Source organism: Hemiscyllium ocellatum, chromosome 32 (assembly GCF_020745735.1).
Source record: "Hemiscyllium ocellatum isolate sHemOce1 chromosome 32, sHemOce1.pat.X.cur, whole genome shotgun sequence".
Lineage (NCBI taxonomy): Eukaryota > Metazoa > Chordata > Chondrichthyes > Orectolobiformes > Hemiscylliidae > Hemiscyllium > Hemiscyllium ocellatum.
In genome coordinates, this window is record NC_083432.1 from 5,135,293 (window position 1) to 5,207,381 (window position 72,089).

General features: G+C 43.4%; 1 protein-coding gene across 1 annotated transcript; it reads left to right on the forward strand.

The window, feature by feature from the left end:
• Window positions 1-2,759: 2,759 nt before the first annotated feature.
• Window positions 2,760-54,524, forward strand: dcaf7 (ddb1 and cul4 associated factor 7). Its single transcript, XM_060848533.1, has 6 exons — window positions 2,760-3,200; window positions 6,342-6,453; window positions 30,843-30,961; window positions 35,319-35,528; window positions 39,434-39,551; window positions 46,863-54,524. Exons 1-6 carry the CDS (start codon window positions 2,904-2,906, stop codon window positions 47,033-47,035), a joined length of 1,029 nt encoding a protein of 342 aa, XP_060704516.1. The 5' UTR covers window positions 2,760-2,903; the 3' UTR covers window positions 47,036-54,524.
• Window positions 54,525-72,089: the final 17,565 nt, after the last annotated feature.

Genomic DNA, 72,089 nt, shown 5'->3' on the forward strand with positions numbered 1-72,089 from the left:
CAGTGTCCTGGAGAACCATATATTTGTAGAAACGATCGGTGTCTATTTTTGTTGTAGATAATAGTGGATCAGACCCAAATTATTTAGTGCTGCCTTCAGGAACAGGGACAGAAATCACCATGCTAGAATTGCTTCCAGCCTCCAACCTGAGTTGAGTGGCCACATCCGACCCAAAAGCAGTGGGCGCTGATGTATCTCCATGCCCCATGATCTGCCTGCCACATTGCGTTATGAATAACGATGGACAATGACAACTAACAAGAAGAGCTGTTAGGAGAGGTGGTAGAAGCAGATATGATAGCAACATTCAGGAGACATTTAGACAACCCCATGAATACATAGGGAATAGATGGAACATTGACCATGTGCAGGCAGATGGGATTTGAATGGCATCATGGTCGACACAGACATGGTGAGCCAATGGGCTTGTTCCTGTGCTACTCTGTTGTTTGTTCTAAGACAATGTTCCAAAAACCTTCCCATTTAGAATGGTGGTCAAGCCCAGCAAATGAGAGCAAAAGATAGGCTGAAGAATTTGCTGTCGTCGTCAGCCAGAAGTGCTGAGTGGACAATTCATCTTGGCTTACTCTGAGATCCCCAATATTACAAATGTAATTTGTCAGTCATTTTAATTTACTCCATGTGAAATGAAGAAACATTGTAATTGACTGGATGCTGCAAAGGTTATGGATCTTATAACAACCTGATTATATTACTAAAGAGAACGTGAGGACTGGAGATCAGAGTCGATACACGTGGCGCTGGAACTGCACAGCAGGTTGGACAGCATCCGAGCAGTGGGAGAATCGGCGTAAGCCCTTCATTAAGAATTTTTTTTTGGTAGGAGAGAGAAAGGGGGTTGGGATAAATAGGGAGAGGAAGGTGGAACTGCTCCAGACTTGAGAAGACTAGTCAAGCTGTGCTGAAACAGTTACAATACTGTCTGACAAGGGGGAAAATTGTTCAGTACTTTCTAACCACACACAAGAAAAACAGCATTAATTGAATCTTGCAATTGTCATCCCATCAATTTTCTCGCTTGTCTTCAACAAAGTGATTGAAATTGATGGTTTCTCTGTACTTACCCAACACTAATCTGTTCATCAATGTTGAGCTTGGTTACTTGGGCCACCTCATTACAGATTTGCACAAAAACACTGAAAAAAAAATTGAATTCCAGAAATAAGCGGTGAGTGGAATACCCAGTAAAATTGAAGTCATTTGGAACTAGAAAATTCTCTCTGCTGGCACAAAGGAGGGTGGTTATGCTTCTTGGCCATTAGAATTCAGCCCAGCGAAAGTGCTGTAGGGTTTCTCCAGAGTTGTGTTCTAGCCTCTTCAGTCACTGTCAGCTCTCCTCAAAAGCCAGAAATTGGCTGTTTTAGAATTAGAATTCCTACAGTGTGGAAATAGACCCTTTGCCCCAACAAATCCACACCAACCCTCTGAAGAGTATCCCACCCAAACTCATTCCTCAAAATGTACCCCTGAGTAATGCGCTTATCCGACACATCCATGAACACTATGGGCAATTTAGCATGGTCAATTCACCTAATTGCACATCCTTGGGTTGCAGGACGAAACTTGTGCACCTGGAGGAAACCCACACAGATACGGAGAGACTGTGCAAACTCCACACAGTCACCCAAGGCTGGAATTGAACCCGGATCCCGTGGTGATGTGTGGCAGTACTGCTCACCACTGACCCACCCAGCTGCCCATTTTGCTGGAGCATTCTGTCGGTTTATATTCAGGTTTGGGTGACAGGTGGCAGCTAATGTTTGTGTCGCCTGTATGATCGTCAATGACCCATTGCCATCGTCCAGAAACCTAACCAGAGTGGACACATAGAGGCAACGGGCACAAGTGCTGGGAATTGTGCTGTCAATTCTTCTCTAGTCCCCAAAGCCAGTCCCCCATCGATGGTCAGGACTATGATGGAATACCCTCCAACAGGGAGAGAGTGCTTCAGCTGATGACTGACCCAATGGATTGAGATGGGCAAGGCCTGGGTGGAGTGGAGGGGGTCATGGTGTGAGCCCCCATATACAGTCTGGGGGCAATGACAACCATCTGACCCAGGAGAGCCCATTAAGAGTTTGTTCAACACAAACACCATCAGCTCTTTGGGCGGGAACATGATCACCCGCCCATTGTAGGTCTGGGGGTTATGGGGGGGGTCAATGACCGTGGGGTCCAAGGGAGTTCTATCTTTCGATTGGTCAAAACGTCTGTCATTCAATACGGCCCGGTCACGATTACGCCCGCCTCCCCAAAGCTCCAGTATGATTGGATGTTTTCTTTTGTCAATCAGACGGTATTGGCCACTCGAATCCAACGTCCCGATGAATAACCGTCCGTTAATTACCTGTACAGCAACTGCGCCTGCGCCTCCTGTGCTGATTTTGATTGGTGAACTCTCTGTCAATCAAGTTGCAGCCCGCGCTCGCTGGTTCAAAACGAACACAGCAACGGACAAAAAAAACCGCCTTTCAGATTCCCAGAATCCTTCATTCAGCACCGCCGTCAATCAAGGATCGGCGGGGGTGGGGGGTCAGCTCCCGCCCCTTAACCTAGATTTGATTGGGCCATCTTCCACATTTGTCAGCCTGCGTCTAATCATTCTAACCAATAAAGACGAAAGATCGACAGGTGGGCCGGCCCCCGCATCGGAACGGTCCTTCGAGCTGTCAATCGGGCGATCGCGGGCGGTGATTGGTGAAGGTGGCTGTCAGTTAGCGGCCGGTTCCCGTTGTGACTGTGAGCGGTTTATTGTTGTTGGTGGGGGACCAGGGCCCGGCGCAGCGCGTTGGCGGCGGGGACAGGGTCTGTGAGCAGGCGAGGCGAGGCCGGGCCGCGCTGGGCTGGGCTCCGAGGGCACGGCCTGACACCGCCATCCCAAGATGAGCATGCACGGCAAGAGGAAGGAGATTTATAAGTACGAGGCGCCGTGGACGGTGTACGCCATGAACTGGAGCGTGCGGCCCGACAAGCGGTTCCGCCTGGCGCTCGGCTCCTTCGTCGAGGAGTACAACAACAAGGTGCAGATCGTGGGCCTGGACGAGGAGAGCTCCGAGTTCATCGCCCGCAACACCTTCGACCACCCGTACCCCACCACCAAGATCATGTGGATCCCCGACACCAAGGGCGTCTACCCCGACCTGCTGGCCACCTCCGGGGACTATTTACGGGTCTGGAGGGTAAGGAGAGGCCGCGGATGAGGCCTGACTCTGGGCGGGGGGGGAGGGAGGGGAGAGAGAGTGCGTGGGTTTAGGGGGAGAGGGGATGGGGCAGTTGGAGGGAGGGAGGTGGGGAACGGGGGGGAATAAAAGGGGGGAGTGGGGATAACAGGGGGATAAGAGCGGGGGGGAACAGCAGGGGGTGGGGATCAAAGGGGGATAGAGCGGGGGGGCAGATAATGAGGGGAGGAAGAGTGGGGGGGTGGGGAACGCGGGGGGGATCCAAGGGGGGGAAGAGCAGGGGGACAGGAAACGAAGGGAGGAAGAGCAAGGGGGGGTGGGGGATAAAAGGGGGGGGCAGGGGTCCAACGGGGATAAGAGTGGGGGGGAATGAGGGGAGGAAGAGTGGGGGGGGCAGGATCCTGGTGGAGGGGGGGCAGGGAACGAGGGGAGGAAGAGCGGTTGGGAGGGGATCCAAGGGGGATAAGAGCGGGGGGGGGCAGGGAACGAGGGGGGTACAGGGGATTTTGGGGGGGCAGGAAACGAGGGGGGAAGAGTGGGGGGGGCGGGGATCCAAGGGGGATATACTGGGGGGTAACGTGGGGGGCGAACAGGGAGTGGGGGGGGGCAGACAGGGTCCAAGGGGGATAAGAGTGGGGGGGGTAAGGGGAACGTGGGGGGGTGGGGAACAAGGGGGTTAAAAGTGGGGAGTGAGGATCCAAGGGGGATAAGAGCGGGGGAGGACGGGGAACGAGGGGGAAGAGTGGGGGGCAGGGAACAAGGGGGGAAAGAGTGGGGGGATGGGGATCGCAGGGGGGCGAACAGGGACCGGGGGGGGGGTGGAAGACCGGGGGGACAGACGGGGGTCCAAGGGGGATAAGAGTGGGGGGACGGGGAGGGTGGGGAGGAAGAGCAGGGGGCGGTGGGGAGCGAGGGGGATAAAAGGGTGGGGCAGGGGTCCAAGGGCGATAAGAGCGGGGGGGGTAAGGGGAACGAGGGGAGGAAGAGTGGGGGGGGGGTGTGGGGATCCTGGGGTGGGGGAGGCAGGGGGTTGGTGGGGATCCAAGGGGGATAAAGGCGGGGGGGGAACAGGAAACAAAGGGAGGAAGTGCGGGGGGAGTGGGGATCCAAGGGGGACAAGAGTGGGGGAGGATGGGGAACGAGGGGGAAGAGCAGGGGGGCAGGGATCCAAGGGGGATAAGAGCGGGGTGGGGGGTGGGAAACTAGGGGAGGAAGAGTGGGGATCCAAGGGGGATAAGAGCAGGGGGGGACGAAGGGGGAAGAGCGGGGGGGGGCAGGGAACGAGGGGAATGAAAAGGGGGAGTGGGGATCAAGAGGATAAGAGCGGGGGGGGGGACAGGGATCGAGGAGGATAAGAGCGGGGAGGGGTTTGGGTATCCAAGGGATAAAGGGGGGGGGGATTTATCCGAAAGTGAAACCAGTAGAGGGAGTAAAGGCACAAGGGGCTAGGTCATGACAGCTTGTTGTTAGTGTGGAGAACATTAATGTGTGTTCTGGGCAATTATGTTAGTGGATTTTTAAAGGATTGTTTTATAAGAATGTAATCACGTGTGCCTTAAACTAAAGTAGCAAAGTTTGACTGATACTGAGAAACATTACCTGTGCTCATCCAATCAGTCCTTGGTATGCTGGTAGCCTCAATCTTCTTCAACTAAGGAAGAGACAGCAGTCAGGGTTCCCCATCAGCTGTTCCGGACTGCTCTTCGTAGCATATACTGTAAGTTGCTTGTGTTTGGAAATCAGCTAAGGTTATGATGCCCAGAAAGGAAAACCATCTTCTTGATCTGCGTTTATGCATAAAAATGCACAGTCTGCTGAGGAAGCAGAGACATTGTTGTGCTTTCCTGATTGTTGAGTCGACATGGGCGAACCAAGGCAGATTGTTGGTGATCATCATTCCCAAAAACCTAACACTGTTCATAATCCCCACCTCAGCATTAATGATGCAGCCGGAAGCATACACTCGACTCCATTGCCTGAAGTCAATGACCAGTTGCTGCTTTGTTGACATTAATGGAGAGGTTATTGTCTTTCCATCATTCCGCTAAGCCTGCAATGTCTTTCCTGTATTCTACCTTGTTGATGTTTGAGATTTGACCTACAGCAGTGGTGTCGTTGGCAAACTTAGCAATTGAGTTGTGATGGAATTTGGCCACGCAGTTGTGAGTGCATACGGCATATGGTAGGGTGCTGAGTACATGGGCCCTGTGGGGCACTGATGTTGAGGATTGTGGTGGAGAAGCTGTCGTCATCTAATCTTGAATAACTAATGTAACGATGAAACCTCATGTAAATTACTTTTGTCTTTAGTAACTGTCAGATAAATTATCTTGTGTGGTTTAATTGGATATTTACATGTTTGTGGTGGCTTTTGGAAGATGGGGCTTGTGCATCAGCGTGCACTTCTCAATTGAAACATGTCACCTCTATATTGGTCAATCACAACAACTTTTCAGTCCAGCTAAAGTTCCTCCTAAAGTGCAATCTCATTTTTTTTTCTCTCTGACAAGAATTACTGATTAGTGATTGAGAGCAGCATCCCTTGCTGAATGATCTTTCTTCCCTCCTGTATGCCCTAAATCTTTGAGGCCATCTCAACATTGATGCATCCTAACACTAGTAACCATTTGGTTTAGTTTAAGAGTACCTTGCTTTGTATTTACTGACTAACCATTGGGGAGTAAATAACGTCTGTTTCTCAAATGTGGTTGCAGGTGTGTGTTGTTGATATGTCTCTAACTGTGCCTCACTCTCGAAATACTGGGAGGTGTAAATTGTAGTCTGTTGGGAATTGAGTTTTTAGGTAATGATAGTGAAGTATGGTAACAAGATTTAAAAGATTGAGTGGCTGAAATTAATGTCTGGGCAGGAGATGGAGTGCATTAAATGGCTTCAGCACACTTGATTTTTGAAATCATCATTTTATTTGTGATGAAGTACTTGGAGTTCTTACATTGGGATTGCCTCTTATTGAATGGCTTTTCCCAGGCCAGGTTTGTTTGAGGAATGCAAATTTAGATGATGTCTCAGTGGGGCCCCCAGGGGAAGGTGGATTAACATGAACTGTGGCCATCAAAATAATGGGTAGACTGAAGGCAGGGAAATTTACTCAATGTTTTTCTCATTTTCTATATGTTCCAGGTGAGCGATACAGAAACCAGGCTAGAATGCTTACTAAATAATAACAAGAACTCTGACTTCTGTGCACCTCTGACCTCATTTGACTGGAATGAAGTGGACCCAAATCTCTTGGGTAAGGAAGAGTTGCAGACTCGGCACCGCCACCTCTGTTTCTGTACATTCGTGCTGTGTAATTAACTTCATGAACTTTAGCCCCCTCCTATGAAATCCCAGACCCAAGCATTATTTATTTGTAATGGTGCCAAGTACTATTAGAAGAGGGGTGAATTGCCCGTGAGAGTTCTGTGGCTTTGAGGGTGTAGAACCCCTTACAAAGCTTTTCACTGTGCCTCTGTACGCGTGACAATAAATTCAATTCAATGTTTTCTAGTTTTAAAAATTCTTTGCACTGCAAAAGAAATTAAATTTGTGAACTTGAAAGATTGAAAGGGATGCATTAAAAGTGGATTTGTTTTACATATTGTGATTTTTAAATGTGAAACCATAAAGGACTGTTTCTTACTGTCCAGTTTGTTACACTGTTTTTAAACTTTTGTTCCACACATTTCTCAGTGATCACCAAATTATTAGGGGCAGTTTTATATATTGTCCCCCATTATTACAAGGAGTAGAGTAGGCCACTCAACCCATTGAAGAATCTACTCCACATTCAAAGAGATCGTGGCTGATCTGATTTTAACCAGTACTCTATCTTCCTGCTCCCCTCCCCCAGCCATGGATAACTTTTCATTCCCAGTCTATCCTGCCTTCATATTTAAAGATTCTGCATCCATTGCTTTCTGGGGAAATTTCAATTTTTTTTTTCCTTCAGTCTGAAGTGTGTGACAGTTCAGTTTTAAATTGTGACACCTTATTCCACATTGGCTTTGTCAGGTTCAGTGGAACCTGTAATTGGAGGAAACCTAAACTCCTCCACTTTGAGTTGTATATGAATTTGTATCTACTGTAATAGTGTCTACCCAAGCCAACAAAAGAAACTAGAACATTTTGGTTGAAGTATGAATCCATATAATAGGACAATTTCCTTAGTGCTGTTCATTACTTAACTATGGGGAAACCGATAAATTGCTGACAACCTCCAAAATAAAAGAAGGAAATTTATCCCAGGCAGTTACAATGACATTTTGGCTTGCCATAGGCTGGTGAACTTCAGGCAGTTAGCCAGTTGTGATGGCGGAGCAGCAAATATAATGATTTTAATATGGAATGGCACAGAATTAAGGTAAGACGGGCAGAAGGATTAGAGCAGATGTGAGGAAAACCTTTATCGCTGAGAGGATGGTGGCAATCTGGAGCTCTATCTATCAGCTTGGTAGAAGCAGAAGCCCTTTTAACATTTAGTATTATTTAGATGTACACTTGTGATGCCAAATGCCAGAAAATGGGGCTAGAATACATGTGTGGTTGTGTTTGACTCTGATGCGATGGGTAGAAGGGCCGTTTTCTGTACTGTAGATCTCTGATGTTCCAGCACAGCAAGAGACAATGCACTTTTGGTTGTCCCTTTAAAGGTACTTCTCTCACCAATGAGTAAAATGTTAAATTGAGTCAAATTTGGATTGAGTTATATCCTCTATCAATGTTGATTCTGCTTCAGCCCAAGAAGTGGAATCCTGTTCTCTGCATCCACCATATAAAAGCCCTACATAATTTTAAGCATCTCTGTTTCTCCCTAGTCAAGCTCCTGTAAAATCTTCTATTTGTCCTATTAATGATCAACACTTTTTGCACTTTGTTTGCTTCCACATTGTTTTTTTATATGAAGAACTGGACACTAGGTACTCTGGTCTAGCTAGCGTTCTGTAGCAGACTTTGCTTTGAAGTGTCAGCTATAGGTGAATGGTAGCACTTTTGTCTTAATTAGAACTTACAGGTTGATCAAGGTTTGCGTAAAGATTTGTAGCTGGGGTGCTGGTTGTCGTGGTTGTGGGTATGTTCATCGAGCCGGGAAGTTGTTTTGCAGATGTTTCATCCCCTATCTAGGTGATATCTTCAGCCTCCTGTGAAGCGCTGCTGTATTGTGTCTTCTGGAATTTATTTGGTTCTGTTCCTGCTGCTTCCGGTTGCCAGTTCCGGTTGTTAGTTGTAGTGGCCGGTATATTGAGTCCAGGTCTGTTTGTTGATGAAGCCAGAGGATGCGTGCCAAGCTTCTGGGAAGTCTCTGGTTGTTGTGTTTGGCTTGTCCTGTGATTGTTGTTATCCCTGTCATCTGTGTGTATGGCTACTAGGGACAGCTGGTAGTGGCAATGAGTGGCTAGTAGGTGTTCATGGATGTGGATTGTTAGTTGTCTGCCTGTTTGTCCTATATAGTGTTTCTTACAATCTTTGCATGGAATCTTGTAAATTACGTTAGTCTTGCACCTGAGGGGTATCAGATTTTGTGTCCTGATGGGTTGTTGTCTGGGTGTGGCTGTTTGTTTATGGGCTGTCATGAATCCCAGTGGTCAAACAAGTCTGGCTGGCAGTTTTGAGGGTTTTTATGTAAGGTAGTATGGCTAGTGAGTAAGGTCATGACATGTCTGCATCACGTTGTTTGTCTCTTAGGTGTCTGCAGATGACATTGCAGAGATATCTGCTCTTGGCGAATACTATGTAGAGGTGTTCTTCTTCCATTTGTAGGTCGGGAGTGCTGCAGTATGTTGTAGCCCTTTTGAACAGCGTCCTAATGCAGCTTCCCTTGTTTGTGTTTGGGTGGCTGTATTAGGACCCTGTTCAAACAGGTTATAACTCCCAACCTACAAATGGGAGAAGAACACTTCAACAGAGTATTTGCCAAGAGCAGATATTCCTGCAACTTCATCTGCAGATGCCTAAGAGACAGACAACGTGATGCAGACAGGTCATGACCTTACTCACTAGCCACACCACCTAACATTAAAAATAGTCTCCTAATTGACAGCCAGACCTCTGACCACTGGGATTCATGATAGCCCATAAACCAACAGCCACGCTCAGACAACAACACACACAGGACAAAAGACCCGATGCCCATCATGTGCAAGGCTAATGTAATTTACAAGATTTTGTGCAAAGACTGCAAGGAACACTGTATAGGACAAACAGGCAGACAACTAACAATCCACATCCACAAACACCTACTAGCCAGTTGTCCCTGATAGTCATAAATACAGATGACAGGGACCACAATGATCATAGGACTCTCTCTTTTCTTCTTCCCCCCCCCCCCCCCCCCCCCCCCCCACCTCCCAAATCTCTCACTCTCGCACTCTCCCTTATGCCCCCTTCCCTCTCGCATGCACCCTCACAAATCTATGGGGTGAATTTGTATTTGCAGATGTATCCTACTTTGCTCATAAAATGCACAATCAGCAGGCAGTCAATCCATGTAATATTTTCTACATTCCTACTTTGGATATAGAACCCAGACTGACTCAAGATTGGGATACAAACAGACTTTAAACCTCACATCTTTTTAATGCACTGTCTGTGCTGAGATGTCAACTTTTTTTATAAGACCTTAATTTATCTCGAGAATGTGACTTAGAAGTACTTCTGGGGTTTACGTATTAATGAACAAAAACCTGCAACCCATTCTAAAAGATGAAAAACTTAACAGCAAGCTAGTTTGTTCAGTGTATTTCAGTCGCATGACACTAATCTTTTGCTGTAAATTCTGTCTTATTCACCACAATCACCTGATGAAGGAGCAGCGCTCTGAAAGCTGTTGCTTCCAAATAAACCTTTTGGACTGTGATCTTTAATTTTTTTATGCATGATCTTGAATGATTTACCGGAAATATTTTGCATCAGTATTTGCTGTAGAAAAGGATATGCAAGATAGAGACTGTAGGGAAATAGATGGTGACATCTTGCAAAATGTCCAGATCACAGAGGAGGAAGTGCTGGATGTCTTGAAATGGTTAAAGGTGGATAAATCTCCAGGACCTGATCAGGTGTACCCGAGAACTCTGTGGGAAGCTAGAGAAGTGATTTGCTGGGCCTCTTGCTGAGATATTTGTATCATCGATAGTCACAGGTGAGGTGCCGGAAGACTGGAGGTTGGCTAACGTGGTGCCACTGTTTAAGAAGGGTGGTAAGGACAAGCCAGGGAACTATAGACCAGTGAGCCTGATCTCAGTGGTGGGCAAGTTGTTGGAGGGTATCCTGAGGGACAGGATGTACATGTATTTGGAAAGGCAAGGACTGATTCAGGATAGTCAGCATGGCTTTGTGTGTGGGAAATCATGTCTCTCAAACTTGATTGAGTTTTTTGAAGAAGTAACAAAGAGGATTGATGAGGGCAGAGCAGTAGATATGATCTATATGGACTCCAGTAAGGCGTTCGAAAAGATTCCCCATGGGAGACTGATTAGCAAGGTTAGATCTCTTGCAATATATGGAGAACTAGCCATTTGGATACAGAACTGGCTCAAAGGTAGAAGACAGGGGGGTGGTGGTGGAGGGTTGTTATTCAGACTGGAGGCCTGTGACCAGTGGAGTGCCACAAGAATCGATGCTGGGTCCTCTACTTTTCGTCATTTACGTAAATGCTTTGGATGTGAGCATAAGCGGTACAGTTAGTAAGTTTGCAGATGACACCAAAATCGAAGGTGTAGTGGACAGTGAAGAAGGTTACCTCGGGTTACAACAGGATCTGGACCAGATGGGCCAATGGGCTGAGAAGTGGCAGATGGAGTTTAATTCAGATAAATGCAAGGTGCTGCATTTTGGGAAAGCAAATCTTAGCTTGACTTATACACTTAATGGTAAGGTCCTAGGGAGTGTTGCTGAACAAAGAGACCTTGGAGTGCAGGTTCATAGCTCCTTGAAAGTGGAGTCACAGGTAGATAGGATAGTGAAGAAGGTGTTTGGTATGTTTCCTTTATTGGTCAGAGTATTGAGTACAGGGGTTGGGAGGTCATGTTGCGGCTGTACAGGACATTGGTTAGACCACTGTTGGAATATTGCGTGCAATTCTGGTCTCCTTCCTCTTGGAAAGATGTTCTGAAACTTGAAGGAGTTCAGACAAGGTTTACAAGGATGTTGCCAAGGTTGGAGGATCTAAGCTACAGGGAGAGGCTGAACAGGCTGGGGCTGTTTTCCCTGGAGCGTCAGAGGCTGAGGGGTGACCTTTAGAGAAGTTTACAAAATTATGAGGGACATGGATAGGATAAATAGGCAAAGTATTTTCCCTGGGGAGGTGGAGTCCAGAACTATAGGGCAGAGGTTCAGGGTGAAATGGGAAAGATATAAAAGAGACCTAAAGGGCATCTTTTTTGCACAGAGGGGGTGGTATGTGTATGGAATGAGCTGCCAGAGGATGTGGTGGAGGCTGGTACAATTGCAACATTTAAGAGGCATTTGGATGGGTATATGAACAGGAAGGGTTTGGAGGGATATGGGCAGGGTGCTGGCAGGTGGGACTAGATTGGGTTGGGATATCTGGTCGGCATGGACGGGTTGGACCGAAGGGTCTGTTTCCATGCTGTGCATCTGACTCTAAATAGAATTTGAACACTTTTTCATAAAAGCTTTTGAAGTGAATTGAGTATGTACTTGAAGTGAATTGTTTTAACTGAAGAATTGAGGAGCTGGTGTTTCGCAGCCTTGGTGAATAAAATTCTTTCGGTGAGGGTTGTTCAGAAGGAAGATCATTGCGAGACATATTCCTGCAATTGGACTTGCTAAACAAAGCCAGTTTCTCAGTGCTTAAGTGTAGATCCTCTTGAGCAGGAAGTGGTTTAGTATGTTGTGTTCCAGTACTGCTGACTGTGTAGTCATTCAGAATTGTTATGATGCCTTGTCTGGAGGTGCTAGAGGAGTTGTGCCATACACTAAAAGTACAGATTCATCTCAAAAGACAGCCAAAGAGAAGAAAACCTTTGTTTTTAGAAGTGCGTTTCTCCATTGCTCGAACTTTTTTTGTCTTAACATCCAATTCCATTTGCACCATCTTTATTTAATGTGTTTATCTTCCCATGCTTGACTAACAAGATTAACATCTTTTACTCCATGAGCATCTTCCTAATTTCTGTAACCATCATTTGTTCCACTTTCAACCTGACTTGAAATAATTTCCTGAGTATCTAAAGTAAAGAGGGTTACAGCTGGCACTCCTCTCCATGCTAAAACACTTTAGCTAATCGTACTCGCCCAATCCATTTTTCAGGCATGTGTGTAAATCCACCTGAATTATCCAGAACCCTTCCTCTTCTCTCTGTCTCTCGGTCTCTCTCCCCCACTCCATTTGTTATCATTCTTACTGGTGCCAGTGAACGGAGCATGAGGGGTACATGCTGTGTTGCAGGGACCCCACTACCACACGTGGTTATTGGCAAAGATGGTGATCAGTTGAAAATGTGTTGCTGGTTAAAGCACAGCAGGTTAGGCAGCATCCAAGGAATAGGAAATTTGACGTTTCGGGCATAAGTCCTTTATGCCCGAAACGTCGAATTTCCTATTCCTTGGATGCTGCCTAACCTGCTGTGCTTTAACCAGCAACACATTTTCAACTGTGATCTCCAGCATCTGCAGACCTCATTTTTTACCCAAAGATGGTGATCACCCATGCTTGTAATTTGTTTTTACCCTGTATGTATGTCAACCATAGAAAGAGACTTTACAACCTTTGCTCACAGAATGAGTTGCCTTCTCCAATTTCACTTTTCATCATCTGGTCTGTAGCCTTGTTGGTTGCAGGTGTAGATTTTTAAATGAGTTCAGGTTTCTGTCTCCAAACCTGGCAGTGTATTCCAGACACCCATGTCCTTCACATGAAAACTTCGTCATATCCCCTTTTAATCTTTCTTCCAGTGCCCCCTGTAATTAACTTCTTCACAAGGAGAAACAAGTCTTCCCTACACTCTATCCAAGCTCCTCATTATTTTATAACCTGAATGAAATACACCTCAGCCTGTGTAATCTTTCTCAACCAAGCTCAGAGAACATTTTTGTAAATCTCCTTTGTACTCTGTCAAGAACAGTTTCATCCTCCTTATAATATGGTGACCAGAAATGTGCATGTAACTTCAGTTGTGACCCAGCCACTGTTTTATATAGTTTGTGTCACAACCCTGCTATTGCATTCAATACCTTACCCAATGAAAAAACATCTCATGAGACAACTTTACCACTTTATGTACCTTTCCTGACTCTTTCAGGGACCTGTGGACATGCATTCCAAAGTCTCACTTCCTTTACCCCTCTCATTATCCACTTTTAAATAACCAATTTTTCTAATCGACCTGTTCAGAGGTATTATTACATACCTGTGGAACGAGAGGGACAGTACCATTGCACCACATGAGGGCCCCCTAAGCATATTGCACCTAGTATTCCCAGGCAGTCTCCCATCTAAGTACTAACTAGGCCTGAGTCTGCCTAGCTTCTGAGATCAGGTGAGATTGAGTGTTTCCAGACCAGTCCTCCAATTGGAGTATTCCTTGTGTGTTTGTGTTCTCCAAATACCACACGTTTCATTGGATTAAATTCCATTTCTCACTTTTACCATCTAATCAACTGACTAATATCCTGAAGTCAGCAGTTGTCTTCTTCACTGGGAACTATCTAGTCTGTTTTGTGTGGTCTGGGGGATGTTTTGAGGCTTCAGTTTTCGATGTTTATGGAGCGTCTATGGTGCTTTCAGTGTTACCATACTGCCTGTGTAATTGCAGGCAAGGCACACTGAGTGTCTTTCAATTAAAGTAATGCTGTTTACGATGCAAAAATGTACTGGCCAAGTTAATGCTAATACGATTTGCTTACTATACTTGTAAGATAATTTAACGAGATGTTAAAGATCTTTAATGGAAATACACAGTGGGTTTGGCAGAACTTGTAGAGAAGGAAACAGCTAGCTTTGACAAAGGGTCAATTAGACTCAATGTCAGCTCTTCTCTCTCCTTACAGATGCTGCCAGACCTACTGAGATTTTCCAGCATTTTCTCTTTTGGTTTGAAACAGCTAACTGCTGAGTTAATCCTTCAGAATCGCTGAACCAAATCATTACCATTCTTTTTCAATCACCAGCTGCAGCCAAACCTGTTGTACATCTGTAGTATTGTTTATTTCAGATTTGGTAGCAGCTATGGTATCACTGTATTGGCATCACCTGTTTAAAATCAATGGTCTGCTGTAGAGCTCTTGTGGTGCAGTAATAGGTCCCCACCTCCAGCCAGACGGCCTGGGTTCAAAACGTGCCATTACGTGTCTGAACAGGGCTGATCTGCTGCTACAGTCCATGCTGATTACAAAAACCCCACTGCATTTAAGTAGAATCTGAAGAAATTACACAAAATGTTTTTAGACTGTTTAACAAAGTTCTAACTATGAAGAAAGTGCAATTGATGTTCAAAATGCTTAAATGTTTAAAATGCTATAATTTTGAATTGAATTTCATGAAAGTCAATCACACTTTAAAGGCAATGTCTGACTGAAATGGCATCTTTCGTACATCCTTTCTTTCAAACAATATTTCTACACAGAATTAGGTGAGCAGAGCAAATCAATCATTGTGTAACCTTTTCATAATTGTAACCAATTTCTCATTAGTAATTGATATTCGCAATTTTCGATATTCTTAGAATAAAGAATTGAATCATAAATAAATGTACACATCCATTAATAATTGTACAATTTGTTCATTCTTTTTAGACTAAGAAATTTGAATCTAGTATCTATAATATCCAAACTAGTAATTTAGCTGTTTTGTTAAACACCTTTTTTGGTTTGATGAGATTAGATTGCTTACAGTGTGGAAACAGGCCCTTCGACCCAACAAGTCCACACCAATCCTCTGAAAAGCAACCCACCCAGACCCATTCCCCCACATCTACCCCTTCACCTAACACTACGGGCAATTGAGCATGGCCAATTCACCTAACCTGCATATTTTTGGACTGGGAGGAAACCCACGCAGACACGGGGAGAATGTGCAAACTCTACACACACACACAGTTGCCTGAGGTTGGAATTGAACCCGGGTCTCCGGCGCTGTGAGGCAGCAGTGCGAATCACCGTGCTGCCCGAGCAGTGTCGAGACTTTGGAACTTTGTCATGTGATTATTTGTCTTTGTCTCTTATTCCAGTTTTTCCCATTGTGCAGTGCCTTCATATTGACTCATTACTTCAGGTGAAATCTGATCTATGCAGACTGTTGTCGATTGTTCCAGCTATATAGTCTGCCTTTGTTTTTGTTTTTAATTGCTTTACCATGCATATTTTCTTTCTGTAGAATAAAATAAGGGTTTGCGTTTATATGCAAACTTTGCACAGCAGCTTTTCACAGTTGGATGTCTTGAAGTGTTTTACAGTTGATTAGTACATTTTGAAGCATAGTTCCTTTTTGAAATGTAGGAAGTACCAGAGTCAAGTTTGCGCACAAACTTTCATAACTGAGTTTTTTATGATGTTGGCTGAGGGATAATTATTGATCTGGATGCCATGGATAATTTCTGTTTCTTCACAGTTTTGACATGCTCTGTTTTATGTCTGCTCAGGAGAGTATGTTGAGTCCCTGTTTTGACGTCTCATCCAAAAGATGACAGTGCTGATAGGGTAATACTTTGTCACCTGTGCATTTGAGGGTCGAGCCCTGGTGTGGGCCATAACAGAGTAACATAGAAAATGGCAGCAGGAGTAATCCATTCGGCTGTTCAAACCAGCTCAATCTTTCAGTATTAGCATGCCATTCAGTATTGTCCCTGCTTTGCCCCCAAACACTTTAACTTTAAGAACTATAGTGACTTTTTTTTTAAAAACATGCAATGTTTTGGCCTCAACTACTTTCTGTGGCAGAGAATGCCATAGGCTCAACACTAAGTGAAGAAATTTCTGCTCATCTCAATCCTAAACTGTGACCACTAGTTCTGAACTCCCCAGTCATCTCACTATTAATCTTTCTAGGCACCAGTGAATATTATCCTAACTGATCCACTCATTTCATATGTCAGCACTGCCACCCCAAGAATCCGTCTAGTAAACGTATTGAAGTGTCTTGAACTCTAGTGACTTGACTACGACTGAATTCTGGCTGACAGTCTAGTTATTGGAAGTTGAATCTCCTAGGACATGGGTCTTTTTCTAATTCTTTGGCATATGATATTTCACAATCATAGAGTCATGCAGCATGGAAAAGACTTTTTGGTCCACTAGTCTACACTGATCATGTTCCCAAACTAAACGAGTGCCACTTCCTTGTGTTTGGCCCTTTCCTATACATGTACTTAACCAAATGTTGTAGCTGTATTTGCATCCACCACTACATCTGCCAGTTGATTGGACACACCAACCAGTTTTCTTTTTGAAAAAAAAGTCTCCATCATCCCTTGTAAGTAATTTTTCTCACCTTTGTCCCCCTTTGTGTTGTGAACCCCCCCTCCCCCCCAAAACCCTTAGGGAAAAGATCTTTGCTATTCACCAAATCTATTCTCCTGATTTAACGAACCTCTATAAGGTTCCCCCTCAATCCCCTACACTCACTGAAAAGGTCACAGCCTATTTTTATAACTCAAGCCCTCCATTCAATCCTCCGGTAACATGAGGGGACATGAGATAGCTTTGGCAAATAGAATTAAGGAGAATCCAAAGGGTTTTTACAAATACGTTAAGGACAAAAGGGCAACTAGGGAGAGAATATGGCAGTTCAAAAATCAGCAAGGCGGACTTTATGTGGAGCTGTGGAAAATGGAGGAGATACTAAAAGAATATTTTGCATTCATATTTACTGTGGAAAAGGATATGGAAGATATAGACTGTATGGAAACAGATGGTGACATCTTGCAAAATATCCAGATTACAGAGGAGGAAGTGCTGGATGTCTTGAAACAGGTAAAGGTGGATAAATCCCCAGGACCTGATCAGGTGTACCCGCGAACTCTGTGGGAAGCTAGAGAAGTGATTGCTGAGCCTTTTGCTGAGATATTTGTATCATCGATAGTCACAGGTGAGGTGCCGGAAGACTGGAGGTTGGCTAACGTGGTGCCACTGTTGAAGAAGAGCGGTAAAGACAAGCCAGGGAACTATAGACCAGTGAGCCTGACCTCGGTGGTGGGCAAGTTGTTGGAGGGTATCCTGAGGGACAGGATGTACATGTATTTGGAAAGGCAAGGACTGATTCAGGATAGTCAACATGGCTTTGTGCATGGGAAATCATGTCTTACAAACTTGATTGAGTTTTTTGATGAAGTAACAAAGAGGATTGATGAGGGCAGAGCAGTAGATGTGATCTATATGGACTTCAGTAAGCCATGGGAGACTGATTAGCAAGGTTAGTTCTCACGGAATACAGGGAAAACTAGCCATTTGGATACAGAACTGGCTCAAAAGTAGAAGACAGAGGGTGGTGGTGAAGGGTTGTTTTTCCAGACTGGAGGCCTGTGACCAATGGAGTGCCACAAGGATCGGTGCTTTTTTTTTTACTTTTAGTCATTTACATAAATGATTTGGATGTGAGCATAAGAAGGACAGTTAGTAAGTTTGCAGATGACACCAAAATTGGAGGTGTAGTGGACGGCGAAGAGGGTTACCTCAGATTACAACAGGATCTGGACCAGATGGGCCAATGGGCTGAGAAGTGGCAGATGGAGTTTAATTCAGATAAATGTGAGGTGCTGCATTTTGGGAAAGTAAATCTTCGCAGGACTTATACACTTCATGGTAAGGTCCTAGGGAGTGTTGCTGAACAAAGAGACCTTGGAGTTGCAGGTTCATAGCTCCTTGAAAGTGGAATCACAGGTAGATAGGATAGTGAAGAAGGTGTTTGGTATGCTTTCCTTTACTGGTCAGAGTATTGAATACAGGGGTTGGGAGGTTATGTTGCGACTGTACAGGACGTTGGTTAGACCACTGTTGGAATATTGCATGCAATTCTGGTCTCCTTCCTATTGGAAAGGTGTTGTGAAACTTGAAAGGGTTCAGAAAAGATTTACAAGGATGTTGTCAGGGTTGGAGGGTTTGAGCTATAGGGAGAGGCTGAACAGGCTGGGGCTATTTTCCCTGGAGCGTCGGACGCTGAGGGGTGACCTTATAGAGTTTTACAAAATTGAGGGCATGGATGGGGTAAATTGGCAAAGTCTTTTCCCTGGGGTCGGGGAGTCCAGAACTAGAGGGTGTAGGTTTAGGGTGAGATGGGAAATACATAAAAGAGACGTACGGGGCAACGTTTTCACACAGGGTGGTACGTGCATAGAATGAGCTGCCAGAGGATGTGGTGGAGACTGGTACAATTGCAACATTTAAGAGGTATTTGGATGGGTATATGAATAGGAAGGGTTTTGAGGGATATGGGGTGGGTGCTGACAGGTGGGACTAGATTGGGTTGAGATATCTGGTCGACATGGATGGGTTGGACCGAAGAGTCTGTTTCCATGCTCTACATCTCTATAATTAGAGTCTGAGCAATGAAAGCAAGTGAGCACCACTTTAAGCACCCTGTCTACCGCTGACACATTTTAAAGAATTGTATACCAGAACTCTGGGTCTACCTGTTCTAACCACTACCCACGGCCCTACCATTTGTTGTTTGTATTAACATCCATGTGCATTTGTCTGTTTAGCTGCATGATCTAACTCGTTTTTGTTCTGTACTTGTGTTGGAAAATTGATTGTTTTTGACATATTTAAGTAGACTTGTGTTATGACCAAGTTAGGAGGAGTGAACTGAATCCTTGTCCATGCCCCCATAGGGGACAATAAAGTTTGAATTTTAAAAATGTAAGTGATATTAGCTGTTAAAATATTTGTCGAGTACATACACCCATACCAGCCAGGTTCCTTAAGTAACAAAGAACCAGGTTACTGCAAACAAAACATATTGAAGCAAAGATTATTAACAAAAAGTTTAAACCGTACTAACACAACCCCCTTCTTGAATTTGGAGGAGCCGGTGTTGGACTGGGGTGTACCAAGTTAAAAATCAGACAACACCAGGTTATAGTCCAACAAGTTTAATTGGAAGCACTAGTTTTCGGAGCGACCCTCCTTCATCAGGCACTTTAACTACTACTTCTACTTACAGCTGATCTGATTTGTAATCTTTAATACAACGTTCTTGTGAACCGCAAATCTTTCACAAGAATGATTTGCTCCTTGCTTGCCATTCCATTCATCACATCTGTACTGGTCAACCAAAACCTGAATACTCGAATCAGTTTTGAGATAACAAAACTGACAGACAAACGGAACACCCACAAGATCTCTGATATCAGGGTTCTTAGCAGAGGCAGTAATGCAGAGACTCAAACAAACAGCCCTGCCAACCATCCAACCCAAACTTTGGGTCCACTACATGGATGACACCTTTGTCATGACTAAACAAAACACGTTGGAGGGAACCTTCAAGGCCATCAATAATATGCAAGCTAGCAAAATGCACTAAAGAGGAGGAAAACAACAAACTGCCATTCCTAGATGTCACAGGAGAGTGAACAGTCAGTGGGGAACTACAAACCAGCGTCTACAGAAAAATAGCACATATAGACCAAATACTGAACTACACAAGCAATCCTCCCAACACCCACAAACGAAGCTGCATTAGAACATTATTTCAAAGAGTTACCACATACTGCAGCACCAAGTAACTGGGAAGACCAGAGGAAAATCACCTAAACAGCGTACTCAAAAAGAACGGGTACCCAATGAACAGTCTGTGGATTTCTCAGCAACAAACCCAAATAAGCAGACAAAATGTGTCCAGAATCCCTAGCCACTCTCCCCTCACCAAAGACATCTCAGACATGACTGCCAGACTACTGAGCCCTCTTGGCATCATGGTGGCCCACAAACCCACCAACGCAATAAAGCAGCAGCTAAAGAACCTGAAAGACCTGATATGGACAACAAACCAAACTAATGTCATTTACAAAATACCTTGCAAGAACTATAACAACTACACTGGACAAACAGGCAGAAAACTGGCCACCAGGATACATGAACATCAGCTAGCCACAAAAAAAAATTAACCTCTCTCACTAGCATCCTTCCATCCAGATGAGGGAAGGACATCACTTTGGGACAACACATCCATCCTAGGACCAGCCAAACAGACACACGAGAATTCCTAGAAGCACAGCATTCCAACCGGAACACTTTTAACAAACACACCGATTTGGACACCATCTACCATCCTCTAAGAAAAAGAATCGGAATTGATATCAATGCAGGAAATTGGATCACCAACACAAGAAATGATATCACCAATCCAAGGAAACGTAAACACTTAAGTGGAAAGTGGGACTTAACACCAGTGCTTTGCCGGAGGCTCACTGATGATGCGTGGTATGGTGATAAAATGTCTGAAAATGAGCCTTCTAGCTCAGGGAGCAAACTTGCATCCAGAATCTGAATACCCTTTTCCAGCTCTGGGCTCATATATTTCTGGAAGGTGTAGCAATGCAAGTGAACATCTAATTACTGGTTAAATATTGAGAGTTTCTGACTCAACTGCCTTTTCAGGGAGAGAGTTCTAGACTTCCACAATCCTCTTGGATTTCCTTAAAAATTGCTTTCCTACCTAAGCCCCTGATAATTTAAGCGCTTCAATCAGATCCCCTTTCAATAATTGCTGCTCTGAGGAAAAATAATCCCAGTTTAACCAGTCTTTCCTCATAGCTCAGACCCCAGCCCAGGCAGTATTTCTGGTAAATCTCCTTTTCTGTATAATCATAGCCTTCCTATAATATGGTGACCAGAACTGCACACAGTACTCCAATTTTGGTCTAATCAACTTTTCATATCATTCCAGCAAAACTGCCTTCATCTTGTATTCTGTAAATCTGCTAATAAAGGTAAATATTCCTCTTAGGTATGATTTATTATGGTTCACTGTATTGAGGAACAGTGAAGAGTATTGTTTTGCTTGCTATTCAGGTAAGTCATATTATACATACATACATACATACATACATACATACATACATACATACATACATACGGTATATCTGGGTAATAGAACAGAATGCAGACTATGGTGTTACAACTTCTGAGAAGGTACAGAGAATAAGCGGTCTATTCAGAAGCCTGATAACAGTGGGGAAGGAGCTGGTCTTGACACTCGGTACTTTTTTTCAAACTTTTGTATCTTCTGCTTTTATGGAAAAGATTTACAGCTGAGGTGAGAAGGTCATTGATTATGTTGGTAGTTTTCCCGAGGGAGGAGGAAGTGTAGGTGGAGTAGATGAAAGGAAAGTTGGTGGTTGTCATGGACTGGCCTGGGCTCCAATTGTCTGTAGTTTCTTTTGGTCCTGGGCAGAGCAGATATCACCTAGCTGTCATGTATCTGGATAGGATGCTATGTGCACCTCTAAAATTTGGTAAGAGATATTGTGGACGTGTGGAATTTCCTTTAGTATTCTGAGGACATAGTCATTGGTATGTCACGTGACTGTAGCATCGACATGGATGGACCAGGGAGGATTGGTAATGTTTCCTCCGAGGGACTTGAAGCTTTGACTGTCTCCACTTCAGCACCATTGATACAGACAGCGTGTCCTCCATTCCCCTTCCCAAAGTTGATGACCAGCTCCTTCATTTTGCTGACATTGAGAGAGATTATTGTCTTTACACCATGGCACTAAGTTCTGTATCTCTTTCCAGTACTCTGTCTTGCCATTGTTTAAGGTCGGACCCATTGTGGTGGTCTCATCAGCAAACTTGTAAATAGGGTTAGCACAGAATTTGGCCACACAATGATGACGACTGTATCTGGAGTCCAGTGTTTTTCTGGAAATGCACAGCAGATCAGGCAGCATCTGAGGAGCAGGAAAATCTACGTTTTTGGCATAAGCCCTTTCTCAGGAATGAGGCTTCTCAGGAATGAGGCTGGGGGCTGAGAGATGATGGGGTAGGGGTGGCGTTGGTGGTTGGGGGGGATAGCTGAGAAAGTGATAAGTGGATGAAGCTAGGGGAGAAGGTTGGTGGGGGGGTGGGGAAAGAGTAGAGTAGAGTGGATGATGGGAAAGGTGATGGACAGGTCAGGAGGATGGTGCTGAGTTGGAGGCTTGGAACTGGGATAATGTGGAGGGAATGGAAATGAGGAAGCTGTTGAAATCCCTGTGTGGTTGCAGGGTCCTAAAGTGGAATATGAGGCGTTCTCCCTCTAGGCATCAGGTGGTAACAGTTTGGCACCAACTTGCAGGCACCTCCTTCTACTTCCCCCTTGGTCACTACCTCACCTCCATCGCCAAACCATCATCTCCCAGACCATCCACAATCTCATCACCTCTGGTGATCTCCCATCCACAGCCTCCAACCTCTATGTTCGTGAACCCTGCATTGCCAATTCTACCTCCTACCGAAGAGTCACAAACCTGACTGCCCTGGTCAACCCATTGTCTCAGCTTACACCTGTCCCACTGGACTCCTCTCTTCCTGTCCCGTTCCCCTTAGTCCAGGAACTCCCCACCTACATTCCTGACATCACCTCCAAGATTTTGTTTCCCTGGCCCCCAGTGTCTCATCTTCACCATGGATATCCAGTCCCTGTACGCAGCAATCCGCCACGACAAAGGTCTCCACGCCCTTCATTTCTTCCTCTCATGGCGTCCCAAACAGTACCCTTTCACCGACACCCTCATTTGCCTGGCTGAACTGGTCTTCACCCTCAACAACAACTTTGTCCAATCATCCCACATCCTCCAAACCAAAGGGCACCCGCATGGGACCCAGCTATACTGCCACCCCCCCCCCCCCCCCCCCCCCCCCCCCCCCCCACAATTCCTTCACTACACCGATGACTATATCGGCACCACCTCATGCTCCCATGAGGAGGTTGAACAGTTCACCAACTTTGTCAAAACCTTCCACCCCCATCTCAAATTCACCTAGACCATCTCCGACACCTCCCTCCCCTTCCTAGACCTCTCCATCACTGTCTCTGGTGACTGGCCAACCACAGATATATAATACAAGCCCATTGACTCCCACAGGCCCATCTCTCTCCTTCCCCACCGCCACCCCCCACACACACACAACCCACTCCTGGCACCTTTCCCTGCCATTGCAGGAAGTGCAAAACCTGTGCCCATACACAACTCCCCTGAGCTCTGCCAAGAGATCCTTCCACATTCGTCAGAAATTTATCTGTACCTTCAACTCCCCCTCCTACTCCATCAAAGACATGCAGGTCCTGGACTGCCTCCACCGCCAAACCATTACCACCCAAAGCCTGGAGGAGGAACTCCTCATGTTCCGCCTTGGAACCCTGCAACCACATGGGATAAATGTGGATTTCAACAGCTTCCTCATTTCCTCTCCCCCCAGGCCCCCAAGATTATCCCAGCCCCAAGCTCCCAACCCAGCTATCCTTCTGACCTGTCCATCGCCTTTCCCATCTGCTCCGCTCCACCCTATCGTCTTGTCCCTCAGCTTCATCCACCTATCGCTTTAACAGCTACCTTCCCCCACCCCACTCCCATTTATCTCTCCGTGCCTGGCCCGCATGCCTAGTTCCTGATGAAGGGCTCACACCTAAAACATCGATTCTCCTCGGATGCTGCCTGACCAGTTGTGCTTTTCCAGCAACACACTCTCAACTCTGACCTCCAGCATCTGCAGTCCTCACTTTCTCCTCCTGACTGTAACAGGAGTATAGTAACGGGCTGAGTATGCCGCCGTGCTGGGCACCGGTGTTGAGGATTATGGTGGAGGAGATGTTATCTACACTTATTACAATCTTTCAGTGAGGGAATCAAGGATCCAGTTGCAGAGTGAGAGCAGTGTCCTATGTCTCGGAATTTGGAGAAAAGATTGGTTGGAGTTATAGCGTTGAAAGGTTGAGCTAAAGTCAATATGTAAGAGTGATATCAGTATCCATGTTGTTCAGATGTTCAAGGAATGTGTGTAAGGTAAGGAGATGACTTCTGCCATGAGCAGGTTGCGATGGTAGGTGATTTGGAGTGGATCAAGACAGTCACAGAGTCATAGAGATGTACAGCATGGAAACAGATTCTTGAGTCCATGCCGACCAGATATCCCAACGCAATCTAGTCCCACCTGCCAGCACCTGGCCCATATCCCTCAAACCCTTCCTATTCATATACCCATCCAGATGCCTCTTAAATGTTGCAATTGTACCAGCCTTCACCACTTCTTCTGACAGCCTGCTCCACATCCACACCACTCTCTGCGTGAAAAAGTTGCCCCTTAGCTCTATTTTATATCTTTCCCCTCTCACCCTAAACCTATACCGTCTAGTTCTGGACTCCCCTCGTTCCAGGGAAAAGACTTTGTCTATTTATCCTATCCATGCCCCTCGTGATTTTGTAAACCTCTATAAGGTCATCCCTCAACCTCTGACGCTTCAGGGAAAACAGTCCTAGCCTACTCAACCTTTCCCTATAGCTCAAATCCTCCAACCCTGGCAACATCCTTGTAAATCTTTTCTGAAGCCTTTCAAGTTTCGCAATATCTTTCCGATAGGAAGGAGACCAGAATTGCATGCAGTATTCCAAAAGTGGCCTAACCAATGTCCTGTACAGCCGCAACATGACCTCCCAACTCCTGTACCCAATACTCTTGACCAATAAAGGAAAGCATGTCAAACGCTGCCTTCACTATCCTATCTACCTGCGACTCCACTTTCAAGGAGCTATGAACCTGCACTCCAACGTCTTTGTTCAGCAACACTCCCTAGGACCTTACCATTAAGTGTATAAGTCCTGCTAAGATTTGCTTTCCCGAAATGCAGCACCTCACATTTATCTGAATTAAACTCCATCTGCCACTTCTCAGCCCATTGGCCCATCTGGTCCTTATCCTGTTCTAACCTGAAGTAACCTTCGCTGTCCACTACACTACCTCCAATTTTGGTGTCATCTGCAAACTTACTAACTATACCACTTCTGCTCACATCCCAATCATTTATATAAATGTAAATAAGTAGTGGATCCAGTGCTGATCTTGTGGCACTCCACTGGGCACAAGCCTCCAATCTGAAAAACAACCCTCCACCACGACCCTCTGTCTTCTATCTTTGAGCCAGTTCTGTATCCACATGGCAAGTTCTCCCTGTATTCCATGAGATCAAACCTTGCTCACCAGTCTCCCATTGGAGAGTGGAGTTGACGTGTGCCATTACTAACCTCTCGCAGCCCTTTATAATGATGGATGTCAGAGACAACAAGTGGTAGTTATTGAGGTGGCACCGGAATGATGATGGTTTTCTTGAGACTGGTAGGAACCTTCGATTGGATTAAGGAGAAGATAAAGCTGTCTGTGAAGTCTCCTGCTAGCTGATCCACGCAGGATCTGTGTGCATGTCCAGGAACTCCATCTGGGCTGGTTGCTTTCTGTGGGTTCACCCTCAAGGCTGATGTAACCTCTGTGGCAGTGACTAAAGGAACCGGTGCCCCTGATACTGTCTGGGCAGTTGACATAATTTGGCTTACCTTCAGTTCGAAACGAGATTGAGGGAAGCATTGTTGTCATGCAATTCTACTTGACTTTGGTTTGTAGCCTGATTATATTGTGTAAGCTTTGCTTCAGTAAGCATGTGTTCATGTGTCTTAGTCTAATATTGTTTCTTGGTGTCCCTGATGGCTTTGGAAGGTCATTCTTAGATTTACTGTATAGATTAGGGTCACCCAACTTGAATGACTCCGACCTGGCCTTCAGAAGGGAATGTATTTCCCTGGAAACATGGTTTCCAGTTGGGCACATTTGGATTAACTTTATTGGCACACAGTTCTCTAACTTACATTTACCTTCTTGTCCATCTTCTCTGCCTCCCCTTCTCTGATCTGTGAATGTACACACCAAAGTCCCTCTGATTTTCAGTACTTCCCACCATCCTACCATTCATAATTCTCTGCCTTGTTATCCCTCACCAAATAACTGCCTCATATTTTGCCAGATAAAATACCCTTTCTCACTGTTCTGCCTAGCCAACCTGTCTGTGATAACTTCCACTTAAAATTAATAGCTATCTACTAATTACTGCTCTATCATTTTGCCATCTGCAGGCTACTGGATCATGCCCACTTCATTTAAAATCAAAATTATTAATATACACCTGAGCACTGTGGAACCCCACTGGAAACTGACTTCCAGTTTCAGAAACAATCCTCTGCCTCCTGTCTTTCTGCCAGTTTGGATCCAGTGTGCCATTTTGTACATTGGGCTCTTACTTTCTTGACCCAAAAAGGACCTTATCAGAAAATCTTTAAGTCCGTGCAGACCACACTGAATGCATTAACCTCCTCAGCACTTCACTTCCCTCACTAACAAATCCTTGACTATTATTACTGTTCCACACTTTATCCCTCTTCTCTTCCCAGCAGCCAAACCCAAACCCCAAGTATTTGGAATGGTTCTGAAGAAGGGTCATTGGACTCGAAACATTAACCCTGCTTTCTGTCCATGGATGCTGCCAGATCTCAGATTTACAAGCAATTTCTGATTTTGAGCATCCACAGTCCTTTGGATTTTTAACTAAAATCCCAAACTCTCAAGTGAAAAAAAATTTTGAAGTGTTAAAATATTAATTATGTAAAGTTTTAAGCTGTACTGATGGCCTAATTTAAATCCATATCCAGTCACAGCACAAGAAATTCCACTAATAACCTCCCTATGTTTGTGTTCAATTTCCCTCACAATGAGCAATAACATTTGAGCGCTTTTTTGTGATTCATTCACTTGGTGACCTGGATTCCTCTGTCTTTCACTACTTGTTTTTTAAATCTTTCTACCAAAGTTAACAATTTCACATTTTGCACATTCTTCTCCATTTGCTGCACCTTTATCCATTCACTATTAACCAGTCTTTATCCCTTTTTGTATCCTTGTTATGTCCTCTTTACAGTTCACTTTTCTACCCATGATTGTTTATAAAGTATTTGCACTACAGTATATAGATTGCCTTTTGAGCATACCTCTTTGCCCATCATTGATGATCGGCAGTATGCTAATTGTTACCTAATTTGTTACCCTTTTCAAATGCATGTATTAATAAATCAAGTCCTGTTTTCTGCTAACTGAGAGTCTATGGCTTGTACCTGATGAGCACTTTGAAGATCATAACTTTTTAAGAATTTTCCTCCTTTTGAAGCTCCAACGTTTTACTTTGTACGTGGGTACCACGATTCAAGCATTTTAAATTGAGTAGTGAAATAATGCATCTCACCCTGTGACAAGAATGGCAGTTCTGAATCAAGATTTATAATGAAGCTCCAGTTATTCCAATCCCTACAGTGCAGTAAGAAGCAATTTGACGCATGCTTACTTCACACAAAGTTACCCAAGATTTGAATCCAAACTAGGTCCCTGGTGCTGTGAGACAGCAGTGCTAACCACAGACACTGTCATCCCTTGCTCGCGAGCTTAAAAATAAATTTATATCTCTAGCATATTAATTCAGATATTGTTCCTGTCGTAATTTTATCTGCTGTTCCAAAGGGTATTCATGCAGAGATGATCACATCATGTGTGTTTTCTTCAGTTGACAGTTACTTCAGGATATGTTCAAGGTGGAGCAGTCTCGATAGAGTCATGAAAACTGTCCTTGTTACTTACAGTCATGTGAAGTTGCCTTTCATTACTATATCACAGAACAGAAGCGATTTCTCTGACATGAGATATAGTTAGCTCAAAGCTTCCGATTGAAGCTGTTTAAAACTATATCAAATTTAATTTTGTCACACCTTAAACAGGCATTTATTATCATTAACACTGTGCTGCTTTCCCTAAAACTAGACCATAACCTTATTCCCCCTCAACTGAAATCAAGCCAGCAAGGCTGCAACTGCCTACAAACTGAAGACAAATATAGAAAGCAGAAGGTGGAGTAAAGTTGGGAATGGTGATGTCCTGCAAGAATTTGTGTTGAGTAGTCAATTATTCGCCATAATTAATATCCTGTTGTTTAGATGTTGGAATGGAAAGACATTTTAAATCTGCAGTGACTCAAATATAAATAGAAATCTAAGCACTGTAAATGGAGGCACCATTTATAGGCTGAGTAAATGACCAGAACTAACAAATGGATTTCAGTCTAAGCCACTGTGAAGTCATCCACTTTTTGAAACTAAAAACGATTGAACAGGATACTTTCTAAATGCTGAAACTAAAAAGTTTGGAGGGATGGAGAGACTTGGAGGTCCTTGCATGTCAACAAAAGAAGCTCCATTATCCTGCATTCACTTATGAAAATTTTGGATTATCCAGACAAGATTGCATGGTCCTGATACATGGTGAAACTATGATTATCCAGCATTTGATTAACCAAACGAAATACTTCCTGCCTGTGCCCTTCAGGTAATCGAGATTACTCTTCGCCAAGTATAGGCTCAGCAAATCAAATTCGTAAAGTGTGGTGCTGGCAAAAGCACAGCAGGTCAGGCAGCGGCCAAGGAGCATGGGAGTTGACATTTTGGGACATAAGCTCTTCATGAAGAATATGTACTCTCCTGCTCCTCGGATGCTGCCTGACCTGCTGTCCTTTATTCAGCACCATGTGTTTTGACTCTGACTCTCGAGCACCTGCAGTCCTCACTTCCTCTGAGAAAATAATCAGAAAGGCTAAATGTTGTCCTTTAGATTTAGAGCAATGGAAAACTAAGGGATAGACATCAAGACTTCACCTGTACAAAACTCAGGTTAGACCATGAGCAGTTCTGGGCAGAGTGGAGGGTAGATTTACCAAAGCAACACTTGGACTTCAAGAATTTAATTACAAATGTAAGAAAACTATGATTCTCTTCCCTGGACTTAGATAGGAGGTGATTTGATCAATTTTTCTGTCTAACAAAATGCAATTGAGCTCCTCCAATTTGCTGTTGGTAAGTGTGTTTCTAATTTCTTGTCCTTGCCCACTGAGGCTAATTATAGCCAATGTGGTATTCACTATGTATTTGTTTTACAGTGACTGTAATTACAGTTTTTGGCTGTGTTTGGGATTCTTTGCCTCTCCTGCTCTGTTCATTCACTTACTAAGACATTACAATCCCAATCCTGTTTTGGACTTGAGCATGAATGATGCACTGAAGGCTGAGGGATCTCCTAGAAAGATGGACAGAAATTTGAGGGGGGCAGCAGTAAATGCAATCTCTGAACTCACAAGGAGATAATATTTGTATAAGGAATCCTGTTTTGCAGAAGTTTGGCAATGCTGCAAAGTGTGGTACTGTGCTGGAAAATTCATTGCTGGCTAAACCTTAAGTTTGTGAACACACTGTTTAATCAGAGGCTTGTCTGTGTAATGAATGCCACTGGTGTGAGAAATAACAAAACAAGCAGGACAAAGGTCAACATGTACCATGTCTTAAATATTGATTGCTTTTGTTTTCACTTTTTATTCTTCCTTCAGAAGATGCATGAATTCTATCTTGGCTGGTTATTATACATAAGTTGGTATTATACTGTTCATACCTCATGTGTACACCTGAGTATACTACTGGGGACTATGGAGAACCTGGCTGATTTGGTCTCCCTCTTGTCCAGACCAGTTTAGCTGAAGTCAGTTAGGATTCCTGACTGTCATCATGGTCTAACTCACACTATAGGCTTTATTCTTAGCATATACTATCACTCAGTCATATGCTGTACACTGACAGAATTTAAGGAAAAATACTGAAAACCTGTAACCCATTTAGAAAGTTTTCAGAGCCTGTGGCTTTCGACGAATCAAAACCATTCACTTTGTTAAGCAGCTGTAAATTTCTGTGGCGAGCTGAGTTTTCCAGCACTCAATCATGTATAGAGAGAGATTACAGCAGATGTGTTATGCAGTCACACTACCATCTTTGTATTTGAACTTCTCTGCAAATGCCAGGCCTAATCATGGACCCTATTGTGACTTTTTAACCAAAATGGTTTCCTTATTTCTCCTTTCTGAGAGAGCTGGCATCGAACAAGATTTTGTCTCCATATCAAATGACTGGAAATGCATTCACTGCTTCCACTTCTCGTCCGGCTATAAAGTAAACCAGCCAGTGGGATAAAAGCAGTGGGCTTGCTAGGAGTTGTTGAAATGTTAACGACTTTACTGTTTTCTTTCATTATGAAATCTCATTTAAAATCCTCAAGATTATGAAGGGTATTGACAAAACTGATTGAACCTTTTACTGTAAACAGTATACCTCAAAAGAGCAGTTGGAATTCAAATTCACAAAGCTGTTTAAAGCTTTTCAGTACGGAAGTGAGGAACCAGGATGATTCAAGGGTTGTAAATTAAATTAATGATTTCTAGAAGTTTGGACTTTTTCTTTTGTACAGAAATTTGAAGAATGTTTTTAATTTCTAAGAAATTAGAAATTTGATAAATATTGTCCAGGAAATGATTCATGATGTAGATTGGAACAAGTAGGAAAAACAAGACATTAATGGATAAAGGGCAGAGTGGTCTTTTTCCCAAAGAATAAAGTTGTAGAATTTTCAGTGAGAGTAAAAATGGTAAGTGAAAAGGGTTTAAGAGACATTTGTGTGTTTTGCTGGAATAAAAAGATTTAGGGGAGGGCTGCCTCACAAAAAAAAAGGGGGTGGCTAGACTTGTTTTGAATAACCGCTTTTTCCTTTTTGTCAATTTTGTAATGATTGCTCTTCTCTCTGCAGGTACTTCCAGTATAGACACCACATGTACAATCTGGGGTCTGGAGACAGGACAGGTACTTGGCCGAGTCAATTTGGTCTCTGGACATGTGAAAACGCAACTTATTGCTCATGATAAAGAGGTAATGAGGTCTTTGACCATAAGCATGTGCGGTTCAGTCCAGGATACGAGTATACTCAGTAAGTCAGTCAGTGGACAGGACAGAACACCTGTTCTGTATTTTGGTTCTAGATTCCCAATCAGTTAGCTGCTTTGATGGGGGAAGATGTATTGTGATGACAAGTTAATGGACACGTTGGTTGCAATCTTTCTAAATACCCTCTCCAAGAAAGGAGGGGGAGAAAGCAGTAAACTTTATGCTAGTTAGCCTAACATCTGTCATTGGGAAAATGCTGGAGTCCATTATTAATGTGATAGTGGTAGGACATTTAGAAAATCATCATACAGTCAGGCTGAGTGGATTTGTGAAAGCGTTAATAGTGTTTGACAAGTTTTTTGAGGTTGTAACGAGCAGGACAGATGAAGGACAACCACTAGCTGTAGTGAATTTTTAAAAGTTAGCACAGTAAGTGATCAGAGAGACAAATAGAATGTTTCAATCCCTAAATGGTGACTTTCCTTCATTAGACCGCAATCCAAAGCTAAAGAAATGAAATGAGGTGGTGGAGTTTTTGTACACTACACTACAGAGGTCAAACTGATGACTCTGCACTTAAAGCACTGTAGAATAGTTCTTCTATAACACAATGGCTGTGCTCTTGTGCAACCCCACATTGTACTCCAAAGACAGCACTGAAAGTCTTGGCCATGTAGTTGTGTTACAGTCAACACACATTTTAAAAATTCACACTTTAGAAACCGTGTCCACACTTTGTGTTAACAAAACAAATGTTATAGGAGAACAACCTGTATAGTTTTGCATCTCCTCACTTTAGGAGGGACAGACTTGGATTGAAACAGTAAGCAGTGTATTGTTTCCTGGGATGAAAGGATTGTTTTGAGGAAAGGTTGAGCTAGTTGGGCCTAAATTCATTGGAGTTTGCAAGAATGAGAGTTTAATTTTATTTAAACATGTAAGATTCCAACAGGGCTTGAAAATGCAGATGTTGAGATGATGTTTTTCCTCCTGTGGAATCTAGAGTAACGGAGCAGAATTTCGGAATAAGAAGTCTCCTGTTTTAAGCCAGATAAGAAATGGAATTTCTTCTTGGAGAGCTGTTGATCTTTGGAATTTTCTTCCACAGAGAACAGCGGAGGCTGGTTTATTGAATGTATTTCCAACTGAGTTGGATGACTTTTTGATCTCCCAAGAGTCTTGATTTATGGGGCAGAGGCAGGAAAGTGCAGTTGAGGAAACGGATTGCTGATGAACAAAGGTGCTATTGTGGAACTGCAACAGTTATTTAATCTTATTTTATGTCTGAAGAAGTACTGAGATATTCTGTTTTGGTAGGTATATTTTTGAATCTACAGTCATTTAGACAATTGATCCAACACTTGTTGCAATGATTTAGTGATCAGGACAGTGTGGCTGTAGCTATCACCTGCTGGCAGTTCCTTAATCATGTTCTGTTATTCTGCATAATCCAGCATATTGATTGGTAGTAATTGTACAAATGAGCGCTGTGTCTACTGGACTGCAAATGTTCTTAACTGGTTAGTAGTAAAATATGTTAATGATTTAGTAACACTGCTTCAGAGTAATGATATGTATTTAAAAACATCTGAATGATACTCTCAGTTCCTGCTATGTGAATAGAGGCAATGAATGGAACAAAAACACTTTTTTTTTTAAATGTTGCATGAGATCTGTTCCAAAGCATCTTTTGGGCTTAAAACTTTAACGCTGTTTTTTTTTCCACAGATGTCCCCAGACCTGCTGAGTTTCTCCAGCACTTTCTATTTTTATTGTATGAGATTTGCTTGGCTTGTTCCCAGCGTCTGGGTCCTGTACATTGGGCTGTGCAAAGTAGCCAGAATCTGTTAATACCAGTGACTCCCTGGAGGTGGTTTGTTTAAGCTGCTGGCCTCGCTGAGACTTGCTGGTTTGATATTTGGTTTGCAGCCAGTGCAATCCTGTACTTTATGCACAGATTGTAGAATGGAGGCTTTGTAATTGTAGCTACAGTAAAAATATTGGCATTCTGAGCAGCACCTCTTAATGGCAGAGCACATGTTAAGGAAGAACTAGATGTACTAAGTACGATGAAAATTGTTAACTGTTTTGGCAGCAGTTGAATGGTTTATGTGCTGCTTGCCTAAATTGATTTTCATTGGTTCTGCTGATGTGAGTAGAAAGAGATGGTGCTATCATGGGGTAGTGCAGATGGAGGAGATTTGCCCCATTGAGTCTGCAGCTGTGCCAGTGATTGGGTAATTATAGACATGTTTAAAGGTATTTTTTATTTTCAAATTAACTTTCATTTGCTAGAACTTAAAACACTCAAGTTGAGTGGTTGTTAAGTGTATATGGAAAAAATATAGTTATCCACTTTGCTACTGGAAGGTGGATTATTATTTTAATGGTGTTAGAGTGAAGAGGGAGGTACAACTTGTATTCCAGTTGTTGAAAATAAGTACATAGGTGGTAAAGAAGGCAAATGGCATGATGGTCTTCAGAGCAAGAGGATTTGAGTAGAAGAGAAGGGATATCATGCTACTTTTGTACAGGGCTTGGTCAGACTGTACCTGGAGCACTGTGCAGTTTTGTACAGGGCTTGGTCAGACTGTACCTGGAGCACTGTGCAGTTTTGTACAGGGCTTGGTCAGACTGTACCTGGAGTACTGTGTGCAGTTTTGTACAGGGCTTGGTCAGACTGTACCTGGAGCACTGTGCAGTTTTGTACAGGGCTTGGTCAGACTGTACCTGGAGCACTGTGTGCAGTTTTGTACAGGGCTTGGTCAGACTGTACCTGGAGCACTGTGTGCAGTTTTGTACAGGGCTTGGTCAGACTGTACCTGGAGCACTGTGTGCAGTTTTGGTCTCCTTTATTGGAAGAAGGGTGTTCTGGCTATGGAGCAAGTGCAACACAGGTTTACCAGACTGATTCCTGGTATGGCAGGACTGAACTGGGAAGAGAGACTGGGTAGTCATGACTGTATTTGTTGGGGTTTAGAAGAATGAGGGAGAATCTCAATGAAACCTATAGCATTCCAAAAGGACTAGTCAGGCTAAACACAAGAAGAATATTCCCAATGAATGGGGAATCCAGAATCAGGGTTTAGGTTTAAGGAATATTGGGTAGGCCATTTGGACTGAGATGAGAAACCCCTTCACCTGGAGGGTTATGAGCCATAGAATTCTCTGCTATAGAAAGTGGTTGAAGCCAAAATATTGAATCTTCTCAGAAAGAGCTACGGTTCTTGGGCTGGATCATATTGAACAGTGGGACAGTTTTGAAGAACTGAATGGCCTACTTTTATTTTTTGTTTCCAGTGTCTGTATTCCCCTAATTTGGGGATCGGTTTAGCTCTGTTGACTGGGTGGCTGGTTAGCCAACAGCAATGGTTTGATTCCTGCACAGGCTGAGGTTACTATGAAGGCTTCTCCTTCTCAACCTATCCCCTCACTTGAGGTGTTATGACCCTCTGGATAAAACACTGCTTACTAGTTGCCTCGAATGAGAGAGCAGCTTATAGTCTGGGAAGACCACTGTACACTGGTACCATCGTCTCCTAAAACTATGGTGACTTTTAAATTATTCTTATTGGCCTTATTTACTGATCTGTGCGGGGGAGGGGGAAATAAGTTGAGGTAAGGTCATGAAGATGTACAGCACAGAAACAGATCCTTTGCTCCAACTCATTCATGCCAACCAGATAGTCTAACGTAATCTAGTGTGAAGTGAAACAATTATTACCTGGAAGTTGGTTTGTTCCACTTTCTGCAGTGCAGATGCCCATTTAGATACAGTATTGTGTCTGGATAACAGCATCTTCCATTCTGAATGTTGTACATCAGCATTAAATACTTCTGTGATCGCTGCAACATGGCTAAATGCAGCCTAAAACTCCCTTCACTCTGCACATTGAACATTGAACAAATTAAATATTGAGTATGGGTATGATACCATTGAAGTCACCTTCATTTTATGTCAGGCAGTTCGCTGGTTCTCTGTTATTGCCAGTTAGTTACTGAACTGAGAAGTTCTGCATTTTTGGGCACATTAAGTATGAGACTGGCTGCATATTGGACTTGTCAGGCAGTGTAAGCTATTAGGCTGAAAAATGATAGTTTCTCTTTGCATAGTTGATGGCTTACTACTTTCATTCTTATTTAAGATGAGAGAGTGGCAGACTGAAAAACATTTCTAAGGCATAATAACTTAACAAAAATAACTGTGGAGAAGTTGAAAGACGAAACAAGATTGAAAGCGCTTTATTTGAAAATAAATTGTGTTTGTATCTTCCTGTCCTTTTAAAGTGCTGGTGGTAAGGCAGCATGATTGCTTCAAGTTGCTGTTCTCTCCCATCTGCAGGTTTATGACATTGCATTCAGCAGGGCAGGAGGTGGTAGAGATATGTTTGCCTCTGTGGGTGCAGATGGTTCCGTGCGCATGTTTGACCTTCGGCACTTGGAGCACAGCACTATCATCTATGAAGATCCCCAGCACCATCCATTGCTTCGCTTGTGCTGGAATAAGCAAGATCCCAATTATCTGGCCACCATGGCAATGGATGGAATGGAGGTGAGTAGGGATAATACTCACCTTATTTGAAAATTAATAATATCTCGATGACATAATTGACGTCTCTCCCATGTGCAGAACTGAGATCTGCACACTGAGGCAGTCTTGTGTTCAATTCCAATCTGTTGTGATTTAGCACTTATTTCTTTTTTGGGCATGTTGTGGGGAGAGAAAGGAGAGAGAAACTGTGTGTCCATATTCCTGGAACTGCACAGTAAACACAGCGTTAAATGCTGAAAACAAAATTTTAAGTTTTAAAATCACTAATGGATGATTAGCCACATGAAAGCTTACACATGAACATTAGGCAAACCAACTAAAGATATTCACAGATTGGAGGCTATTACTCCACTGTAAACATCATGCCCAGTCACACACGATACATGTATAGTTTGTATGTTGTGTAATTTCATGTGGGTCAGTGCAATCTGATCCTTCCGAAGAGTGAAGAGGTGACCTTAAATTTACCTGGACCATCTCTGACACCTCCCTCCCCTTCCTGGACCCCTCCATCCCCATTAATGACGACCAACTTGACACCGACATTTTTACAAACCCACCAACTCCCACAGCTACCTGGATGACATCTCTTCCCACCCTACCTCCTGCAAAAATGCCATCCTGTATTCCCAATTCCTCCGCCTCCACCGTATCTGCTCCCAGGAGGACCAGTTCCATCACCGAACACACCAGATAGCCTCCTTCTTTAGAGACCGCAATTTCCCTTCCCACGTGGTGAAAGATGCCCTCCAACGCATCTCGTCCACATCCCACACTCCGCCCTCAGACCCCACCCCTCCAACCGTAACAAGGACAGAACCCCCCCGGTGCTCACCTTCCACCCGAGCAACCTTCGCATAAACCAAATCATCCGCCGACATTTCTGCCACCTCCAAATGGACCCCACCACCAGGGATATATTTCCCTCCCCACCGCTTTCTGCGCAGACCGTTTCCTCCGTGACTACCTGGTCAGGTCCACGCCCCCCAACAATCCACCCTCCCGTCCTGGCACCTTCCCCTGCCACTGCAGGAACTGTAAAATCTGCACCCACACCTCCTCCCTCACCTCCATCCAAGGCCCTAAAGGAGCCTTCCACATCCATCAAAGTTTTATCTGCACATCCACCAATATCATTTGTTCCCAATGCGGTCTCCTCTACATTGGGGAGACTGGGCGCCTCCTAGCAGAGCGCTTTAGGGAACATCTCTGGGACACCCGCACCAATCAACCACACCGCCCTATGGCCCAACATTTCAACTCCCCCTCCCACTCTGCCGAGGACATGGAGGTCCTGGGCCTCATTCACCGTCGCTTCCTCACCACAAGATGCCTGGAGGAAGAACACCTCACTTTCCGCCTTGGAACACTTCAACCCCAGTACATCAATGTGGACTTCACCAGTTTCCTCACTTCCCCTTCCCCCACCTTACCCTGGTTCCAAACTTCCAGCTCAGCACTGTCCCCATGACTTGTCCTACCTGCCTATCTTCTTTGCCACCTATCCACTCCACCCTCCTCTCTGATCTATCACCTTCATCCCCACACCCACTCAGCTATTGTAAACTATGCTACTTTCTTCCCATCCCCACCCTCCTCTCATTTATCTCTCCACCCTTTAGGCACTCTGCCTGTATTCCTGATGAAGGGCTTTTGCCCGAAACATAGATTTTCTTATTCCCCGGAGGCTGCCTGAACTGCTGTGCTTTTCTAGCACCACGAATCCAGAATCTGGTTTCCAGCATCTGCAGTCATTGTTTTTACCAAGTAGATTATATCAAAAACATTGCCCTCATCTGCACACCTGGTCACCTCTTCAATAAATTCAACCAAATTGGTCAGACATGCTAGATGTTTTTGATTAATCCTTGCTTCAGAACTGCTTCCAATAATTTCCCCACCATCTAAATTAGATTGATCAGCTGAGGTGGTCTGGTTCATCTCCTCCCTTCTTGAATAGCTATACCACATTAGCTATCCTCTGGCACCTCTCTTGAGGCCAGAGAAAAATCATAAATGTTTATGATCTCCTCTCTTGCCTCACTCAACAACCTCTGATACATTTCATGCAACTCTGGAGGTTATCTACTTTTAAGCCTGTCAGAACACTCAGAACCTTCCCTTTGACTCTGTTAATGTCTTCACATGTTTCACCAGGACTTCTCCCTGATTTCTATACCTGTGTCATCCCTCTCACTAGTGAACACCAGCAGTGTTCATGTAGAACCTGACCTGCATCCTTCTGGCTGCATGCACACTGTGGGCCTGAAAGGGCTCTACTGTTTCCATTATTATCTTTTTACCTTTAATGTAAAGCACCTTAGGATTTACCTTTACCCGTCAATATCCTTTCCCTTTAAGTTCTGTCTTGCATATTCTGTACTCCTTTAGTGCTTTGCTGTTTGAGCCCTCAGCATCTGCCATAAGCCTCCCTTTCGTTATTAAATCACTGCTGTATATCCCTTTAATATTCAGGGTTCACAGGATTTTATGGTCCCACTCTTTTTTTTCTTTTTTGGAATGTGTTGCCACTATTACAGTACACAACATGGCCGTTTTGCCCATTGGGTTCATGCCAGATCTTGAAGGAATCCAGCCAGTCCCATCGCCTGAATTGCAGATTTGTTTGCTTGTGCCCCTCAATTTTTGGAATTATTGATCTCTGCTTTAGTAGTGTGTTCCAAATGATTTGTCACTTGACTAAGAAGAAAAGTATATTTTTTGCATCTCATTGTACTTCTTTATCTAAAACCAACCTTAAATCTTTGGCCCCTGATATGTAGTGGAAGGGTTGTTGTCTATTTTGCCAAAGTCTGTCATAAGTGTGCATCTCTTCTGCCCCTTAATCTTGCTTCTTCTCAAGATGTGAGAGTCCTGTGCGATTCAAGGGATGGGAGGGGTCACCCTTTACTCAAGAATGTAAGGCCCTGAATGGGGGATTCTGAGCCTTGGCTGTTGGTGAAACCAGCAGATTTTTCATGATGCTGGAAAATCTAAAATTTCAAGGAACGATTGCTTACGAATGAAATATCATTTGTGAAGAGGACAGTAATCAATGGGAAACGGGAAGCTCCCTCATGGATTCTTTTCCTCTGTCATATTGCTCATTGAAGTTGAAAATGGAAGGCCGTTGCAAACAATTGAAGAGGATAGTGCCCGACTGGGGGTACGCAGAAATAAGCAGAAGACCTGGACAGGCGGCTGCTGCTATTCCCTTTTCTCAAAACACATCCCCTTCACACTTGTATTAAATTTTAGCTGCAATGTGTCTGCTCATTGTTATCAATATTCTATCTATATCCAGTTGCAGTTGGTTCTAGCATCCTTATTGTTTGACACACTAAGTTTGGTATCATGCAAATGTTGAATTTAACTCTTAATTAAGTCTCAATTTATGTCAAGGGATGGTGTTGTCCTGGGACTGACCCCATTGTATATCCTCCTTTACTGCCATTGTTTGTTTGTTTATTTCCTGTCAGACAACTTCATATTGTACTGAAAAAGGGTTAATACCTGAAACATTGACTTCTCCACATCCTGATGCTGCCTGTCTTGCTGTGCTCTTTCAGCTTCCTGCTTGTTTACTTCGAATTCCAGCATCTGCAGTGTTTGTGTCTCGGACTTCATGTCCTTGTCACCTTTAGAATTTTCAGCAGCATTGAGAGCCACCTTGGCAGTTAAATGTAGGATCTCCATAAATATCATATCTGTGTTAACATCGTGTAAAGCCTAATCAGGTTAATTACATTGAGTTAGTGAGGATGTTGATTATTCATTTCATATCTAGTCACTTTTGAATTCGGGTGAGTAATCCTGTCTTGAAACCTCCGACTTCACTGTTACCTTGTTGTCACGAATTACTCATCCTGAAGTCTGAACTAAAACCACATGTCGTTTCTTTGCAGGTGGTAATTCTCGATGTTCGTGTACCCTGCACTCCTGTGGCCCGGCTGAACAATCACCGAGCATGTGTGAATGGCATTGCTTGGGCTCCGCATTCTTCATGTCACATCTGCACTGCAGGTAAAGACCATATGCTTTAGTACTGAAAACAACAAATGCTGGAGATCACAGCAGGTCAGGCAGCATCTGTGGAGAGAGAGAGAGCTAATGTTTCAAGTCTACATGATCCTTCATCAGAGCTGGAATGAAATGTGGAAGGGACAGCATTTACGCTGTAATGTGCAAGGGGTTGAGGATGGGGGCAGGGGATGTTGCTGATGGAGAAAAATGTTGATAGTTCAAATAGTGATCGGGGGGAAGGATATAACAAGTACACACCATTGTTCTGCCATTCTCACATTCCGATCACGTCCTCTGAACTGTGAAGGTCTTTTCTCCACCAGCACCTTACACCCACTATCCCCCTCACCCCCTCCAAACTATCACATAAATGCTGTCATCTCCACACTTCACTTCAGCTCTGAAGAGTCATCTACACTTGAAATGTTAGCTTGCTGTCTCTCCATGGATGCTGTTTGATTGGCTGTGATCTCCAGCATTTGTTTTCAGCACAGACTCCAGTAGCTGCAGTAATTTGTTCCTGTGTCTGCTTTAGTAATTTGTTCTAATCCAGAAAAAAGGTGGTTGACCCAGAACATGTTGTTTCATTTTTCAGAGATGTATAATACATAGTTAGCTACTTAGCTGAAAATGTGTTGCTGGAAAAGCGCAGCAGGTCAGGCAGCATCTAAGGAACAGGAGATTCGACGTTTCGGGCATAAGCCCTTCTTCAGGAAGCCCGAAACATCGAGAAGGGCTTATGCCCGAAACGTCGAATCTCCTGTTCCTTGGATGCTGCCTGACCTGCTGCGCTTTTCCAGCAACACATTTTCAGCATCTCCAGCATCTGCAGACCTCATAGTTAGCTACTTAGGCAGGATTGCAATCATGTCCAGAGCAATAGATTTAAGCATGTGACTCCCAGCAGCATATTAAATGTTCTGACTGAACAAAACTACTTCTTTCCCCTTTGTACTTTTGAAGATGTTTGTGTTGGAGGGTCAGTGCTAGAAGTAACTTTTTCAAAGCAAGTACCCTGGGTGCAATACTTGGTTCGGTTCTCTCCATTCTGCAATACAGCGGAACCTTGATTATCCAAAGGACGCAGGCAGGGAGTGTTTCGTTTGGTTAATCAAATTCTGGATACTCGAATGCTGGATAATGTAGTTTGGCCAAGCATCGAGTCCTTGTGATTTTGCCAGATATTCTGCTATTCAGATAATAAGGTTTCTCTACTGTCCAAGCTGCAGAGAGGCATCTCAGTTGCCTTCATGTGGTATTTCCCATTGATCACACTGCATCTGTGGGTCTAAGTGAGATTGCTGCAGAATTGATTTCTGCTACTGGCCCATATCACCTCAGACAGAGATTGAAGATTAGATTAAATAGATTACTTAGTGTGGAAACAGGCCCTTCGGCCCAACAAGTCCACACCGACCCTCAGAAGAGCAACCCACCCAATTTAGCAATTTAGCTTGACCAATTCACCTGACCCGCACATCTTTGGACTGTGGGAGGAAACCGGAGCACCCAGGGGAAACCCACGCAGACGCGGGGAGAATGTGCAAACTCCACGCAGACAGTTGCCTGAGGTGGGAATTGAATCCTGGTCTCTGGTGCTGTGAGGCAGCAGTGCTAACCACTGTGCCATTCAGAGTTCCCTGAATTTTTTTCTTGGTAGGATTTTTATGGCTTTGTTTTGTTTTATTAACATAATCAATCACTTTTATTGTGGAGGCTGCTTTCACCACTGTTTCTATTTGGATCTCGATGTCCTGTTAGCCTTTCACTTAGCCTCCCTTTGTTTTGGTGATGAACTAAAGTGTTTAACCTCTGACTCGCCTTGCATGTCAAAACAGATTATCTCTATTTAAGACGTTAAAATCTCTCATCATTTTGAAAACATCTATCTGATTTTCTTTAAACCTTCCTTGTTCCAGTGTCACAATTTCTCTAGCCAAAATATCTCATCCCCTAAAATGTATTTATTAATTTGGCCAAAACTGGCCTATTCTATAATTTGTGAGTTTACCATTATCATTTTTACATTTTTATCTTATTTGTAACACCAGGGACGTATCAATTTGTGTATCCAAATCACTAAATTGTGAAATCCCTTGTTTTGCTTTTTCACGTTTGTCCTGTAATACACTTCATCTCGGCTTTCAGGATGTCCTAATTTCTCAGCATAGATTTGCTTCCAATGTCCTAAAATAATAACAACAGTATTTCTTCTTTAAAATTCATTTTTGCGGAATGTGGACATTGCTGGCTGACCGTGTTTATTGCCTGACCCTAATTGCCCTTGAGAGGGTCGGGGTGAGCTGTCTTCTTGAACTACTGCAGTCCACAATGCCATTAGAGAGGGACTTCCAGGATTTTGACCCAGTGACACTGAATGAGCGGTGATATATTTTCATGATTTGGAGATGCTGGTGTTGGACTGGGGTGGACAAAGTTAAAAATCACACAACACCAGGTTATAGTCCAACAGGTTTAATTGGAAGCACACTAGCTTTTGGAGCGACGCCCGAGTTACGATCGAGCCCTCCACAATCACCTGATGAAGCTAGTGTGCTTCCAATTAAACCTGTTGGACCAAAACCTGGTGTTGTGCGATTTTTAACGACACTTTCAAGTCAGGATGGTGAGTGGCTTGGAGGGAAACTTAGTGGTATTCCCTTGTATCTGCTGCCCTTATCCTTGTAGATGGAAGTGGTTGTAGGTTTGGAAGGTGCTGTCTGATGACCTTTGGTGAATTTCTGTCGTGCGTCTTGTAGATAGTACACACTGCTGCTGCTGAGGTGGTGGAGGGAATGGATGCTTGTGAATGTGGTACCAATCAAGCAGGCTGCTTTGTCCTGGGTGATGTCACACTTCATGAGTGTTAGAGCTGCACCCATCAAGGCAAGTGGGAGTCAGGAGATGAGTTACTCACCACAGTGCTCCTAGCCTCTGAGTTGCTTTTGTAGTTGCTGTGTTTATATGGTGAGTCTAGTTGAGTTTCTGGTCAATGATAACTCCCAGGATGTTGTTGGTGGGGTATTCCGTAGTGGTAATATGTCAGTGGGCCAGTGGTTTGATTATGGTCCTTGCCTTGCATTTTCGTGGTGTGAATGTTACTTGCCACTTGTCAGCACAAGCCTGGGTATTGTCCAGATCTTGTTGTATTTGAACATGGACTGCTTCAGTATATGAAGAGTCAGGAATGGTGCTGAACTTGTGCAGTTATTGATGAAAATCCCCACTTCTGGCCTTATGATGGAGAGAAGGTTTTTGATGAAGCAGCTGAAATTGGTTGGGCCTAGAACACTATGCTGAGGAACTCCTGCAGAGATACCCAGGGGTTGGGATGACTTCTCTCCCACACCCATGCCATCTTCCTATGTATGACCCCAGCCAGTGGAATATTTGCTCTGATACCTATTGATTCCAGTTTTGCTAGGGTTCTTTGGCCTTTTGTCATCACGCTTGGTTGAATGCAACCTCAATGTTCATGGGCTGTCTCACCTGCCTCAGCTCTGGAATTCCGCTGTTTTGACTCTGTTTGAACAAAGCTGTAATAAGGTCAGGAGCTGATGTCCTTGGCAGAACACAAATTGAAATTCCATGAGCAGGCAACATCTTCCATCACTTTTCCGATGATCGAGAGTAGACTAGGGCAGTAATTGGCCGGGTTGGGTTTGTCCTGCTTTTTGTGCAGGACAAACTTGGGTAATTTTCCACATTGCTGGATAGATCAGCTTTGAACCTACTGGAACAGCTTGGCTAGGGGAGCACAAGCCTTCAGTTCAATTGTCGGAAGGTTGTCAGGGCCCATGTCAGAGTCTTTGCAGTGTCCAGTGCCTGCAACTATTTCATGATATCAAAGGAGTGAATCGAACTGGTTGAAGACTGGTATCTGTAATGCTGGAGACCAAGGTGGATCATCCGCTGGACAGGTCTGGCTAAAGATTCCTGAAAAATGCTGCAGCATTCTTGTTTACACTGGTGTGCTGGGCTCTTCCATCGTTTAGGATGGGAGTATTGGTGGAGCCTCAACCTCCAGTGAGTTGTTTAACCATCTACCACAACTCTCAGTTGAATGTAGTGGGACTGCAGAGTTTAGAACTGTTGGTTGTGGGATCTTTTAACTCTATCACTTGCTGCTTGTGCTGTTTGGAATGCAAATCGTCCTGTTTGTTGCTTCACTACGTTGGCATTACTTCAGGCCTGCCTGGTGCTGCTCCTGACATGCCCTCCTATAGTCATGTATCTGCAGCTGGAAGCTTGGTAAGGTTCAGGTCAGGTATGTTTTCTCCTCACTACGTGCTGCTGACCCGTCTTAGAGCTTTGTCCTTTATGATATGACCAGCCCAATCAGTAGTACTGCTGCCATGCTACTGTTGGTGGTGAATATTGAAATCCCCAACCCAGAGTACATTCTGTGCCCTTGCCATCCTCAGTGCTTCCTCTGTGTTGCTCAATGTGATTCATCAGCTAAGGGAGGGCAGTATGTGATAATCAGGAGGTTTCTTGTTTGTGTTTAACTGGAAGCAGTGAAACTTCATAGGGTCCAGAGACATGATAAGGACTCCCTCCTGACTGTGTGCCACTATGTCACCACCTCTGATTCTGTCCTGCCAGTGGCACAGGAGGTATCCAGAGATGGTGGTGTCTGACATAGTCATACTCAGAAAATAATTTCTTATGGACAATGTCAGGCTGTTGCTTGACTGGTCTGTGAGACAGCTCTCCTAATTTTGTCACTGGCCCCCAGATGTTTGTTAGGAGGACTTTGCAGGGTCAACAGGTCTGTTTCTGCCGTTGTCTTTTCCACTGCCTAGTTGATACCAGGTGATTTGTTCAGTTTCATTTCATTGACTTTGTAGCAATTTATACAACCGAGTAGCTTGCTATACCATTTCCAAGAGCAGCCAGATCAGATGAGAACAACAAATTGTCTTCCATGAAGGGCATCAGTGAACCAGATGGGTTTTTCCAACAGTCGACAATGGTTTAATAATCGTAATTCCAGACTGACGTTATTGAATTCACATTCCACCATCTGCTGTGGAGAGATCTGAACCAGAGTACCCAGAACATTAGCTGAGTTTTTGGATTAATCGTCTAGCAATAACACTTCTGTAACTAATTAATCCTCTTCTCAATTAATTGCACTCATTTTTTTGTATCACTTAAAATATTGATTTTACAATTGCAATTTTGAGTTCACATAGTTATGGAAGGGCAGCAGTTCCAAACCTCCTGTCACTGACCTCTGGAGCATGCAATTGTTCCTGTTTGTTCAATCTGAGAAACATGCATGGTTAGTGAGTTTGCAGATGGTACCAAAATTGGTAGTATAATGGACAGTGCAAAAGGTTATCTCGGATTACAAAGATCACTTGGATCAGTGAGCTGAGGAGTGACAGATGGCTTTCAATTCAAATTGATGGGAGGTATTATGTTTTGGAAAAGCAAACAAGGGCAGGACTTATGCAATTAATGGTGGGGCCCTGGGTAATGTTGTAGAACAGAGACTGAACAGAGGCACCTCTGAGTTTAGGTATATAATTCTTTGAAATTTGCATCGCAGGCAGGCAGGGTAGGTGAGGTGTTTAACATGCTTGCCTTCATTGCTTAGACATTTTGACTAGAGCAATGGGGACAACATGCTGAAGTTGTGCAAAACATTGGTGAGGTCTCTTCTGGAGGATTTGGTGCAGTTCTGGTCACCCTGTTAGGGGAAGGATATTATTAAACAGGAGAGGGTTCCTACAAGATTTATCAGGATGTTGCCAGAAATGAAATGTTTGAATTCTAAAAGTAGGCTGGATATGTTGGGAGTTTTTCACTGTTGTGTAGTAGGTTGAAGGGTGATCTTGTAGCGGTTTATAAACTTGAGGTTTATAGATAAGGCAAATTGTCTTTTCCCTAACCTGGGGGAGTTCTAAACCAGGGATGTATTTTGAAGGAGAGAGGAGAAAGATTTAAAAGAACATGAGGGGCAATTTTTTTTTTAGTGGTTAATGTGTGGAGTGAACTGCCAGAGGAAGTGGTGGGTGCAGGTGTAGTAACAATGTTTAAAAGACATTTGAATAAGTACATGAATAGGAAAGGTTTGGAGAGATTTGAGCCAAACATGGACTAGCTAGACAAGGGTCTGTTTTCATGCTGTTTGACTCTGCACCTTCTGTTTTCAATTCTGTAATCAGCTTCTTACAAATCTCCGAATTATTGATCATAAGTTCTTGTATCAATAACCTTGTTACTAGATTTGACTTAACCTCTGTTAAAACTTTTTTATTTTGATTTGAATTTCTCTGCTCATTTGAAGGCCATGTGGTTTTGCTGCACCCTCTTGTGGGAAGATGTTTAATTATCATGTAACTATTCATGGTTTGAACTTTTCCAAGTAGCTACTGTCTCATTGCTAACGCTTACATTCAAATTCATCTGGGTTTGTTCCATTTTTTAAAAATCATTTTAAAATTGGCCTGTAATCCCAATGATTACCTCTACTTTGAACTGTTCCCTGCCTTTGTCAGCTTGTATGCCAAACCTAATTATGTTATGATCACTGTGGCAATCTTCAGGATTTTGTCACACAAATCTAGACGAGATTGGAACTGGCATTGAAATTTTTTTTATTCCTTGGACCTGCTATTGGGAGGGTTCAGTGGGGCCAGAAGTGGTTGTTGAACACCATTCAGTAATTGGTTCTTGCTGCTTAGCAGTCCCTCAGTATTCAGGGGTACCTCATCCAGGTGATTTGGACTGATGTTACCTCCAGCCTGGTCTTGATGCTGCATTATTCTCCTGGCTGAAGCTCAGGAATATTTCAGTTGGACTGAAATTAGACACTATTCAGATGATTTGAGTTCTCATTACATTGTAACACTTCAGTAAATAAAGCATATTGTTTGCTTCGTATGGTTTTTGTTTAAAATGTGAAGCAGTAATTACTCTACCCTAAGGAGAACTAACTGCATGCAGCACAAGAGACGCTAGTCCAAGTCACTCATCCAGTGACTGTCCAAGTACTTTTTGTTGGGAGGGCACGTGATCTGGGCACAGGTAAAAGTGTGAACTGCAGATGCTGGAGGTTCGAGTTGAGAGTGTAGTGCTGGAAAAACACAGCAGGTCAGGCAGCGTCCGAGGAGCAGGAAAATCGACATTTCGGGCAAAAGGGCATTTGCCCAAAATGTCGATTTTCCTGCTCCTTGGATGCTGCCTGACCTGCTGTGCTTTTCCAGCACTATGCTCATGATCTGGGCAGTCTGTTAATTGCAATGAGTGCTGATGTCTTGCACTGCTTTGATTTAAATGAACTGTTTTTTTTCTTTCAAGCGGATGATCATCAGGCACTTATTTGGGATATCCAGCAAATGCCACGTGCCATTGAGGACCCCATTTTGGCCTACACAGCAGAAGGAGAAATCAACAATGTCCAATGGGCATCAACTCAGCCTGACTGGATAGCTATTTGCTATAATAACTGTCTTGAGATCTTACGGGTGTAGTCCTGTTGACCCACACGAGTCAAGGGAGGGAGATGGGGGCTATTGTGTGTATGTGCAGTGTGAATGAGTTAAAGTTAAGGATGTTTGTACAGATTCTCAGTGTTGTGTTATTGTATACAGAGTGCAATTGGCCCACTACGGGTCCAAAATAACTTTTTTTGGGATTCCTGATTCATTTCTCCCCCTCTTCCCCCTGTCAAAATAAACACACCACTCCCTTTTAAAATACTGCTGAAATTCTAAGTAAACCCCTTTTCTCAAAGACCATCTTGTAGCAATCTTTTTAAGATATCATTGTAAGTAATACAACTTACAATTGAGCTAATAGCAACTGGGATCATTTCAGTTTCAGAATATTTGTTTTCTGATCCATTGCATTAGGCATTTACTGGACTCCAGTGTGGTGCACCGTGCCTCTGCAACTTTGAGCGACCCTTTGTGCTAGGAATTAAGAATTTGTTCTTTCAGAAATGAATATTGAGAGATACTTTGGCTTCCTAAAAGTATCCCAAAAATTTGTGACGAGAATGCTGAGTGATGTAGTCAGCAATCAGTGCTTTTTGAGTGTGCAGTTCAGTTGACAGTTTGTAACCTTCTGCCCTCATAAGCATTCTGAATACGTCTGACCAGTATTAACATCAGAACACTACTGACTGTACTTATGGGAGCAATATGTGAAACCTGCAGAATACTTTTTTTTTCGTACAATTAATGTGTTTTTTCCAGGTCAGACCGCCAGTTCAGCTCTTCCTCTTGGTAATGTAAATGAGATGCTACTGCTGACTCCAGAAAAGATGGGAGCCTCACTGGTAGAATGTGCTTGCAGTTTAGGTGTTGTGCAATGGTTGTTGCTGGCACTGCCTGCTGTTGAGAACTGCTATTTTACTTCAACTGCAAACTGGCAAATGTTCTCAACCAGCCTATCCAACTCCAAAGTCCGTTATAGTTCCCATATTGCTGAAGTGTTCCCCACATCCAGCCACTCAATCCTTTCTTGAGCATATTTGTAAAATCACAGATTGACTTTGGACAGACTGTCTGCAGTTGTCATGGACCTCTTGAGGCTATCAGTTTCTAATTTTTACCTTAATATAAATGTTGAGTTTGGAGTATGTATTTTCAGTAAAATTGGATTATCGAGTGTTGTTTCTTACTGTTTTTACAATACAAGAATTGTGCTGAAGTGGAGTTCATGACTTGAGAGCCATGCTTTTCCCCACTGTTTGAACACTATTTGCAAGCTGGGTCTGAGGGGATCGTACAATTCGTTTGGTCTTGACTGCGTTTTTATCACCTGAGGCAGCCAATTAAATATTGGCCAAAACCATGCCAATGTTACAAGCTGTTATCTTCGGGTAATTGAAACTCAGTTGTGCTTTACAGCGTTCTCTTTGTCATTCACTATATATGCCCGTTCTGCTACTGCCCACCCACACCCCATCTAGGCAACGGTGTTTAACAAAGTGAGTAATGTTATTTAAGGGAATGGATGGGAAAGCATGCTGTGATAAGTTTGATAAGTGAATAGCAATAAAAATAACCATTCTACATAATGCAGCTCCAATTTTGCACCAGTGTCTGTCTTGGGCTATGAGTGTGTGTATTCTGTTGTCCAATCCCTTGGCTCTCTATTCCAGGTAGCTTGATCTGTGTTGAAAAATCGTACAAATCCAGCCTGCTTTGTCATTTTTTTGGTTGGGGGAGAGGGTGATGCATAATGTCTTTCCTTTATGATAAATATGGGTTCGGTGATCTGATTTGAGAGTGGAGCTGTACAGGTAGGGATGTTTTGTGTGTGTTGTGACATTTATAGTATCACTAGAATTCTTTGAAACTGCTTTAGTACTTGCTGGCAGTATCACCAATCAAGTTTGGGAAGAATGCCTAATATTTAGGTATTTCTCAGCAAGTGCAGTTTAAAAAAAAGTTATTTCTTATTGTGGAAATTGAGTGAAGCCCACTCCCTATAGATTTTCTCTTCCCTTTCATGGAAATGCATCCATATTCAGTCAACCACTTCTCTCAGATTATAGACAGTAACACTGCTGGGGAGATGCTAAATCATGCAGAACCTGTGAATGCTCCCACAGCCTATCACCTTACATATTGAACTATGACTGACTTGATGCAGGAAAATAATTGGGGCAGTAGGATATTTAGAGGACATCATGCAATCAGTGGGAAGAATGGATACACATTGTGAGATGAGAAATAAATCATCAGCTTCTCATCCAGAGCACTTGAAGCAGGTTTGAAGCTAGCTGTAATTAAGATTGGGTTCTCGGATTTGGTACACAATGTTGGTTTCCTGTGACCTAGCCACGCAATGAGTTATGGAGTTTGCTGTAGTTGGAATATTGGAGTTAAATTTATAACCATTAATTCAGTAATTTTGAACTGTTACTAGTTACCAGTGGTTATAAGTGTCACTATAGCAGCAGTACTGGTTGGTACAGGTCTGTCACTAGAGGGTCTGTCACTGTATACAGGGTAAAGTGCCAGTGGATTTGTGCCCTCACTGGGGAGGGGAGCAAGCTGCATCTAAAATAGTAATATCGCAAATTTGATTTGCACATTGGAGTGCAGTAAAAAGGTTATTTATATGTAATATTAGTACATGTAAGTAGCATGGAGTAATTTATAAATTCCTCTCACTGGTGATACTTGAGACTTAGTGGATAAGTTTCTGGTAAACTAAGGAGTGGCTGTGGTGTCTTTATTTCCAGTTCTTTGGCTGTCAAATGTTTAATGTCAGTGTCATCTCAATCCTGACTGACTAGGAGCACCCACAGTCACAACTCCTCTCCTGACCACTATTATTCGAGTGCTTCCATCATCTGGTAACTTTTGTTTTTTTTAAATCTATAACTAACTACCTGATTCCTTTCTATACCACAACAATTATTTGTAGGTAGTGGTGGTCAGGGCGGGCCGTGTTGAGAAATTGAGTCAACCAAGGGTGAGGAGTAAAGCTTCTGGGTGTTTGCAGGTCAGATTCTATTCGTTCCAAACTGAAGGAGGGTCAGGATTTTAGTTTAATTGGTGCAGTAGAATTCTCACATTTTATTCAATTGACCAAACTGAATGATCTGTAGCTACCTAATGATAAATGGGTGGTAATGCAAATCCATTCCTGTGTTAAACATACATTGGTTCACATTGAAACCAAGACTCCTCACTATGTTGTAGAATAGATGAAATGATGACATAAAGCCCCAGCACATACTGAAATAACCTCAGGCAGTTTGGCATAGTATTGAAGTAATACTGTGCTCATTCTTGGCTAGTTGACATGTTCCCCATCCTCTTCAGTTTTGAACTGGCTTCTCCATTTTTGAATATGGGATGATTGTTCACCTATGTGAAAACCTGAGGAAAGTAATGTACATTTAAATGGTTTTATTTGTGTGAGATTCTGTTTGATTAATATAACCTTTGAAATTTGCTGACTTTTAGTTTAAAGAAAAGGTGCCTAGTTTTCTTGGTGGGCTCCCATACTCCTTGATGACTGTCATCCTTTGCTTGAGCTGTTGTACATGTTTATAGTACCACATCCTCAGTAATGAGTCTTTTCACTGTAAGTATAATATCTCTTTACCTGTCTGATTCTGCTGGACAAAAACAAAAACAGTATTGTTACGCTAGTCTCTTTTCTACAGCATATGCTGTAAACACCTAAGTTATACCTTCTGTTTGTGGTTGAAGAAAAAGCTGACAACATTAAAATGTGTTTTTTTAAGATCATGATTTAAAAAGAAACAAGATTCTCTTGTAATAAAATTATCATGGCGTAACCGGATGAGAATTCTGTTGTGTGCCCGATTTACTGATCTCCATTAAATACACAGCGATTGCCTTCGAGTCCTCGTATGATGGAGAATTTCCATGTGTGATTATGGTTGACTCTGGGTTCACATTAGGAATTGGAAGTTAGTTCAGCAGGACTGGCAGCATCTGTGAGGAGAAATCAGAGTTATCATTTCTGGTCTGACAACCCTTCCTCAGAAACATTCACTGATTTCTCTTTGCAGATGCTGCCAGTCCTGCTGAGTTTTTCCAACAACTTTTGTTTTCATTTCTGATTTACAACATCAGCAGTTCTTTCGGTTTTCATTTGAAACAGTTGTTATTCTCTAAATTGGACTGTATGTTATCATTTACTCAGTTTATAACTAGCACATTCGTTCACCTAATACTGCCTTTTGGTGCCACTTCTCGTAGTCTATGCCCAATTAGTGCACATGCGGACAGCATTTTTGTTAACAGTTTATGTTTCACTATGTCTCTAGTACTGAAGTTCTTTTTGAATGCTCTTGGATAACATTAGCTCAGATATGGATGGTTTGCTTCACTACAGTTGATATCAACATAGGGACATCATAATGACTTGAACAGCGCAAAACACTCTGATATAGGTATAGATTCTAATAGTTGTAACTTTGTTTTGAGAGACATATGACATGGGTTAAAATGTAAATGGTTACTCCCATTGATAGCAAAGGGAATGAAGATGGTAGATTGTGTACTTCTGTTAATATAGCTGTTCTTCAGTATTTTAAATACAGTTGTGACGATATGTTATAGAAGGCGGCAGTTCTGTAGCTGGTCTAGAATGAGATGTGGGCTCATAGTAATTGTATCAAAACTACTTAATTCTCTCCCTAACCCACACTTCCAAGTTCTCCTTAGCAATTCCCCCTCCCCAAAAGAGTAGGAGGTAACCTCTGCCAGAGTTTGTCATCAGTTGCCCTCAGCCAGTTTATCAGTGCCTGTGGCACATGGGCTTCTTATGGAGTTCGTTTCTACACACACAGCTGGGAGTTTTCACCGATTTATTCAACAAATACAAGGTTAGTTTGCAATTGTGTTTCTTTCTGCATGGCTTAACTCATTTTAATTTTTAAGTGACATTCAAGGAAGTTCATAAAAAGAACAGTTACTGTAAACTCTGAACAGATGGGCTCTAACAGCATCAGTGAACCCTTGTATTTTATAACTGACTGCTGTCAGATTGAGGTTTTAATTTCTGGAGTTTGTTTACTCTATAACTACTCCATATATTACTGGTTCGTCGCTCGATCCGTACCTTGATCTATGAGGTGCTAATGTGAAGCATTGCAGACTGGATAATGGCCACTTACGCATTGCTAGTTTCGGGCCCTTGCATTCAAAGCCTGATTCTGTGTATCAAGTTGTCAATTTGCATAATACGTTTTAGATGCCAGTTAAGTATCTGCCACGTGTTCCTGGTATATGGGAGGAGGGAAACGTGGTCTGGTCTGGTCCCTGTAGTTACACTACATACCTGGTTCTTGCGAGAGCAGCATGTGATACACCATTGTATTCATGTTTTGGGTTGTCACTATGACAACATCCGTGTAATGGATTTTAGCAAAGTCTGATGGGAGCAGATAAAAACTTCAGGATGTGGTGTTCAAAGTATAATTTCTTCACTTCGTTTCAGCAAAGGTCCATTGTGCTTACATTGCTATCTGTCTCTGCTGACCTGGGGTATTTGCAACTGAATGTGGGGCTGTAATTGGTGCTGAAAACCGTTTTAGTGAATAAATCAAATGAGGATTGTATGATATTGGATTAAGTGCAATTTCATCTTTTGGCACTTTATTACACAGTCCTCTGTGGAATGCTCCAGTGTGCTTAATCAAAGACTCTTTGGGAGAAAAGCCATCTAATCTGAGTGTATCCAGCACCTCCAGGGAAGATTTATAATGTTGACAAGAGGAAGAATCCATTCAACCTGTTGTTTACTTGCTTGGAGCCAATGTACAGTCTTTGTTTTTTTTGTATATAGTGCAACCTTTCCTCTGGTATCTCACCCAAGAGCTCTGTCTCTTGAGCCCATGTGGGATGTATCAGCCGTTGTTCAGCCAAAAGCACAACAGCCGAGCTTTATTCCATCCTAGGACTTTCCTGGGAGTACGGTGCTCAGTTAGTGATCAGCAGGAGAAATCTGACCCAAGTCTCCCCACCCCCCAAAACCCTCATGGAACAAATTAATTGAAGCCTTTGCTGCGCTGACTGAGATCAGTTATTTGTCGAAACTACACACACAGCTTGGCTTAGGCTTATGTCTCTGACACGTAACAACAGGTTCTTTATCCACTGGAAGAGGCAAGTAAGTTGCTGTAATGTAACCCTTGCTTGTTTGCTGCAGGGATCATGTTTGGCCATTAACTCATTGCTGCCCTAGATGATATGGATTAAATGTGTGCTCACTGCAGACATCCATTGTTAAACATTAATCACACTGGTTTTGATCTAACAGGCTTTATTTTGGTGTGCAGTGATTGTAGTTTTAGGCAGTGTGCGTCAGTGAACGCTGGTCACCTCTGTATTTAGGGACGCAGTTCTGAATTCTGTGGCTTAAAGGTAGTGGTTTAGCTGTTGCGTGCTGATCTTTTTGTTGTTCTGTCCCATCAGATTCAAGATTTGTTGATCATGGAGCACAACCTGCGTTTGTTTACTTCAGTTGACAGTATTTCTAGATGTATGTGCCAGTGGGCTGTATAAAGTATTAGTTCATGCTGCTTAGAAAGTGCAAAGCACCGATTTTAGTTTGAGAAGAGAGATCCAGTTGTTAAAGGCTGCCAAAGATTTTTGTTTTGTTCAGTCTGATTGAAGTCAATTGGGGTGGAAAGTGGAGCGTATGGTCATAAATTTCAAAAGGGTTGTGCCTCTGTGTGGTTCCTCTGTACACAACTTGTCAAACGTAGACTCTGCAGTATTTTGTTTGTAACCTAGCTGTCTGGAGATAGGTAGGTAGGCCACTCATTGGCCCTCAACTAAACTGTTCACTGCAAACCTGATTTTCCAGTTCCACCCTGCAGGGACGCATGGAACTAACAGCTTCAAAAAGCTGTTAATGTAAAATTCCACCTTGCACGTTGCCTCTCTCTTTTTTTAAATTATTCCAGTCAATTCATTATCTCTGATATTTTATTCTTCTGAAGGTTTGATGTGGTGTAACTAAGAGCCCACCCACCCCCCTCCCCCCATCATTTTAAACTTATTACCTGGCAGCTTGGTTGAGTGTAGCTGCCATGTTTTTTTAAAAGTAGTTAGTTCAGATACTGTACATCCGGCTGAAGCAGGAATCTCTCTTTTTTTTAAATTCCTCATGTTTTGATTTTTTTTTTAAAAGAACACAATGCATCCTTGGAATTACACAAGCTGAGCGTGTTTGTGTGGTGTTGTTTTCTCGGTTATTAACCGAGGAGTTTTGTCCCAGCTTTCGACTGGTCTCCAAGGTGTAATTTCAAGGCTACTGCATTTATTGTTGGAAGGAGAAACCATCTTATGTTGAAGAAACAATTTGTTTTTAATTTAAAGTTTTCAAATTTTTGAATGTCCATTTACCCTGTAAATGGCACTTTTAATATTTATATTGTGCGATTTTTGTCAGTTTTCTGTTCATTAATGAATACATAGCTGAGTGCTTTCTTAGAACTGTAGAATGTTTTTGTTTACAATGGAATATATAATATGTTAACTTTTTTCTTAATAAAATTGCTGAAGAGTGTCATTGGTGTTGCATTCATCTGCCAGTTTTTGTTCCACTGGTCATTTCTATTTTAATATTGGAAAATCAAGCCACTCCTTGTGGTGCATTACCAGTTGAAACTTGATACCATCATACTGAATGGATCGGTCTTTTACAGCAATGGAGGAGGCCAAGGGCCCATCAGATGCATCCCATTTCCAAACTATTTACATTGCCCACAGTCCTTTTAACTGTTCTTGAACCATTGCCTGGTCCAGAATTATCCATTACCTCCACTAACAGATGTTGGAGCTTCAAAGAGAAGAAAGAAATAGATTTCTGGTCATTAAAGGTATCAGGGAGGATTGGAGAGAAAAGATCAAATCATATTAAAAGATGTAGCAAGCTGAATGGGCCAACTGCCTACTCCTGCTCTTCCTACTTCAGAAACATTGTAGAGGAAATAATTCACACTATACCTACTTTCCAGCAAGAAACTAAAGACAAGACTTTGATTTAGCAGTTTTAAAGCAGAGAATGAAACCCATGTCAATTTCTGTAACCACGTTTGTAAGCACTTTGTACGATCCATAATATTACTGTTTCAACAATGCAAATATTGAGACAGTATGTGAGGATGACTTGATGCGTTTGATACCGATGGCTTACTGTTTGAAATGCTGTCACTTCTAAATGCTGGGAAGACTAGACATTTACCCCAAACAGCAATGTGTTAAGTGATCAAATAATAGCCCTGATATTCTATTGGCCAGATAGTGTCGCAACAGGATGGACAGGAGTTGCTCACTGACACCACATGTAGATGTTAGCACCGCTGATCCAAATTGCTGAGAAATTAAAGCTTTACAGTGGGCACTGGAAACCTCAAAGCTCGGTCCATAAAGTCAGAATTTGGAGGTTTCTGTCTTGCTTGAGATCGACAGTAAATCTACTGAACTGGGTAAGTATTAAAACTGAAACCATCACCCAGTTCATGTATACTGAGCCCCAGCAGAACAGACACTGACTCTCTTCATGCCCCTCCTCCCTTAAGCACTCATCCAATTAACTGTTACCCCACACACTACCCCCACAGTCTCAGCCACTTCTGTCACCACGCCATCAGCAATGCAGTGCTGTTTGACATTGCCATTGGCTTTAGCAAATTTGGTCATAGTTCTTGTTGGACTAAAAAAAGACAGCATTGTCTTGAGCAATCAGGTTATTATTTATTATATACTCGATGCAAATCTGTTTCTAGGTCCTTGATTGCTTGACTGATGAGACCATTGTGCCCATTTTCCTTTATCGTGTCACTCATCCTCCAGCAAATAGGAAGCCCCAACTGCACAACAGCTCATGAAGTTGAGATGAGAGCAGCTGAAACCTGCAGGGATTGGATTCTGGTGAGAATGCAGGCAGTATGATGAGAGTTGGTAGGATCATGCAGGGTGCACATGCCATTGGGGGCTGCTTAATAGATTCTTCTGTGTTGTACTGGGGAAGGATAAATGCCCTCCATCACTCACTATATTACTGGAGGAATTGGGATACTTAAGGATTGCCCTCCTTTGGGTTGAGGCATTTATGGCATGCAAGGTTACAGGAGATTTTGGAGAATTTGCTCATGCTGGAGGTCAGATTTTACATTAGTAAATCTATCCCCAAAGGTTAAAATAACTTCAGTGTTGAAGGACTAATAGATTTAGTGTTGGCTGGACAGATAGTGACATGAATGGAAAGGCAAAGTTTCAACTGTGTATAACTTTCAGCCATTCACTCCAGCCTGTTTTATACCATCTCAAAGGTAAAGATGACCTTTCCAGCACAGATTGAAAGGAAAATTCAATTTACAATCCTGGGTTTTAGAATTCTCTCTACACTGTCCCCATCAAACAGCCCAAGGGAGGGTACAGTGCAGGGTTAGACACCGGGTAAAGCTCCCTAAACTTGGTAAACACTTCTAGTGCAGGTACATAGTTAGATAAAGCTCCAGTGTACCACTTTTCACTGTTCCATTGCTGCCTAATCCGTTGAAAACTTGCCATCTACACTCAGACCTGTGTAGACAATGTTTTTGGTATATCCTGAGATGGTTCACTGAATGGCTTTTGCTTTCATTTCATGTGGATAATGAGGAATACTTTAAAAATAAAGTGATAAAGTTGATAAGCTGATCGGTTTGCTCTGTTTCCACTTTGTCTTGTCTAATTCTTACACAACCACAATTGTTTGAGAATGTCCAGCAGGCTGTGCAGAACAATACTGCCTGATCTGCCAGTCACCACTTAAAACCAAGTCCAGGATGGGCCCCCGAGGCAGCACTGTTCTCTGCAAAAACAGCACACAGCAAAGTAATGTTCCTGCCAAATCCTGATGAGGCCTTAACTGCCTGGCAGGACTGGGTCTGACACATGTCTCTTAATGTCTGTATCTGTGCTAGAGCTTTCCAAATGTTCTGGGAGTGAGGGAAAGCGAGATGGGCTGAAACAAGGGGGTGAGGGAGCCAGCCTCTGAAAAGTTGCCGCTTGGAGAGGGGAGGTTTGTTGACCTGGTGGAAGGTGTAGGCTCAGAGTTTGATCTGGCAGCATTGTCAGCAGGGCTCCACCAGACAAGGATTCCTGGGATTTTTCCTGTGGTTTCTCCGCCTTGGAGTAGAATGGAGTCTGGAGAAAGAAACAGCATTCAGTGAGAATTGTTGTTATGACCACATTCTTATAGTTTAATGATCTAAAAGGTGGGCAGAATTTGAGGGAAGTGGCTGGAGATGTGCATTAATATCTTTAAAAAAGGGCTGAAATTAGGAAAATATGAGACCGCAGGAGTCATGGTGACTCGGGTTAGCACTGCTACCTCACAGCACAGGGTCCCCGGTTCGATTTCCAGCCTCAGGCGACTGTCTCTGTTGCGTTTGCACGTTCTCTCTCTGTCTGTGTGGGTTTCCTCCCACTTCAAAAGTGTGCAGATAGATGATTGGTCATGCTAAATTGCTCATAGAGTCCAGGGATGTGCAGGCTAGGTGGGTTAGCTATGGCAATTGCCTTTCAGAAGGTTGGTGTGGACTCAATGGGCTGAAGGGCCTCCTTCCATACTGTAGGGATTCTATGATACAGCCTGGTGAACCTGCTCAGTATGACATCCTGTTCCTGTACAAACACCAGGACCCAGTCCAAATGAAGCAATGGACTAATTACATGGAAGAACAGAAGTGGAAGCAGGAATGAACCATGCCTCCAATTCCCTACTCTTCAGAGGCTGCCCTAACATTCACTATGGTCATGGCTGATTTACTGCTCTGTCACATTTACCCTCAGTCCTCTTGATGCAGCCTTGTCTCCGTAATAATCTGTTACTAAGGCATACTCAGGAATGTAGTATCCAGAAAACCTGGACATGAGGAATTTCAGCTAGATTAAAAATCTGGAACTCCTTTCTTTACAGCACTGTGGGTGTACCTGCATCTCTCACTGCTGCAGGGCAAGAGACAGCTTACCAGCACAATCTCAAGGGCAACTTGGGAATAGGCAATAAGTGCCGGACTAGCCAGCAACGCCAACATCTCACAAATGACTACATTTCAATAACTGGTTTCCCCTGCCTGTTCATATGACTGGCGATGGAGTTTCAATGGCAGATGGTTTTAGACCTTTCACTGTTAAATATGACACTTGCCTCTAGAGGAGCCATTGGAAGTGGAGTTGCAGGTTGAGTAGAGGGCAACACTTTAGGTTCTGCTGACAGTGGAGAGTACATATCAATGGGACGAGATGTTGGTGACACCGCACTGTAAGCTGGGGGAACAGGTACAGGGATTGCCTGGCGCTGCAGGAGCTGCAAGACGATGTTGATATCAGTTGTCATCCTGGTCTCCAATCTGTGGTAAAATCAGAAACATGCTGTTGGTTGAGTTTCCTGCCCTCAGGGCCAGTGAAAACAGGCCCTCAAATAATTTTTACTTTGCTACCAATATCTACCTTCTGGTGACTGCCCAGTTCAAGCCATGTAGGATGGGAGAGGGAGGCCCAATGCTGCAGGCCTTTCTCTTCCATCCTACATGGTCTAATAATGGACAAACATATGGACGATAATAAAATAGTGTAGGTTAGATGGCCTTAGATTGGTTTCATAGGTCAGCTCAACATTGAAGGCCAAAGGACCTGTACTGCACTGTTATGTTCTATGTAATGTCCAGATTTCAGGTGTCACTTCATGTTACCAAGGCTCTTACAGACAACTGAGATGGGACAACTTCTATTTATCGGTCTGGCCTGGCTCAAACTGGTTTTCTGTGTTAAAAACACAGTTTCAACCAAATGCATTTCCCCATCCTTTGGCTTCCACCTCACTTGAGTGAGGTCCCCTTTCTAGCCCGCTTTGCCAAGACTTAGTCTCTCGAGCCATGCCAATCCTATTCCTGCAGGTCCCTGTCAGGCACCCTGTCTATGACTTGTTGTTGACCTACATCCATTCCTTGGTTAATAATGCTGTCCTGAATTGGCACCCTGGCCTTCTGCATGTGGAAATCTTCCAGATCAGAATACAGATACGTGCTGAGATTGATGTTCTGCTTTCATGTCACAAAGCTCAAATCTCTACAAACAAGAGACATTAACATTTCTGCTGTTTAGCAGAATCTCCGTCCAGCGGGGATTCACACGGATGATCTCTGGAATGGCATATGATGAATGGCTGAGGATCCTGGGATTGAATTTGTTAGAGTTTAGAAGGTGAGGGGAGATCTAGTAGAAACTTACAAGACAATGCATAGCTTAGAAAGGTTGGAAAATTGTTTCCTAGGTAAAAACAAGGACTGCAGATGCTGGAAACCAGATTCTTGATTAGAGTGATGCTGGAAAAGCACAGCAGGTCAGGCAGCATCCGAGGAGCAGGAAAATCGACGTTTCAGGCAAAAGCCCTTCATTAGGAATAGTGGAGGGCTTTTGCCCAAAATATCGATTTTCCTGCTCCTTGGATGCTGCCTGAACTGCTGTGCTTTTCCAGCACCACTCTAATCTGGAAAATTGTTTCCCACAGGCAGGGATACTAAGACTAGTGGACACAGCCTTAGAATTAGAGGGTGTTGATTTGGAAGGAAATGAGACCGTTCTTCAGCCAGAGAGTGGCGGGCCTGTAGAATTCATTGCCACGGAGCACAGTGGAGGCTGAGACGTTAAATTGTCTTCAAGGCAGAGATTGATAAATTCTTAATCTTGAAAGGAATTCAGGGATACAAAGAGAGTGTGGGTAAGTGGTGTTGAAATGCCCATCAGCCATGATTGAATGACAGAGTGGACTTGATGGGCCAAATGGCCTTACTTCCACTTCCATTTCTTATGGTCTTATGTTTAGAAAATCCCCTTGGCAATCTTGCCAGTTTGAGAACTCATTGTTCTTACCATGCTCAAAGCAATCATGAAAACTCAGAGTTTGATGAACTTCACCTTTATAACATACAATGTGTTAAGGAGCTGGTGCAGTCCTATTCCATTAATGGTCTGGACTCTCAATGAAGTGTTTAAATGATTAAATAAAAACCGCTTGGGAACCGTACAGCCTTCTGGACTCCAGTCCTAAAACGGTTGAACTCAATATTGAGGCAACTTCTCCCGTGTCCTTCCCCCAACTGCGACACCCCAGGCCTTGTCACATGGTCTGGTTATACACACCACTCATTGTTTGCCACTAATAGACATCATTAGTAGCTATTCATTCACCTAGGCTGCTTGTTACCCACTCCTATGTCTGTGCAACAGTTCTCTCTGGGCTCTATCTCCATCTATGGGTTATTCTTTAACCCCTTCCACCAGCCCATCTTCTGCATAAACATTTTCCTAGCTATCACAGTCTGAAAGTCATTGGACTTGAAACATTCACTCTGATTTCTCTTCATAGATGCTGCAAGACCTGCAGAGCTTTTCCAGCAATATCTGTTTTTGATTTTGCATTTAAATGATTATATGTGTTTAGTGCCGGTAGTGTAAAGAATAGTGTGTTCATTTTAAATTTAATATTCCTTCTTTGAATAGCTGTTACTTTCTTATTAGCTGCGGAATTTGTTTTGTTTCCCACATCATTGTTACATTTGCATGTATTCAACCTGATTATTTAGCATACTTGATATAGGTCACCCTCACTATTCAGTGTTTGGATATAAATGTGTTTCCTGAGTAAAACACCATTACTATTAACTAACTAACTGGCTCTGTCCTTAGCCAATGCCAGAGTTGCAAAAGTTAAAGTTACTGAACTTGTAATCAAGAGGGCCTTGTGTTCAGACTCTCCACGGCAGCTTGTGCTCTTTCAAATTCAATGAATAAAATCTGGGATTGAACACTGGTCATCAATAATGGTGGCTCTGAAGCCAATGTAACTGGCACCTCCCTTTAGCATTATCCTTTGCTCAGACTGGCCTCAGTGCTCCAATCCAAAGCAATGTGATTGACCTTTAAATGCCCTAGCAAGACTGTCATTTCAAAGCCAGTTAGAGATGGGTGACAGAATCTAGCCTTGCCAATGATATCCACATCCTGTAAAGAATGCGGAACAAAGTTTTACTGAGTTTTGCGAAGATTTGTAGTTCATGTTAAGGTTCTGGATGTAGGTTTGCTCACTGAGCTGGAAGGTTCATTTCCAGACATTTCATCACCCTCCCAGGTAACATCTTCAGTGGGCCTCCAGGCGAAGCACTGTTCATGATTCCTGCTTTCTATTTATATGTTTGGGTTGGTGATGTTGCCGGCAGAGCGTTCCATCCCTCACTACTCTCTGCGTAAAGAAACTATCTCTGATATCTGTCCTATATTTATCACTCCTCAGTTTAAAGCTATGTCTGCTCATGCTAGCCATCACCATCTGAGGAAAAAGGCTCTCACTGTCCACCCGATCTAACCCTCTGATGATCTCATATGTCTCGATTAAGTCACCTCTCAACCTTCTCTCTAACGAAAACAGCCTCAAGTCCCTCAGCTTTCCTCGTAAGACCTTCCCTCCATACCAGACAACATCCTAGTAAATCTCCTCTGAACCCTTTCCAAAGATTCCACATCCTCCTATAATGCAGTGACCAGAACTGTATGCAATACTCCAAGTGTGGCCGCACCAGAGTTTTGTACAGCTGTAGCATAACCTCATGGCTCTGAAACTTAACCCTTCTTCCAATAAAAGCTAACGCACTATATGCCTTCTTAACAACCCTCTCAACCTGGGTGGCAACTTTCAGGAGTCTATCGACAGAGACACTGAGATCTCTCTGCTCACCTACACTGCCAAGAATCTTACCATTAGCCCAGTACTCTTTATTCCTGTTGCTCCTTCCAAAGTGAATCACCTCACACTTTTCCACATTAAACTCCATTTGCTTCTTCTCAACCCAGCTCTGCAACTTATCTATGTCCTTCTGTGACCTGCAACATCCTTCAGCACTATCCACAACTCCACCGACCTTAGTATCATCCACAAATTTACTAACCTATCCTTCTATGCCCTCATCAAGGTCATTTATAAAAATGACAAACAGCAGTGGCCCCAAAACAGATCCTTGCGGTACACCACTAGTAACTGAACTCCAGAATGAACATTTCCCATCAACCACCACCCTCAATCTTCTTTCAGCTAGCCAATTTCTGATCCAAACCGTTAAATCACCTTCAATCCCATGCCCCCGTGTTTTGTGCAATAGCCTACCATGGGGAACCTTATCAAACCCCTTACTGAAATCCATATACACCACATCAACCGCTTTCCCCTCATCCACCTGTTGGGTCACTTTCTCAAAGAACTCAATAAGGTTTGTGAGGCACGACCTACCCTTCACAAAACCGTGCTGACTATCCCTAATCAACTTATTCCTTTCAAGATTATTATAAATTCTCTCTCTTATAACCTTTTTGAACACTTTACCCACAACCAAAGTAAGGCTCTATAATTACCAGGGTTGTCTCTACTCCCCTCCTTGAACAAGGGGACATTTGCTATCCTCCAGTCTTCTGGCACTGTTCCTCTAGATAATGAAGACATAAAGCTCAAAGCCAGAGGCTCTGCAATCTTCTTCCCAGAGAATTCTTGGATAAATCCCTTCTGGCCCAGGGGAGGTATCTATTTTCACACTTTGCAGAATTACTAACCCTTCCTCCTTGTGAACCTCAATCCCACCTAGTCTAATAGCCTGTATCTCAGTATTCTCTTTGACAACATTGTCTTTTTCCAGTGCGAATACTGATGAAACATTTTCACTTAGCGCTTCCCCATCTCTTTGGACTCTACCCACAACTTCCCACTACTGTCCTTGATTGGCCTTAATCTTACTCTTTTATTTCTGATATAAAGCTTTAGGGTTTTCCTTGTCCTACCTGCCAATGACTTCTCATGTCCCCTCCTGGCTCTTCTTAGCTCTCTCTTTAGGTCTTTCCTGGCTAACTTGTAACTCTCAAGTGCCCAAACTGAGCCTTCACATTCCATTCTAACGTAAGCCTTCTCCTTCCTTTTATGAAGGGTATAGAGGCTTATGAGCCAAATGCTGGCAAATGGGAATAGATTAATTTGGCATGGATGAGTTGGACTGAAGTTCCGTTTCCACGCTGGACATTTCTAGAACTGTATGACAATAACTTGGCACTGAATCAAGGATTTTGTGCATATTTTAAATTAAGCAATTAATTAATGTAAACAACGTGAGAGTTTGTGTCAGCTGTGCAAGAGTATATGTTTGAGAACATGAGAAATATCCCTTAACGTGATTGTGAATATACTGTAGGACAAGTGTTAGTGTGTGTGTGTGTGAGAGAGTGTGCAGGTGTGAGTATTGATGAACGTGTATGTGGTTCCTGCTTTCCTCCCATTCACAATCACGTGACCAAGCAGTAACAGTGTGGCATCCACCAGAAGTGGCACGGATCACACAGCATGGTGGCAAAGTGCCATGGAATTATCAGGAGAAAGTGAGGACTGCAGCTGCTGGAGAGTCCGAGTCGAGAAGGGGGACACTGGGAAAGCACAGCAGGTCAGGCAGCATCTGAGGAGCAGGAGAGGTGATGTTTTGCATATAAGCCCTTCATCAGGGATTATCACTGCAGTACCAACGCATGGGTGATTCTAATCTTGAGTTTTAACCTACCCTCTTTCTTCTGGAGATCACTATACTGTCATGATGATGAATTATAACCCTAGATCACCTCTGGACACATTGAACTTTTAATTCTAAATGTTATTTAAGAAGAGCAATTACAGTCAAACCAGAAGTGAGAATGGATATTCTAAACAATATATTCCGGTGACTGTGGATGGCTTAGTCTTGAGGGAGATTATATAATGTAACACCAGATGGGTGTCATGGAGCTTCAGAGAGAGAAATGCATTACAAGCTGAACTGTATTTTCCTGTGAATTACCTTAGACAGTGGACGCTATCAGAGAAAAGAGATTTGTCCTATTGAAAGACATGTTTATGCTTTCCCTTTTTAAGAATACACGAGAACGTGAGTTAAAAGTCAGTTTTAGCTCAGGTCTGGGTGTGCTATTGTGCAAAGATGTGTACTGTGAGAGTCACTTCGGAGAAAACCACAAGTCTCCCTTGCACTGCAGGATGTCCTTACTGGAAGCCAGGAAAGAAGTGAAAGTTCTGCCGAAGTGAAACAGGGCGAAGAGCTTTCAGCTGACCCACAAAGTCAAGCATCTCAAAGCCAACCACTCACTATCCGACATGGGTTACTGGGATCACCTACAGTAACAGCTGCACAGCTGCTAGTCTACTCCTCACAGAACTCAGAGACTGATCCAGATTTCTTTATTCAACCTCTGCCTTTTTCATAGATACATATTTTATTTCTAATCCCTGTGTATATGTATCACATTATTACTTCTCATGGTTAGTAATGTAGTAAATTTACTCTTTTGTTAACTCAAGTTGGCCTGGTTAAATCAGCTGCTTTGAAATTACAGTTTCATTTGTATCTGTTAGCAAGTCATCAACATAGGAAGGGATTCTTTGTGAATTAACCTTGTTAGGACCATTGAGTGACAGGTAAATAAAGAGGCTGAACTAGTTCAGTCAGGTCACCCTGGAATTTGACAATTTGGGGTATCATCTTGGATTGCACCAATGAGGAATCTTGTCCAGGGTCTGGGTTGTAATACCTGGTTATAGTTTGGCCAGTCGCATGCCTCACGCCTCACGTCACTGTGATGTTCTCACCTGTTCAGCTGTGCATGCAGCATCTCCAGCCTGGACTCCACCTCCAGCCGTGCCCTGTCCTCCATGCTGGATGCTCTCCCCAAGTTAGCATGAGCTGACGCCGAGCGTCCTTGTAACTCTGAAAACTGGCTGTCCTTTCTCTCGCCCCAGAAACTGAACATATTCGACACACTTGTAAAAGTGCCTGAAAGGTTGAAACAGCTCAGTAAGTTCCAGAGAAACTTTACGCAATACATTGACAGAAAAATGCATAGGGGTCAAAGGTAATACTGGGTTTAAACTGCAGACCAGCCAAAAGGATTGATGGGCTAAATGATTGGCTCCATTAACTGGTTAATGATGGGATAAATGACTTCTGCCTATGCTTTAATTAACAGGCTCAAGGAGCTGATTGGCCTCTTGTGACAGCGAAGGGGTTAAATGGCTGATGTATTTATGAGATCATAAGCTGACACAGAGAGGGGATTCCTACTGCTCAGAGTTTACTCCCAGCAGATATTTTAAAATTATTTATTCATGGGGTGTAGGTGTCATTGGATGTCCCGGCTTTTATTGCCTATCCCTAGCTATAGAGATGTACAGCACGGAAACAGACCCTTCGGCCCAACCCGTCCATGCCGACCAGATATCCCAACCCAATCTAGTCCCGCCTGCCAGCACCCGGCCCATATCCCTCCAAACCCTTTATATTCATATACCCATCCAAGTGCCTTTTAAATGTTGTAATTGTACCAGCGTCCATCACATCCTCTGGCAGCTCATTCCATACACACACCACCCTCTGTGTGAAAATATTGCCCCTTAGATCTCTTTTATATCTTTCCCCTCTCACTCTAAACTTATGCCCTCTAGTTCTGGACTCCCCCACCCCAGGGAAAGACTTTGTCTATTTACCCTGTCCACGCCCCTCCTGGAGAAGGTGGGGGTGAGCTGCCTTCTTGACTCGCTGCAGTCCACCTGCTGTGGGCTGACCCACAATGCCCTGAGGGAGGGGATTCCAGGATTTTGACCCAGAGACAGTAAAGAACGGCAACATATTTCCCAGTCAGGATGGTGAGGGGGACCCTGCAGGGGATGATGTTCCCATGTATCTGCTGCCCTTGTCCTTCTCGATGATAGAGGTCACAGGTCTAGAAAGTACTGTCAGAGGAGCCTTGGTGAATTCCTGGAGTGCATCTTGTAGACGGTATACACTGCTGCCACTGAGTGTCAATGATGAAGAATGTGATTGTGGGTGTGGTGCTCAATCCCAATGGTGTAAAGCTATCTCAGTGTTGCTAGAGTTACACCTGCCTAGGAAAGTGGGGAATATTCCATCACACACCTCATTTTGTAGATGGACAGGTTTGCAAACTCAGGAAGTGAGTTACTCTCTGCAGGATTCCTAGCTTCTGACCTTGCTATTTATATGGCAAGTCCAGTTCAGTTTCTGGTTACACCAGGATGTAAACAGTGGGGTGCCATTGGTAATGGTAATTACCAGGGATGGTAATACCATTGAGTGTCAAGTGGCAATGGTTAGATTGATTGATTCTTATTGGAGATGAGCATTGCCCGGCAACACTTTAAATACTTGTTAGCCCCAATCTGGATATTGTCCAGATCTTGTTGCATTTGAACACGGACTGCTTCAGTAGCTGAGGTGTGACAGATGGTGCTGAGCATTATTCAATCATTGGCAAACGTCCCCACATCTGACCTTATGGTGGAGGGAAGGTCACTGCTGAAGCACTAGGGAGTGATTGGGCTCAGGACAGTACCCTGAGGAACATCTGTCATTGGGAAATGATAAAGTCTATTATAAAGAATGCAACAGCAGAGCATTTAGAATTACTTAATGGAAAGTAGTAGATGCATTATGGCCTTATGAAAAGGCAATCATGCCTGACTAATTCTTTCAGTGGGTTAGAAGCAGGATGGATAAAGGGATGTAATATATGTGGCTTTCCAAGAAGTGTTTGGTAAGGTACTCAATATTAGCCAACTCAATAAGGGGTTTAGTGGTATTATCACCGGGCGCGTTAATCCAGAAACCCAGCTAACATTCTGGGGACCCAGGTCCAAATCCGACCATGACAGCTGTTGGAATTTGTATTCAATTAAAAAAAAACTCTGGAATCCATTGCCAATTGTCAGGAAAAATCCATCTGGGTCACTAATGCCCTTTAGGGAAGGAAATCTGCCATCCTTACCTAGTCTGGCCTATATGTGACTCCTGACCCACACCAGTGTGGCTGACTCTTAACTGCCCTCTGAGGCAATTGGGAATGAGCAGTAAATGTTGGCTGAGCCAGCAATGCCCTCATTCAGTTAATGAATTAAAAATATCCGAGCCCATGGAATTGGGGGTAATCCATTAACACGGTGTGAAGGTTGGCTTACAAATAGGAGACTGAGAGTTGGGATAAAAAGGGCAACTTCAGGACTGCATCCTGTAACTAGCGGAGTGCCACAGGGATCAGTGATGTGACCACAATGATTTATAATGCACATTAATGAGATAGAAGGTGGAACTGAATGTATTATCAACAAGTTTGTGGAAGACACAACAACAGGTGGGAGGACAAGTAGAAGGGTGACACAAAGATTTAGAGAGGCTAAGGGTGTGGTCCAGAACTTGGCAGAAATGCTTTGGTGAGTAGAGCTAAATATTATTTAAATGGAAAAAGACGAGAGAAAGCTGCAGCACAGAGGGATTTGGGGTCATTGTTCATCAACCATAAAAAGCTAGCATCCAAATTCAGTTGGTAATAAGGAAGGCAAATAGACAGTCAGCCTTTATTTCAAAGGGACCGGAGCATAAAGATAGGGTGGTCTTGCTAAAAACATACAAGGCACTAGTCAGCCCACAACTGGAATGCTGTGAACTGGTTTGGTCCTCACACTAACCCCGGAGACAGTCCAGAGAAAAGTCACTCGTTTGACGAAAGATTTTCTGATGAGAGGTTTGTGGAAGTTGGGCCTGCACTCATTGGAGTTTCAGAGAATGAAAGGAGACATTACTAAAACATTTTATATTCTCAGAAATTGACAGGATTGATGTAGAGAGGTTGTTTCCCCTTGAGGGACGGTCTATGACCAGAGGGCATCATCTCAGAGTAAGAGGTCGTCGTGATAAATAGACAAAGTCTTTTCCCTGGAGTGGGGGAGTCCAGAACTCGAGGGCATAGGTTTAGGGTGAGAGGGGAAAGATATAAAAGAGACCTAAGGGGCAACGTTTTCACACAGAGGGTGGTACGTGTATGGAATGAGCTGCCAGAGGAAGTGGTGGGGGCTGGTACAATTGCAACATTTAAAAGGCATTTGGATGGGTATATGAATAGGAAGGGTTTGGAGGGATATGGGCCGGGTGCTGGCAGGTGGGACTAGATTGGGTTGGGATATCTGGTCAGCATGGACGGGTTGAACCGAAGGGTTTGTTTCCATGCTGTACATCTCTATGACTCTCTAAATCTATGAGATGAGGAGGAATTTCTTGAATGGCTTTCCATTCCTCTTTATAAATGTTTATTCAGAAACCAAATGGAGATGGGCTATTGGCAGAAGGTGGAAAGGTTAGGGATGGGAAACAGAAAAGGAAAACAGGTTTCCTGAATACAATTCCAATGAAGACAACTATCATGAAACCTCAACAGCCCAACAAATTTACAAAGAGTTGTGGATGACTCTGGTACCTGTAAAGTGATGGGTTCCGTTGCCTTTCCTCCTGTACTCCGTGGGGACTGGGTCAGATGTAACAAAGTTCAGATTGGTTGCTGGTGATCTGCTGTTCATCTCAGTAACGCTGGAGGCAGAAGCTTTGAGGTTGTCCTCCCTGGTCTGTGAGCGGGGTGTCATGCTGCTGTCATCCCAGTGCTCCCTGGCTGTATGAGTGCGGTGGTTTGTTAGTGGGACCTTGGCTCCATCAGGATCTCCTTTATTCAGACTCTCTGAAATCCAAAGCTTTAATGAATATTACACTCAATTTCTCAGCACCCGCACTCAACAGTGAAGGGATATCACAATACTGTGATTAGATTACTTACAGTGTGGAAACAGGCCCTTCGGCCCAACAAGTCCACACCGACCGAAGCGCAACCCACCCATACCCCTACATTTACCCCTTACCTAACACTACGGGCAATTTAGCATGGCCAATTCACCTGACCCGCACATCTTTGTGACTGTGGGAGGAAACCAGAGCACCCGGAGGAAACCCACGCAGACACGGGGAGAATGTGCAAACTCCACACAGTCAGTCGCCTGAGTCGGGAATTGAACCCAGATCTCAGGCGCTGTGAGGCAGCAGTGCTAATCACTGTGCCACCATGCTGCCCTTTAAGAAAAACAACCCTCTCCCTCCATTGTAAAATACCCTCTCAACCCCTGAAGGCACTGGGTTAGCACTCCATGGATTTTGGTCACTCACTGCTCATTGGTGTTTCCAAGGATATCTGACTACAGTGAGCATTGTTACAGTGTTAAATCTAGAAAAAAAACACAAAAAGAGAACGCTGAGGGGGTGACCTCTGAGGAGGTCATTAATATTATGAGGAGATTGGATCAAGTGGTATAGAGAAGGTATTATGAGGATGTCTCAGGCTACAGAGCATTTACAAATGTGGTAAGGAATTCAGGAGAAATGACTATCTGGGTAGCACCAGGAAAATGACACTCACTGCCACCTGGTGAATAATAGTGATGGGTTCAAGGGCATGCTAAATAAACACATGGGGGAGAAAAGGATTTTAAGAAGGTTTGGATGAGATGAAGAGGGATCGGAGGTGTTGTGTAGGTCAATGGCTCTGAAAGGGTTTATGCTGGAGTCGGTCTGTGCTCACCCAATCTGATAATGTCATACAATCTTGGGTGAGAAAATGGGGAAATACCAACGCTCCAGGGAAAACAGCCCCACCTGTTCAGCCTCTCCCTGTAGCTCAAATCCTCCAACCCTGGCAACACCCTTGTGAATCTTATCTGACCCTTTCAAGTTTCACAACATCTTTCCAATAGGAAGGAGACCAGAATTGCACGCAATATTTCAACAGTGGCCTAACCAATGTCCTGTACAGCCGCAACATGACCTCCCAACTCCTGTACTCAATACTGTGACCAATAAAGGAAAGCATACCAAACACCTTCTTCACTATCCTATCTACCTGTGACTCCACTTTCAAGGAGCTATGAACCTGCACTCCAAGGTCTTTGATCAACAACACTCGCTAGGACCTGACCATTAAGTATATAAATCCTGCTAAGATTTGCTTTCCCAAAGTGCAGCACCTCACATTTATCTGAATTAAACTCCATCTGCCACTTTTTAGCCCATTGGTCCATCTGGTCCAGATCCTGTTGTAATCTGAGGTAACCTTCTTCGCTGTCCACTACACCTCCAATTTTGGTGCCATCTGCAAACTTACTAACTGTACCTCTTATGCTCACATCCAAATCATTTATGTAAATGACAAAAAGTAGAGGACCCAGCACCGATCCTTGTGGCACTCCACTGGTCACAGGCCTCCAGTCTGAATAACAACCCTCCACCACCACCACCCTCTGTCTTCTACCTTTGAGCCAGTTTTGTATCCAATTGGCTAGTTCTCTCTGTATTCCGAGATATCTAATCTTGCTAATCAGTCTCCCATGGCTTACTGAAGTCCATATAGATCACATCTACTGCTCTGCCCTCATCAATCCTCTTTGTTACTTCATCAAAAAACTCAAGCAAGTTTGTGAGACATGATTTCCCATGCACAAAGCCATGTTGACTATCCTGAATCAGTCCTTGCCTTTCCAAATACATGTACATCCTGTCCCTCAAGATACCCTCTAACAACTTGCCCACCACCGAGGTCAGGCTCACCGGTCTATAGTTCCCTGGCTTGTCTTTACCGCCCTTCTTAAACAGTGGCACCACGTTAGCCAACCTCCAGTCTTCCGGCACTTCACCTGTGACTATCAATGATACAAATATCTCAGCAAGAGGCCCGCAATCACTTCCCTAGCTTCCCACAGAGTTCTTGGGTACACCTGATCAGGTCCTGGGGATTTATTCACCTTTATGTTTTTCAAGACATTCAGCACTTCCTCCTCTGTAATATGGACATTCTGCAAGATGTCACCATCTATTTCCCTACAGTCTATATTTTCCATATCCTTTTCTACAGTAAATACTGATGCAAAATACTTGTTTAGTATCTCCCCCATTTTCTGCGGCTCCACACAAAGGCCGCCTTGCTGATCTTTGAGGGGCCCTATTCTCTCCCTAGTTACCCTTTTATCCTTAATGTATTTGTAAAAACCCTTTGGATTCCCCTTAACTCTATTTGCCAAAGCTATCTTATGTCCCCTTTTTGCCCTCCTGATTTCCCTCTTAAGTATACTCCTACTGCCTTTATACTCTTCTAAGGATTCACTCGATCTATCCTGTCTACACCTGACATATGCTTCCTTCTTTTTCTTAACCAAACCCTCAATTTCTTTAGTCATCCAGCATTCCCTATACCTACCAGCCTTCCCTTTCACCCTGACAGAATAGATTCTCGTTATCTCATTTCTGAAGGCTTCCCATTTTCCAGCCGTCCCTTTACCTGTGAACATCTGCCCCCAGTCAGCTTTTGAAAGTTCTTGCCTAATACCGTCAAAATTGGCCTTTCTCCAATTTAGAATTTCAAATTTTAGACCTGGTCTATCCTTTTCCATCACTGTTTTAAATCTAATAGAATTATGGTCGCTGGCCCCAAAGTGCTCCCCCACTGACACCTCAGTCACCTGCCCTGCCTTATTTCCCAAGAGTAGGTCAAGTTTTGCACCTTCTCTAGCAGCTACATCCACATATCGAATCAGAAAATTGCCTTGTACACACTTGACAAATTCCTCTTTATCTAAAGCCTTAACACTATGGCAGTCCCAGTCTATGTTTGGAAAGTTAAAATCCCCTCCCATAACCACCCTGTTATTCTTATAGATAGCTGAGATCTCCTTGCAAATTTGTTTCTCAATTTCCTTCTGACTTAGGGCGCCTGTATTACAATCCCAATAAGGTGATCATCCCTTTCTTATTTTCCAGTGGATTTGTGAACAGGCAGGGTTTCAGAAGAGGATATCCTGATTGGTTTACTGTCCTCCTGGTATGAGCAGCTGAAGAGATAGATTAGAGTGGTGCTGGAAAAGCACAGCAGGTCAGGCAGCATCCGAGGAGCAGGAAAATTACGTTTCGGGCAAAAGCCCTTCATCAGGAAGAAGGGCTTTTGCCTGAAACATCGATTATTCCTGCTCCTCGGATGCTGCCTGACCTTCTGCACTTTTCCAGCACCACTCCAATCTTGACTCTAATCTCCAGCATCTGCAGTACCCACTTTCGCCCGTCTGAAGGGATGGTTTTAC

Bases quoted from the DNA above. Each gene is read 5' to 3' on its own strand.
- dcaf7 (XM_060848533.1), top strand. From the start codon at position 2,904: ATGAGCATGCACGGCAAGAGGAAGGAGATTTATAAGTACGAGGCGCCG. The intron at 3,201-6,341 runs GTAAGGAGAGGC...TATATGTTCCAG, and splicing joins ACTATTTACGGGTCTGGAGG to GTGAGCGATACAGAAACCAG. The intron at 35,529-39,433 runs GTGAGTAGGGAT...GTTTCTTTGCAG, and splicing joins TGGCAATGGATGGAATGGAG to GTGGTAATTCTCGATGTTCG.